Source organism: Hermetia illucens, chromosome 6, assembly GCF_905115235.1.
Source record: "Hermetia illucens chromosome 6, iHerIll2.2.curated.20191125, whole genome shotgun sequence".
Classification (NCBI taxonomy): domain Eukaryota; kingdom Metazoa; phylum Arthropoda; class Insecta; order Diptera; family Stratiomyidae; genus Hermetia; species Hermetia illucens.
Genome location: NC_051854.1, coordinates 64,640,179 through 64,712,267, shown reverse-complemented (window position 1 = coordinate 64,712,267; position 72,089 = coordinate 64,640,179). Strand labels below are relative to the sequence as shown.

The 72,089-nt window shown below is 42.7% G+C and overlaps 3 protein-coding genes across 5 annotated transcripts in view; all 3 read left to right on the top strand.

The window, feature by feature from the left end:
• Positions 1-8,228, top strand: part of LOC119660455 (odorant receptor 33a-like) — a 15,879-nt gene extending 7,651 nt beyond the window's left edge. The window contains exons 3-4 of one of the 3 annotated variants that reach the window (XR_005250427.1): positions 7,506-7,767; positions 8,055-8,228. Coding sequence is in view for 1 of the 3 variants with exons in the window: in XM_038069015.1 (XP_037924943.1) it covers positions 7,224-7,286 (63 nt within the window). In the remaining 2 variants the exon portion in view is untranslated. Of the gene's footprint in view, positions 1-7,223; positions 7,309-7,406; positions 7,768-8,054 lie in introns of those variants that run through there. The other 2 variants (XR_005250426.1, XM_038069015.1) reach the window with 2 other exon arrangements.
• Positions 8,229-19,349: 11,121 nt separating this feature from the next.
• Positions 19,350-53,129, top strand: LOC119660454 (odorant receptor 33b-like). Its single transcript, XM_038069014.1, has 5 exons — positions 19,350-20,173; positions 20,275-20,635; positions 48,401-48,597; positions 48,701-49,061; positions 52,715-53,129. Exons 1-5 carry the CDS (start codon positions 19,416-19,418, stop codon positions 52,763-52,765), a joined length of 1,728 nt encoding a protein of 575 aa, XP_037924942.1. The 5' UTR covers positions 19,350-19,415; the 3' UTR covers positions 52,766-53,129.
• Positions 53,130-63,930: 10,801 nt separating this feature from the next.
• LOC119660029 (odorant receptor 33a-like) lies at positions 63,931-64,757 on the top strand. Its single transcript, XM_038068407.1, has one exon. It carries the CDS (start codon positions 64,005-64,007, stop codon positions 64,755-64,757), a length of 753 nt encoding a protein of 250 aa, XP_037924335.1. The 5' UTR covers positions 63,931-64,004.
• Positions 64,758-72,089: the final 7,332 nt, after the last annotated feature.

The window sequence follows — 72,089 nt, the reverse complement described above, 5'->3', positions numbered from 1 at the left end:
CATACCATGAAGATTTTCAAACGTATTCTTGACACCCGTTTTCGCGAAATCTTTCAACTAAGCATGAATCAAAGCGGGGTTGTCAAGAAACACAGTGAGAAGCCTCGCCCTCTTTCCATGCATTTTTGTATCCAGAGCAAGCGTTTGACCGTGTGCCACACGAACTCATCCGGTATACTTTAAGAAAACACCTATCACCAGAAGAACTCGTGCGTGGCTTAAATTGCTTCACTTCGATCCGAAAAGTAAAGTTCGAAGTGAGGAGGGTATAGCAAAGCCGCTTCGTGTTTATGTCGGTGTACGAGAAGGCTGCGCCCTCTCACCACTCTGTGGATGAGAAATGTCACCCCGCGGAACGCGTAAGAAAGCTGGAAAAAACCAAGAACGAATGGATAGGTTTTAAGAAACTGCAAAAAATATTTACGTAGGTTTTGTATACTCAATTAATGGGCATATATTGCATTTAGTTTCTATCATCATCATCAACGGCGCAACAACCGGTATCTGGTCTAGGCCTGCCTTAATAAGGAACTCCAGACATCCTGGTTTTTCGCCGAGGTCCACCAATTCGATATCCCTAAAAGCTGTCTGGCGTCCTGACCTACGCCATCGCTCCATCTTAGGCAGGCTCTGCCTCGTCTTCTTTTTCTACCATAGATATTGCCCTTATAGACTTTCCGGGCTGGATCATCCTCATCCATACGGAATAAGTGACCCGCCAACCGTAACCTATTGAGTCGGATTTTATCCACAACTTGACGGCCATGGTATTGCTCATAGATTTCGTCGTTATATAGACCATCCTCATGTAGGGGGCCAAAAATTCTTCGGAGGATTCTTCTATCGAACGCGGCCAAAAGTACGCAATTCTTGAAGACTGGCAAGACCATTTTCTTGTACAGTAAGAGCTTTGACCTTATGGTGAGACGTTTCGAGTGGAACAGTCTTTGTAAGCTGAAATAGGCTCTGTTGGCTGACAACAACTGTGCGCGGATTTCATCATCGTAGCTGTTATCGGTTGTGATTTTCGACCCTAGATAGGAGAAATTGTCAACGGTCTGAAGGTTGTATTCTCCTATCCTTATTCTTCTTCGTGTTTGACCAGTGCGGTTTGATGTTGTTGGTTGGTTCGTCTTCGGTGCTGATGTTGCCACCATATATTTTGTCCTGCCTTCATTGATGTGTGGTCCAAGATCTCGCGACGATAGCTGTCTGCTCGATCTGGATGAAGGCAGTTTGTACGTCTCGGCTGGTTCTTCCCATGATGTCGATATCGTCAGAATAGGCCAGTAGTTGGGTGGACTTAAAAAGGATCGTACCTCTTGCATTTACCTCAGCATCACGGATCACTTTCTCCAGGGCCAGGTTAAAGAGGACGCATGATAGGGCATACCCTTGTCGTAGACCGTTGTTGATGTCGAATGGTCCTGAGAGTGATCCTGCTGCTTTTATCTGGCTTCGCACATTGGTCAGGGTCAGCCTAGTCAGTCTTATTAATTTCGTCGGGATACCGAATTCTCTCATGGCCGTGTACAGTTTTACCCATCAGTTTCTATGAATAGCATAAAGAGATCCGTCACTGTCGAGACGCCGTTTAGCAACGGATCATTCTTGGAAGTTTGGTCTGACTCAAAGGTGTTTCTGGAAACCCCAAGAATGGAACTGGCTTAATGGGCTCTCCGCGTTAGAAATTGACTATGTGTTTCTTTCAGGTGGAAGTAGTAGTTTTACCTGGACAATTAGCATATCCGTGTCCGGATGGCTCAAGTAGTAGTAGCGGAAGATTGTGGTTCAAATCTGAGTGGGAGCAGAGGGATTTGTTATCGAGACTTGCTGTCGGATACCAATTGACTCAGCTGTGAATGGGTACCTGAGTTAATTCACATTGCTTCAACAGTGTACCGTTATGGTCTTGAATGAAGTGCTCTAACACATTTCAAGGCCCTGATCCAATATGAATTGTTGTGCCAAGGATTATTATTATAATTAACATATCCGTTGAAAAAAAAACAAATTGGGAAGGCTCATTTATTAATTGTAATGACTAAAAAATCGAATTCTAACAAGGATGCAAAGAAAATGCAGTGATTGGCTGACACTTCACGTGACGTCACAAGACGAGTAGTTTGAATTTTAGTTAGATGAAAGCGATTTAGTATTTGCTGTTTCCGACTTTTGAAGAACAATCCGAGATGTACAGTAACGTCACCATGTTTTACGTGGGTACCTGTCCCGTGGACTTAATCCCACGGTCTTCTTAAGACACGGATTGATTCTGTGACCGCAATGGATGCAAGACCTACCCAAATCTCTACCGAACTAAGGAGTACGGCACCCGGTTTGAAACGCAACACCACGCTGAGAACCGGAGGTCTCTGTTCGCTTGAACGCAACCACAACCCTCATGAAGCCCCCACTAGGGGGCCAACCGCAAACAACCGAGTTGAACGCACATACAACAGGAGTTTACCTGAAGTATATTAATTCAGAGGCTATCCCGGTTCCCATGGTACCAGTATACCCCTGGTAAGGTTTCGTGACCTATTGCCACTTCAGATGAGTCCTCGTGCAGAATCGGGTCTGATCGCCCTAATTAGGTCTTTGGAGCATTCGCTTACTCCATCACGGCCGGCCAATGTGATACAGTGTCTCCCGTTGCCACCACTATGGAGGTTCTCCTCGGCCGCTTGGTGTTGGTGCGGCCAACAGGGTTGCCACCCCGTCTTCCTTCCCGCCACCTCTGAGCACCAACCCGAGATGTACCGTCTACTTTCATCCAGATCGAGGAGGTGGTGCGAGATCTCGGGCTGCACATTAATGAAGACAAGACGAAGTCCAAGCTAGTCAGCGTCAAAGAATAAGGAACCAACGACATCAAATCGCACCGGTCAAACGAGGATAATAAAGATGGAAGACTATAACTTTAAGACCATAGAAAATTTCTCCTATCTATAGTCGAAAATCACAACCGGTAACAGTTATGACGATGATATTTCAACTTGGAAAAATTTTTTCCTCGAAATGTCTCACCATAGAGCCAAACCTCTTACTGTACAAGACTATGATCTTGCCAGTCCTTGCGTATTCCTCGGAAACCTAGATTCTTAGCAAGAAAAAAAATTGCAAACTCTTGTCCATGTTCGAAGCAAGAATCTTTGGAAGAATTTTTGGTCCCCTACATAAGGATGGACGATTCCATACCCTACATAACGACGAAATCTCTGAGCGAAACTATGACCGTCAGGTTGTGGATAAAATCCGGCTCAACTTTTATACTCCGGGAAACTACTTTGCACCATTGACAAAATCTCCTTACTGGCATTATAGTCATCTGTTCACTGTTCTCCTTACTAAATATTCGCACTCGTTTTCTGTGTGGAAGGAAAATAACGCCCGGTCTTCAACTGAAACATGAAAATGAATAACAGTGACACAAAATTCGAACGCAAACATATTTCATTAATGAAGATGGAGTTTCGGTTTATAGTGTGGCCGGATAGTAGAGGGGTTAGAGAGCAAGGCTGTCGTACGGCAGGTCGCGTTTCAAATCTCACTGGTAGCAGCGGAATTTGTATCGTGATTTGACGTAGGATACCAGTTGAGTCAGCTGTGAATGAGTACCTGAGTCAAATCAGAGTAATATTCTCGGGCGAGCGCAATGCTGACCACATTGCCTCCTACAGTGTACTGTAATCCTGTAGTGTACCGTTACGATCTTGAATGAAGTGCTCTAACATACTTCAAGGCCTTGATCCAATATGGATTGTTGCACCAACGATTATTATTATTATTATTAGGTTTATAAAATGTTAGCTCACATTGGAGTGATCCTCATATAAACTTCACTGGAAAGAAACCGGATTTCGGCTTTCAACTGGGTTTTTGTGAAGTTCTTTGTGCATCTAGGCAAGGACAATATTTGACCGTCCTTCTTGATACATCTCGTTCTCTGCCAAAATTAACTTTGGTACTTTAATATTTTCATGAGTGACTGTCAGCTGCCGATCTACTGAAGCTTTCTTACTTGACTTGTGACGTCACCCATCGCAGACTTTTTGGTGAGTTTGAATTTGGTTGAAATTGCAAATGCAAACATGTTTTTTCGAAAAACGGTCTATGAGAGGTTTGTTAGAATGAATTATATAAACGGATTTCGTCATTAGTGAAAATAAAGCGCGAGTCTGTTATTTCAAAAGAATACAGTCTAGTTGAAGGGCGAGGTGTATCCCATTCTATTGGTCAGAAACACTGCCGGTATTACACTATAACGGAGCCGATGGAATTACAGCTGAATTGGTTAAATATGGAGGCGATCAGTTACACCTAGTGGTTCATCAACTAGTGCTCAAGGTATGGGACAGCGAATCAATGCCTGACGATTGGCAAAGAGGCATTATCTGTCTCATACATAAAAAGGGAGATATCACACAGTGCAGCAATTATAGAGGTATCACGTTGCTGAGTACCATCTACAAGATATCCTCCGCTATTTTGCTAGGCCGGATAGCCCCATACGCCCACAACATCATTCGCCCATACCAAAGAGGCTTCACTCCAGGCAAATCAGCAACAGATCAGATTTTCTCTGTGCGGCAAGCGATAGAAAAACTGTTGGAATATGGCCACCAGTTGCACCATCTGTGCATCAACTTTAAAGCCGCCTATGATAGCATAGCCAGGCTAAAACTGTACACGGCCATGAGAGAATTCGGTATCCCGACGAAATTAATAAGACTGACTAGTCTGACCCTGACCAATGTGCGAGGCCAGATAAAAGCAGCAGGATCACTCTCAAGATCATTCGACATCAACAACGGTCTACGTCAAGGGGAAGCCCTATCATGCGCCCTCTTTAATCTGACCCTCGAGAAAGTGATCCATGATGCTGATGTAAATGGAAGAGGTACAATCCTCTTTAAGTCCACCCAACTACTGGCCTATGCTGACGATATCGACATCATGGGAAGAACCACCCGAGACGTACAAACTGCCTTCATCCAGATCGAGCAGGCGGCGCGAGATCTTGGGCTGCTCATCAATGAAGGCAAGACAAAATATATGGTGGCAACGTCAGCACCGAAGACGAATCAACCAACAACATCAAACCGCACTGGTCAAACACAAACACGAAGAAGAGTAAGGATAAGAGAATACAACTTTGAGACCGTTGACAATTTCTCCTATCTAGGGTCGAAAATAACAACCGATAACAGCTACGATGATGAAATCCGCGCACGGTTGTTGTCAGCCAACAGAGCCTATTTCAGCTTACAAAAACTGTTCCGCTTGAAACGTCTCATCATATGGTCAAAGCTCTTACTGTACAAGATATGATCTTGCCAGTCCTCATGTATTAATCGGAAACTTGGGTTCTTAGCAAGAAAAATTGCGAACTCTTGGCCGCGTTCGAGAGAAGAATCCTCCAAAAAATTTTTGGCCCGTCTATAAGCGATACCATGACCATCCGATTCTGGATAAAATCGGGCTCAAAAGGTTACGGTGGGCGGGTTACTTAATCTGTATGGATGAGGAAGATCCCACCCGGAAAGTCTATAAGGGCAATATCTATGGTAGAAAAAGAAGATGAGGCAGACCCTGCCTAAGATGGAGCGATGGGGTAGGCCAGGACGCCAGACAGTTTTTAGGGATATCGAGTTGGTGGACCTCGGCGCAAAACCGGGGGGACCGGATACCGATTGTTGCGCCCTTGATGATGATGATTACACTATATGAATATATTCTAAGAGTCAATGTCATCAGCACTTGTAATTGTAATTAATTTGTATGACAAAAGAAAACAGATGCTTCTTACACTTGGCCGGCTGGGCGTTACCCTTCCAGCCTTTATAAGCATGCAATGAAGGACGAAGTCATGAAGATCGACATAACGAAACTATCAATTAGAAACGAACCGCTTCCCTCGGCAATCGATCTTGGAAGGAAATTGATATTACTCCATAAGTTGTCAATATGGAGCAGAGGAGGTGATGGGTGTGCATTTCATGTGCAGCTGTCCATCCTTCGTCCACTGGGACCAATATATCTCGGAGAGATCATATTCAAACAAAAATCTGGATGCCCCTTGTTATATCAGAGGGTAGTATAGTAACGCTCATAGATAGCATTACAGTTTGTCCGCATTGCCTCTGCTGAACGTAGTCTACTTCTTCCAGGTATTATAAATTCAATGAATAAAGGATGGGAAAAAACTTTAAACAATCAATAAATCGAAGGATCGGAGGGGCATCCTTGAGAATAAAACAGGTGGCGCCAACCATGTCACATTAAATATGCAAGGACCTTCTACTGTTGATTATGACATTCAATGATATATCGAAGTATTAATCCTTATTGTATGGATTTATGATATAAATGTATATTTTCTTTGCGGTCAGCTTATGCAGTCACCAAGCTAGTCCACAACTTTTTACATACAGGATGGTTAGTGTGTTTCGAACAGTCAATTGGTTTGCTTGCAGATTCGCTTGCTAATAAAAAGTTAGAAGTCTAAACCGACACAGTAAAAAGTTGCAATTTTTTCAAAAAATCGAAAGATGTTATTCGGTTCGAAAAATTCTTCGGTAAACAGAATTGAAAGCATCCAAGCTTTCGGAATCGTATATTTTTCGTTGAAGTTTCAAGGAATGCTTATAATGGAAGACTATCGCCTTCGAGACAAAATACACGTTGTTACCAATTATGTCCTTACCAATATTTTCTACTATTCCTCATTCATCATCGAATTGTTCTTCGTTAAGAATTTAAGGGAATTACTGGAAAATATTCCTATGAACATTTGTGTGACCGCCTGCTCCATCAAGTTCCTTGTAATTCTGAGACTAAGACCCAGCCTCATCGAAATGAATAAACAGCTGAAGCGTCTGGACAGTCGACCTATGACGGACAAACAAAAAGATAAATTGAGGAAAGAAATCAAATTTTGCAGGGTAGCTTCATTGATGGTTTTCATATATCATACTACATGGGGGTGAATTTTGCGGATGTCCTTCCTGCGGCACTTTCGCATAGCACGAAACTTGGATTTGAAACGTGGCTTCCTTATGATTGGCATAAGAATGCGTTTCGGTATTGGGGTTCGTTGTTTATACAGTACATATTTCAGCAGCAATTGGCCCTGCAAGATGTAGCCAATGATTTCATTGGGGTTTTGTATTTTTGTATGTTGAGTACCCATCTGCAGATAATAATGGAACGGTTTGCAGACATTCACTATGATCCTGAGAAAACAGAGGAGGAAACTTTGCAGGACTTTATACGGTGCCTAGAAGATCACCGTGTTATAATGGAGTAAGTACATATCTAGGTTCCAAAGCAAATGTATTTGTTTTTTAATTTGTCTACAGTCGAGTGATATACATCAATTTTTACTTTATTCGTCTTTGCAGCGTCTTCGAAATAATACAGAAAACTCTCTCTTTTACAATTTTCATTCAATTCATCGCATCCATTCTCGTATTTTCAACTTCCGGTGTAATATATCTCAGATTCTCACCACCGTTAACCGAAACTGCGGCAGTATTTATATTGATGGTAGGGGAAATTATACAAATCTATCCATCTTGTTACTTTTCAAATAAGTTTATGGAAAAAACGGATCAGATGGTCTTTATGCTCTACTCGTCAAACTGGATGGACTTATCACCAAGGTTCCGAAAATATCTTATTATATTCATGCAGATGACGCAGGGAAAGAAAATTATATTGGCTGGAAAACAGATACCAATAACTTTGGCTACTTTCATGTCGGTAAGTAAGGAAATTGGGACTAAATTTTTTAAACAATTTTACACAATCTCATTTCATACTCTTTTGGTTAATTTACTCAAAAACTATAATGCTACCCTGGGTAGTGCTCCATCTCGAGTAGGTTCCACTTCGCAGTTTTAACATTTCATACCAGTTCGTAATATAAATATATAATATTGAGGATTCAATCCTTCCAAAGGCTCAACCATTATTATCACATATATTTTCCTCAAATTTTGAAAATCAGTCAAATATATCTTCAAAGTATTTTTTCAAATATTGTATAGGTAATGAAGGCCATGTACACAGTGCTGACGATCATGAACCCATCAGAGTGAGGAATGGTAACGACATCTCTTATGGAAGTGCAGTTTGCGTCTACTTTTACCTTCGCGCACTCAATAATTTTACCAAATGCAATATCATGTGTAGCTTTCAGTCAATAAAATCTAACAAGTCGAAAAACCGGAAACTAGATGCTTTAGGTATAAAAGGTTTTGTGTTTTGCTTATATAAAAACATTTGAGTTGTCTAATTAGTACCTAGCACGTAATGAGTTCATTTTCGCGTGGTACTGACATTCAAAGACTTAGAATTTCCACTAAAGAGACAACTTTGACCCATGGTAACGTTGTTAGTGCGATTTCCATCAAACCATGGGGACCATATTTTATATTATAGTCTACATTGCCGCAAGATTTCATAATTCTAGAATAAACTTGCTGAGTTTTGCAGTCAATGAGTAAAAATTATTGTATTTATACCGCGATAAAGGCTTTTCTCTACCGCCTTAGGTCTTTTTCCAGGATGTGGACAGGACTCTAGTTCAGTACTGAAATACCTTGCACCGCGTCCTTAAAGAACTGCCCCTTTTGCTGGCTATAGCGTTCCTATTAATCATAGTACCTCAAACAAGCCTGTAACCGTCAGGAACTTTAGTATATTCCCTACTTCCAGATCTCGGTTGGCAGTGAAAGGGTAGTATAGGTCCCAGGGCGAAACGTGGATTGGTACCCACGATGGAGCATTAAACCTGGGAAACGCCTGCTGAACCAACACCAACAGCTCTACTACCAAACCCTATCTCCATCTCAACGTGGTGATCTCTGGGAGTTCTTTCTTTATGAAAAACTGCAGACGGAGAAGGATGAAGGCGAGTCTCCCGCGCCTAAAAACGGGACAAAATGTACCAACTGGTCCTCCAAGTCCAGGGACCGGTTTCCTGGAGAACCCCCATATATTATAGCGGCCATCCAGTAAACCATGTGCTCGGAGTAGGTTTCTTTGTCAGCCAAAAAATGAAGCCTGCTGTTATCGGCTTTGAAAATATAAACGAAAGGCTATGCGTTCTGCGTTTGCGAGGCAAGTTTAGAAATGTAAGCCTAACATTCACGCCCCTACAGAGGAGACTGCAGAGTCGGACAAGGATACTTTCTACGAGGCAGTAGAACGAACTCTTGAATCCTATCCCAGATATGATATCAAAATCATACTTGGGGATTTTAAGAGCCAAGTAAGGAAGGAGCCCGTATTCAGGCGATACGTTGGCTCCCACATAAATTAACATTGCAAATTAACATACAAATTAATTACAAAACACAAATGATAACGGATTGCGGATTATTCAATTAGCAGTGTCATATGAAATGGTTGTTGGAAGTACCTGGTTCCACCACAAACATACATGGGCCTCTCCAGATGGGGCCACTATCAACCCAATTGACCATGTGTTGATCAAACGCCGCCACCTCTCAGCTTTGATGAATGTCAGAACATATAGAGGGGCCAATATATACTCGGATCACTATCACGTTGACATGGTACTCAGAGCTCGAATAACAATACCACCCAGAATCCCCCCTGACAATCAGCTAAGAGTTAACACTGAAGCCATCTACAACACAGCGCTCCGCAACACCTATAAGAGGGAAATGGATGACGCAATAAGCGCAGTCAAAAGAGGACCTGGAGATGAAGCATCAACAAATGATCTTCACAATCACCTGAAGAACGTTATCATGGATACGGCCACAAACATACTTGGCCCCAGCCGCAAAAGGGGTCGGAACGGCTGGTTTGACGTTGAATGTAAGCTAGTAACGGAACGGAAGAATGTCCCATACAAAGTAATGTTGCATTCTCAAAGAACGCGTGCACGCACAGAGACTTATCACGAACTCCGTCGAGCTGAGAAGCGACTTCACAGACGGAAAAAGGAAGCCTGGGAAGTCTGTGAACTAGGAAAGTATAGAGAGCAACCGCATCAGGCGCGGAAGTTTTACCAACAAGTCAGCAGGTTGAAACCTTATACACCTCGATGCTCATCCTGCCGAGACAATGAGGGAAATCTGATTTCTGACAGAATGGGCATATTGGAGCGATGGGTTCAGTACTTTGATGAACTACTGAACAACCACAACATGGGCGAGTTGGAGGTCCCGCCAACTGAAGACGACGGACAAATACTGCCACCACCCAGTATACGAGAAACAGTCCGTGCAATTCATCGGCTTAAAAATCATAAGTCGCCAGGAGCCGATGGAATTACAGCCGAATTGGTTAAATATGGAAGCGACCAGTTACACCAAGTGGTTCATCAACTTGTGCTCAAGGTATGGGTCAGCGAATCAATGCCTGACGATTGGCAACGGGGCATTATCCGCCGTACATAAAAAGGGAGATATCACACAGTGTAGCAATTATAGAGGTATCACGATGCTGAGTACCATCTATAAGATATTCTCCACTATCTTGCTAGGCCGGATAGCCCCATACGCCCAGAACATCATTGACCCATACCAAAGAGGCTTCACTCCAGGCAAATCAGCCACAGATCAGATTTTCTCTGTACGGCAAGCGATGGAAAAACTGTTGGAATATGGACAACAGTTGCACCATCTGTTCATGGACTTTAAAGCCGCCTATGATAGCATAGCATGGGTAAAACTATACACGGCCATGAGAGAATTCGGTATCCCGACGAAATTAATAAGACTGACTAGGCTGACCCTGACCAATGTGCGAGGCCAGATAAAAGCAGGAGGATCACTCTCGAGACCATTCGACATCAACAACGGTCTACGACAAGGGTATGCCCTATCATGCGTCCTCTTTAACCTGGCCCTTGAGAAAGTGATGCGTGATGCTGATGTAAATGCAAGAGGTACAATCCTCTTTAAGTCTGCTCAACTACTGGCCTATTCTGACGATATCGACATCATGGGAAGAACCAGCCGAGATGTACAAACTGAATTCATCCAGATTGAGCAGGCGGCTATCGGCGCGAGATCTTGGGCTGCTCATCAATGAAGGCAAGATAGAATATATAACCGAAAACGAATCAACCAACAACATCAAACCGCACTGGCCAAACGAGAAGAATAAAGATAGGAGACTAGAACTTTGAGACCGTTGATCATTTCTCCTATTTAGGGTTGAAAATCGCAACCGATAACAGCTACGATGATGAAATCTGCACACCCAAGAGAGGCTATTTCAGCTTACAAAAACTGTTCCGCTCGAGATATCTCACCGTATGGTCAAAGCTCTTACTGTACAAGACAATGATCTTACCAGTCCTCATGTATTCCTCGGAGACTTCGGTTTTTAGCAAGAAAAATTCCGAGAGAAGAATCCTCCGAAGAATTTTTGGCCCCCTACATGAGGATGGACGATTCCGTAACCTACATAACGATGAAATCTACGAGCGATACCATGACCGTTAATCCGTATGGATGAGGATGATCCCACCCGGAAAGTTTATAAGGCAATATCTATGGTAGAAAAAGAAAACGAGGCAGATCCTGCCTGAGATGGAGCGATGGAGCAGGTCAGGACACCAGACAGCTTTTAGGGCTATCAAATTGTTGGACATCGGTGCAAAACCGGGATGTGCGGATACCGGTTGTTGTGCCGTTGATGGTGATGGAGTAACTTACGGCCTAAATCACCAACTGATTACTTGGTGCACTGACGGATCGCTCACAGCAGAGGGAACGGGTGCTGGTCTCATTGGTCCAAGGAAAATGTACTTGGTGCCAATGGGTAAGCGCACTAGCATATTCCATGAAAAATGTACGTCGTGCACAGATGTGCCTCCTTTAATCTGCAAAGGAACTATAGGGACAGGACAGCCAAGCAGCGATGAAGGCACTTAGGTTCAACCACTCCAACTTTAAACTGGTATGGGAATGCATTGAAAGACTGAATACGCTCTGCTTGTTCAACAAGGTGTGGATACTCTGGGTTCCATGCCATGTTGGGTTGGAAGGCAATGAGGCACCGGATGAGCTAGCCAAGAAGGGAGCAGGGACACCTTTACACGGGCCAGAGCGGGCGAACCCAAGCGCACAAAGGATTGCTTAAACCTCACCAAATCATAGGGCCGGCTGAACTATCACCTAGGGAAGCTCGGGATATCTATGGACATTGCCTGCGGGTTCTGCGCGGAGGGCGATGAAACCTCAACACACGCTCAACACACTGTGTCATAACCTTTCAACACGTCACCGATACTCCACTATGTTCTGATTGAAAAGTCCTCAGCAGAGTTTCCCGTGAAGCTCGGCTTGCGTGTGGGGTAGTCCGTTGGTAATGCAGAAAGTTCCCGAGCTTCTTCCCATATGAAAATTACTATGACCGTAGCACTTTGCTGCTTAACACCCCGATTCTCGTAGTTTGCACGTCACAGAGAGTTTAACGTGTAACTGTAAGAGTACATTGAGGGCATCTGCCAGGATGTACAGTTCCAGTGGCACCTCAACACACGGTTCTTTTAAACCCATTAAGCTTCATTCTATTTAACCCACTTTCGCGTGAAACTCTTGCAACGGCCCTCCAGCTGGTGTAGGCAGTTATACCGGCCTTCTTATTCCTTAGTTCTAAGATCAATCTCCAATTGAACTTAGGATCAAGAATTATATCGAGATACTTTACATTGGAGACAAGAGCTAATCTTTGTTCATTTAGCCGTGGGAAGTAATATTCGGGGACCTTTGATTTGTGTGTGTGTGTGTGTGGTGGGGGAAAAGCTAGAGCACCTGCGCATTCAGGCCGTGTTGGCCCATTGTACTCGTCATTCCCATCTGAAGGAATATTCCGGATTCGTTAACGTATCGCAAGATTTCCGTTAGTGGATGTGATGCTACCCGTCGCAACTGGAGAACACCTGCAACAAAGATCCGATGTCTGGTGCGTCCATAGGCGGGGCATTCACAAAGGAAACGCTCCGTGGATTCCGCTTCTTCAGCTAGTGAATAATGGCCTGTCAGAATACCCACCATACTTCTGCAAGTTCCACTGCTTTTCGATAGGATAAACTTTGCGGAACGCATGTTCGGTTCTGGCAGGAGAAATGCATGGCTTGGTGTTGAATAGCATAATTTCCATTTTGGTTGGATTTATGCCGAGTGCTGGTACACCTTTCTGAATGCTTCTTTCACGATTCCACTAATAACTGAAGAAAATATCCCTGATTCCACTAATATTACCAAGTCGTTGGCATGCGCCACCACCTCCAACCCGCTGCTCTCCAATATGCGTAGAATTTTATCCACCTCTAACAACCAAAACACCAGAGAGATCACACCACCCTGTAGCGTCCTTTGCTTACAACTCTGGTCAAGCTATCTTGGTTGTTGTTGATAATACTATTTAACGCGTAAAAACCCAACGTCAAATGTTGTAGTTCTTCCAGTTAGGCTGGTCATTGGTACGCCATATAAGCCTTTTCAGTCTGACCACAATTAGGTTGCTGGAACTTAAGTCCGGTTTCGCGAAATGGGACACTTTCACATTCCTGGTTCCGAACCGGAGATGGAATCAACGTAATACCCATAAGTGACTTATGGCCACGTCACTGACAGATCTCGCAATACGTACGCTACGCTGATTCCCTGTTCGCAGTGAATGCTTGGCGTTCGATTCCATGGGCACTCTGCGCCTTTTGTTAAGGTTTTTTTATCTAATCCTAAGATAGATTACATTTAGAGGTGGTAGGTTCCACTTTCTGTTGTTTCCTTAGTGTATCTTGAATATGCTTGATCTTCTGGTACTGGCTCTTCGGCGGGATTTCAGCGTGCCTTCACTTCTTCACTATATGTCCAGTTCGATAACAAAGGTTTCCAAGCTGGAAACCGCTTGTCCGTCTTCTGCTTCGCTCTCGGAGGTCCCAATTTTTTATTTCAGCGCAGCGTTGCTATGGCCTCCATTGTACTGACCTCGACGGCTAATGCTTTTGGGAGGCTAACAGCTTGTCCTCTGATGATACGTCCGGCATCTACTTCCTCTATCACTCAGCTATATATATAGCATACTACTGATAAACCATTACACGTTTTCATTTTAGCATTTCTTCAATCAGTTGTAAATCTCTTAATTGTAACTTAAATATATTTTGTTTATTGATGCGAGACTATTTTCCTCCGACCTCTTTCCAATATTATTGTTAGTTTTGAAGCAGTCTTTTTTGTCACCGTTCGGTTCTGTCAGATTTTTTTAGCGAAACTTATTGCTCTTCGTCATAAACAGGATAATTCGCTCTTCTGGAGGTTCTTTGTGACCAAATTTGTGAAAATACGTGTCACCTCACCAAACAGTGAATATAATAATAATAAGCGTTGGTGCAACAATACATATTGGATCAGGGCCTTGAAGTGTGTTTTAGCACTTCATTCAAGGCGTAACGATACACTACAGTATAAAGTAAGAGGCAATGTGGTCAGCTTTGTGCTCGTCCGAGATGATTACCCTGATTTGACTCAGGTACTCATTCACAGCTGAGTCGACTGGTATCTGACATCCAGTGACGATATCAAGTCCCGCTGCCACCAGTGATATTTGAACCACGACCTTCTGCTACAACAGGCCAGCCCTCCTTGAGCCATCCAAACACACGCATACAAACAGTGAATATAAGTAACGTAATTGACTGCGGTGGCGACCCCCACTTTGATATTATTCACTGAAGGGCGACAAGTCTGTGGATACTCGCCTGCAGGATGAGGATGATGCCGTTGGGTTTTTTCTTCTATTGCTTTGAATATGCGGCATCGAACCAAGAACGTGACCCACACCTTCTTTCCGCATATCACGCTCCTTGCAGAGAGCACATAATTTTTTTGAAGCGCAAATCTTGGTTTTATGTCCAAGCTCACCGTACTTCGTACCCTTCAAATTGATCATATCTGAATAGTCCCGCTTGTTCACCGCACCTCTCTTATCTACAAGGTAGTCTAGACCTCTTATTGCAAACGTGGATGAAGTTTCGAAGCAGGAAACTACTGCTTTCATATTTAGGATTTTCTAGATAACATCAAGGAATAAGGATAACATCACCCTTCGACATAAGTTCGACAAATATACCGTCCGTTGATAGATTTAACATTTCTCCTAGCGACTTCTGACTCGGTACTTTTCGGAATTGCTCGGCGTTTGCCCGTCCTGATTTTCTTTGATGGTGCTTGGCTGTCGCAGTTAACTTTAACTTTGTTGTGGGTTGATCTTGTTTGGATTGACATACATCCTTACCTTGAAACTAAGATCAGGCGCTAGTCAGGATTCCGCCTGCACTAAATCTGCCCTACCAATTCAATGCATGATGATCAAAAGCAACAATGAGTTAACGATTCTGAGCAGTGTTTGAAGTTCTTACTCCATTAAAAACGCGTGAACCGACTCCGAAGCGTTCAAAAACGTATCAGTCGCCAGGCAGGTGTAAGTCAGGTTAATAGTCCAACCTAACGTTGGTCAATACGTCTACTTCCATAAAGGTTTCGTATAGGGGCCCTTAGTGTTCGTAACTTGGCTTCTTCACTTCAAGACCCAAGCACTGAGAGTGTCTGGAACTAATTTAGGCTCTGGTCTCTAACACCTAACACATCTGACGATCCCTCTCTCTGTACTACTGTTGCACAACTTTCCCGGAAGTATGATGAGCATCGGACCGCCATCAAAAGTAAGTTTGTCACGGATGAAATTAACGACAAATCCATGAGCGTAAGGTGCTGATAGCTCTGTTAATCTGTGAGTCTCCGAACCTCGCTAACTCGATAAAGTACAAGAAGTACAGGGTAGCATATGACACGACTTGACAGTCTCCCAACGGAACTTTTTCGATCCTGCAGTTTCTGCAAAGTCCCTACTTTAATTTATTCCTAAATCCGAATGATCTGAGATGTTTTCCAATGTGTGGAAGAAGTTCAATAAAATTCCAAAAAGGGGCACTAGTATTTTAAGTTGCAACTGGAGATATATTTCCCTGGTTAGTGCTGATGATAGTATAATTGCTAGAGCAGGTGGAAACACACCAAAGAATACTTTGAAAGCTTGGTCTGAAGAAAGCGGACTGGTTTCCGTTCTGGATCCACCTGTACCGACCTTGGCTGCACATCGGGGTAAATTCCGGAGTCCACAGGGGTTGCATTCTGTCACCGATACTTATTCTTTCCATTGTCGGAGCCATTTTTTATACTGATTATTGATTTATTGGCTATAGGGGAGGCGAGGTTCAGTGAGCGACACTATCTTTTCGCATATACTTCGACTACGTTTATGATATTTACTAGCTCTTTCCCCTTGGCTAAGTGGCCCCGGGTCTGGGGAGCAGAATTGGACTGTAGACAAACGCCAACAAACCAAGGGTCTCTGCTCTCTTTTCCTGGTTGCATCAATTACATTAATATCCAATATTTGAGTTCTGGAAAGCAAATAGCTGGGACCCATCACTGGGCCTCAATAAATTCTTCAATCGCGTTATTCAAGAAAGCAGAACAACATAGAAAAAGAAAGGGGATACAGCAGAATGTCAAATGACCGTCCGATTCGGTTGCTGAAGAATGCCAGGAAGATTTTTGAGAGCATTCTTGACGACCATATTCCCGGCATCGTTCAAATGACCGCCGGGTTTGTCAAGACCTATTGACGCAATACATGTTGCATTGTTTATCGTGAAGAAACCCTCCCCCCCTGGGGGGGGGGGGGGGCGACTAAGGACTCCTATGGAGATAGAAGATCAATTCGAAACGCAGAATCGCATACCGTTAGAGTACTTTGAAGAAGTTTGTTTTATTTCCCAAGGCCAACGCGGGAAAACGATTCCATGGTGGAACTGAGAACTGCAAAGACTCAGAAAATCAACCAGACGACTTTTAAATCGTGTTTGCAAAGGCAATAAGGAAGAAGACTGGTTGAATTTCCGGAACTCACAGTGTGAATAAATCCCCAAGCAATATGCGAAGAAACTCCTTAGTAGCGGGAGAATCAAAATCGGATGGGTAGTATGCAGGGCGCCAATGCGGATAGTCCCCACCAAGTGCTATAGGTGTCTGGACTATGGACACACGCCAGCAGCTTGCAAGGGTTCAGACAGAGGAGATGCGGCCAAGTGGGCCATCAAGCGAAGACTTGCAAGAAAAGCGAGAGTTCCATTCTCTGCGCAGGGATCGTGGTGCGTCTGGTGAAAGCGCCGCACACACTGCGGGCTCGGGACGGTGTCCGATCTTCAGGGCGGAATTGGAGAGGGCTAGGGTGCGAACGGCATGATCCGCATTTTGCAAATTAACATGCACCGGAGTGCAACCGCTCACCAGTTGATAGCACAGTTCGCTGCGGAAGTAAATGCTGATCTAGTGCTGATTAGCGAGCAATACCGCAACAAGAACCCGTCTTCATGGCATCTCGACTTATCGGGCACCGCTGCCATCTGGGTTCGGCGCGACAGATTGCTTTAGGTGTGCCAAAGGTTTTAAAGCCCTAGGAAAATAACGCCCGAACACAGGGTGCGCAAGGAGTTTCACCCGCATCTTCGTCTGGGTCACAGTATATCTAATAGGCAGTACCCACACTGCATTGCGGAGTTTTTTTTGAAATAATGGTTCTTCAATAGTTTGAAGATTTAAAGGCAATTTTAATGCTGAATGAGCCGTACAGTATCCTTCTAACAATGTGGCTGCTATTCCAGAAGAAGCAACTGCAAGTGCAATGTTGGATCTCGCACGAACAGTGGCTAAAACTACTGATATGAGGAATGTCTTACCAGTTCCACCAAGGGCATCCAGGAAACACGAATTTGATGTGAAATACATATTATTCTTGTATTTATGCCACAGGTTAGATGAGCAAATAATATGCGTACCTAACTTGGAGATGCAGAGATAATTGCTTCAACGATTGTCGTATCCCAATGGGTATCGTTTTTTAGTAAATTGAGTTCTTCACTTTCAGCACGATATGTTGGGAATATTGTACCATTAACAGTCCGTAGTGAATCAAATGAAGTTGGCCCACGTACATTTACCACCAACAACCGCAAATAGAAGCATTCATCATTCTTTGGATAAACTGTATACATACGACCAAGAGCATCAGTAGAACGCACATCCGGATAACCAGGAACCGTATCGCCTTGCTTCCGTCATTGAAGATTCTTCAATGAAGCATTCCAAGTGTCGGGAAAGATTCGATTGTCTTGGTCGCAGCATTGTTAATGATGATTCAAATAGAATAAAAATTACCGTTGATTCTATATTTCTGACAAAATTTATATTATCAAATTTTCTACTTAACCATAGACAAAAATTATGATTAGCTGTCATTTCCGTTTTCTTATTCCATGTCAGATGCGTTTTTGTTATACCACGTTTTATAGTGACTTCTTGGAAACGCGGTCGAACGAGATACCAATTTTCAGCAAAATCGGTTCAGCCGTTCTTGAGTTATAAATAGTGTAACTAACACGACTTTCTTTTATATATATATAGATATAGATAACTCACATTGGAGTGATCTTCATATAAACTTGACTGCAAAGAAACGGGATTTCGGCTTTCAACGGCGTCTTTGTCAAGTTCTTTGTGCAGCAAGTCACGCAATAATATTTTACCGTTCTTCTTGATACTCCTCGTTCACCGCCGAAATTATCTTCGATACTTTAATATTTTCCTGATTAACTCCCAGCTGCCGGTCTACTGAAGCTGCCTGACTTTACTGACGACGTCACCGAGCACTGCGCGGACTCTTTTCAGTCAGTTTGCACTTGGATGATTTTGCAAGCAGTTTTTTTTTTTTTCAAAAATGGTCTTTGGGAGTTTTGTTAGATTGCGCAATAGAACTGAATTTCGTCATTAGCGAAATAAAACGCGAGTCTATTGTTTACAAAAAAAAGTAGTTCAGTTGATGGGCGAAGTGTATACCATTGAATATGAATCTATTCTAAGAGCCAATGTCATCAGCAATAAATGGAAGATATTATGCATGAGAAAAGAGAACAAATCTTCCTTACGCTTGACCGGTAAACTCAGTGAATAAAGCATGGAAGAAACCTAAAACAATCAATAAATCGAACGATCCGAGAGGCTATCCTTGAGAATAAAACAGGTCGCGTCAAACATATCACATTAAATATCCAGGGACCCTAGTTTCTACTGTTCAATGATGTATCGGAATATTACTCCTTATTGTATGAGTTTGTGATACAAATCCATATTATCCTTGCGGTCAGCTTATCCAGCCACGAAGCTAGTCCATAGCTTTCCACATAGAAGATGGTTAGTGTGTTTCGAACGGTCAATTGGTTTCCTTGCAGATTCGCCTACTAATAAAACGTTAAAAGTCTAATCCGGCGCGGTAAAAAGTTGCAATTTCTTCAAAAAATGTTGAAAATGTTATTCGGATCGAAAAATACTCCGGAAGACAGAATTGAAAGCATTGAAGCTTTCGGAATCGTATATTTTTCGTTGAAGTTTCAAGGAATGCTTATAACGGAAGACTATCGCCTTCGACACAAAATACATGTTGTTACCAATTTTATTTTTACCAATATTTTCTACTACTCCTCATTCATCATCCAATTGTTCTTCGTAAACAATTTAAGGCAATTACTGGAAAATATTCCTATGAACATTTGTGTGACCGCTTGCTCCATTAAATTCCTTGTAATTCTGAGACTAAGACCCAGCCTCATCGAAATGAATAAACAGTTGAAGTGTCTGGACAGTCGGCCAATGACGGACAAGCAAAAAGATAAATTGAGGAAGGAAATCAAATTTTGCAGAATTATTTCATCGGTGGTTTTCATATTCTATTTAGGGGTGAATTTTGCGTATGTCCTTGCTGCAGCACTTTCGCACGGCACGAAACTTGGATTTGAAATGTGGTTTCCTTATGATTGGCATAAGAATGCCTTTCGGTATTGGCTTTCGTTGTCTATACAGGCCGTATTTCAGCAGCAACTGGCGCTGCAAAATGTAGCAAATGATTCCATTGGGGTTTTGTATCTTTGTATATTGAGTGCTCATCTGCAGATAATAATGGAACGGTTTGCACACATTCACTATGATCCTGAGAAAACGGAGGAGGAAACTTTGCAGGATTTTATACGGTACCTAGAGGATCACCGTGTTATAATGGAGTAAGTACATATCTAGCTTCTAAAGTAGATATATATTTTTTTAATTTGATTGCCATTTTAGGAGTGATATATATCAATTTTTATTTTATTCGTTTTTGTAGCCTCTTCGAAATAATACAGAAAACTCTCTCCTTTACAATTTTCATTCAATTCATCACATCGATCCTCGTATTTTCAACTGCCGGTGTAGTATATCTCAGATTCTCACCATCATCAACCGAAACTGCGGCAGTATTTATATTTATGGTGGCGGAAATTTCGGAAATCTATCCATCCTGTTACTATTCAAACAAGTTTATGGAAAAAACGGACCAGATGGTATTCATGCTCTACTCGTCAAGCTGGATGGACTTATCACCAAAATACCGAAAATATCTTATTATATTCATGCAAATGACGCAGGAAAAGAAAATTATATTGGCTGGAAAACAGATACCAATAACTTTGACAACTTTCATGTCGGTAAGTAAGGAAATTGGGTCTAAATTTCTTAAGCGATTTTACAAAATCTCACACCTTATCTTTTGGCTAATTTGTTCAAAAACTATAATGCTATTCGAGGCAGCGCTCCATCTGAAGTGGGTTCCACTTCGAAGTCTCAACATTTCATGTCAGTTCGATTTGCCCGAAAAGTATAAACACACAACTTCATCGCCAGCTTTCTTTCAATTTCTGGCGAGTGCTTGCATGGTCTAGAGACCATAGGCTGAACTGACGGATAGGAAAATTTGAGATCCTTTTTACGAGTGAAGCTAACATTGAATCTGAGCTTAAAATACATCCCCTGATGTGTCAGTAATTTTCGGAAATCATGCGTTTGAGGATTCAATCTTTCCAAAGGCTTAACCATTAGTGTCACAAATACAGTACTGGGCAAAAAAATCCGGTCAGTTAAGTGCGCCCTAATTAATCTTGCGTAAGTTCGTTATTTTAATCTGAATTGACAAGCAGTTTTTTTGTTGTATAAATACAGGTATGAAGAAAGTATTAGAACCGTTAGATTGTAGTTTCTCGCTTCAGGTATAAAAGGTTTTGTGTCTCCCTATGTGAGGAGCATAACGTAGTTCTCCATTGGCTTATAGCATTGAGAAGATATTGAAATCACTCAGTTCTGGGCAGGTTACTGCCATTGCCAGAATTGAGCGATCTAAATATCTCGAAGGGCAGGTTACTGCCATTGTCAGAACTCAGCGATTTAAATATCTCGAGTCAATGCTATCAGCCAATGGCGAACTGCGTTATGAAATTGTTTCAAGCATTAATGCAACCTGGATGAAGTGGCATTCCCCAACTGGTGTTCTTTGTGATCGACGTATCAGCGCACGTCCCAAATCTATAATTTACTGCAATGACGTCCGTTTGCCGCTCTCTATAGTTCTGAGTGTTGGCCGACTATAAAGGACAATGAGCGCCGTCTTGCGGTAATGGAGACGAAGATGTTGCATTGCACTGGTGGCGTGTCACGTTTTGATTACGTCTGAAATGAGAATATTCGCGATCGATATGGGTTTGCACCAATCGTGGAAAAACTGCAAGAGAGGCGTTTTCGATGGTGTGGTCACGTAATTCGCGCTAAGGGGAATTCAACAACCAGTATTGGTCAGAATTCAACAACCAGTATTGGTCAGAACATCGAAAGCAATGGTAAGTAACCAAAAAAACCGCCAAAACAATGGTGGCTTGATACGCCGGATGGGGATTCAAAGGTCTCACGATTACATCCTGATCAGGCATTTGATAAAATAAAATGATGAAACCGATCACCACGAGCCGACCCCGCTTGTGAACTGAAGGCTGAAGAAAAAGAAAAAGATGTGAGGAGCGACGAGTGCACGACAGGTCCGTGTAATACAGCTAAAAATTCCATTGCCCTCTATTTTCTAGAAAGCGATTTAAATAAATCATTTGATGGAAAGCCCTGTGTTGATAATGGTCAACCTCATAGGCTCCACACTCTGTGTTTAATATTATTAGCAAATGCCAAGAATTTAACCAACATCAAATATAAACAAGTCGGGAAACCGGAAGCTGGACGCTTCAGTTACGAAAGGTTTTGTGCATTTCTTAGTACGTAGCACGTAATATATGCATATACAATATTATGTGAGAATATCCACTTTCGGATGATATTGTCATTTATAGCCTTGAATTTGCAAAGAAGCGACAACTTTGACGTATTATAACTTTGTCAGCAATAGTGCGATTTCCACCAAACTTGGTAACGTCATGCTCTATGTCACACCCTATATCGTTGCGAAATTTCCGCGTCCTAGCATGAACTTAAGGGGGTTTTTGCAGCGAATTACTAAAAATTTTAGTAATATACTATTATTAACTTTACTTGTGCAGATATCAGTGTGAAAGGTATTTCGGAGCCCAGGCACCATATAGTGGCAGCCTCTTGATTTTTTTCAGATTTTTCGGTTGGGTAGTTTCTGAGAATGGCCCCCGTAAAGGAATGGTCACTTTCAACCCCCCGCACTCCCAACATTTCCAACAAATGTCAAAACTAAGCCCGTTTTCGAAAAGTACTAACCGAGACCTTTAATTTGATACCCCACATGACTATATTTGATGAAAAAAAAAATTACACCCCCCTTTTTCATGTATGGGGACCCCCCCTTAAATTCGATGTAAGAGGATGTAACTCACTGTACGCGTGAGCGTTCACAGTTCCCACCTTTCTACCAAATTTGGTGTCAATCGCTGTAACCGTTTCCGAGAAAAATGCGTGTGACGGACAGACAGACAGACAGACGGTAAACCGATTTTAATAAGGTTTTGTGTTTACACAAAACCTTAAAAAGGGCTAGGGAGAATTAGATTCTCCTTGAATGGAATTTTAATATTTCACTCGAATTTAAATTATTCTCGTTAATTATGACGTCAGCATCTTATTTGTATGGCTTAGGATGCTGTTAATTAGCACGAAATTGATAAGTTTGAACTTTTATAACTTTGACACTAATAGTTGGATTTTCATGGAACTTGGCATGTGTATGCACGAGACTGTCCTCTATGTCGGTGCAAAATTTGGTAGGATGAACTTAACGGGAGTTTTTTAGTCAATTTCTAAAAGTTGATAATATACTATTAGTAAATTTTTTGTGCAGATACCGGAATGGGACATCTCTCGAAGATTAGGTTCCAGATAAGTGTTTTACACAAAACCTTAAAAACGGCTGCGGATAAATAGAATCTTCATATATGCGCCTTTATTATTTCACGCGAATGTCAATTATTCCGGGTAATTATGACGTCAGTATCTGATTTGCATGGCTTTGGAAGTGGTAAATTCGCGCGAAATTGCTAAGTTTGAACTGCTATAACTTTGGCGTTAATTGACAGATTTCCACGAAATTTAGCAAGCATATACGAAATATTATCCTCTATGCTGGTACAAAATTCGGAAGTCCTAGGATGAATTTAAGGGGGGTTTTTAGCAAATTTCTAAAAAGTAGTAATATATAATACTATTAGTAAGTTTATTTGAGTAGATATCGGAATGGGACATATTTTGAGGCCTAGATTTCATCTAGGCGCATGTGATTTTTTTCGGATTTTCAGGTTGGGTAGTTTCCGAAAATGAGTCCTGTCTCACTTCAAGTGCGTACATTTTGACTCCTTACTCACGCACTTTGCAATTTATGCCAAAATTAATGTCAGTTTCGGAAAGTACAAATCGTGACCTTTCATTTGATACCCTACACAACTATATCCGGTGAAAAAAATTTTGAATGTATTTGCATGTATGGGGAGCCCCCCTTTAAATTCCACCTAAATTTATGCCACTCGCTGTATGCGTGGGATTTCATAGCTCCCATCTGTCCACCAAATTTCGTTCGGATCGATTTAGCCGTTTTAGAGAAAAATGCGTGTGACAGACTGACCGACAGACATTGAATCGATTTTAATAAGGTTTTGTTTTACACAAAACATTACAAATGGGGAAAACACGTAAAATGAGTGATATCGACCAAGGAGAAATAATTACCTTATTTCATAGAAGATATAGCACACGACAAATACCAGTCGTTTCGGGTTTCAGTTAGCCCTCTGTAGCTGACTTTTAAAAAAATTGCGGGCCACTGGGTCTATTGCACGAAAACAGGGTTCTGGAACGACAAGAAAGACTACATCAGCCGAAGACAGACTGATGCGGAGATTCTGCCTGCGGGGTCGGTTCAAAAGTTCATCGGACATTAAAAAGAGCTTAAGGATGCCATTGGGGCAGAAAGTGATGCATTAACGGTTCGTCGGAGGCTCAGAGAGGGCGGATTTTATGGCCGACGTACCGCAAAAAAAGCAAAGAAAAGGAACGCTATTTATGGGCAAAAGACCATGAGAATTGGACACTGGAACAGTAGCAAACTGTAATATTCTCTGATAAATCTCAATTTAATATTTTTGGTTCAGATGGGATCCACCACATATGGAGAAGGTCAAGTTACCGATTTAGTGGGGAGTGTATACAAATCACAGTACGCCAGCCGGTGAGTAGGAGGATCTGGGGCTGCTTTTAGTTTTATTATGTGCAAGGACTTTCATTAATTGATAGAAGAGTCAATGGTCCACCCTATAAACGAATTTCAGAGGAGCATCTGATACATCTTAGATTTGAGAGCAATATCAGTATTCAAGTGGGGTCATCTTTCAGGACGATTCTGTGTCCTGTCACAGGTCCCACAATGTAAGCAATATATTTTTTTTCCCTTATTTAGCTGTTTTATAAGTTATATGTGGTCAAAGGGTAGTATAGGTCCTGGGGCGAAACGTGGATTGGTACCCACGATGGAGCATAAAACCTGGGATATGCCTGCTGAACCAACACCAACAGCTCTACTACCAAACCCTATCTCCACCTCCACGTGGTGACCGCTGGGAGCTCTTTCTTGACGAAAAGCTGCAGACGGAGAAGGATGAAGGCGAGTCTCCAGCGCCTAAAAACGGGACAAATTGTACCAACTGGTCCTCCAGGTTGGGGGTTGGGTAGGGCTGACAACCCTACACGGAAAACAACTTGTTACGAAGCCACAACAGGAGCCTCGGATAGGACGGATTTTAAAACGACGGACCCGGCAACGAAAAAGGAACAACGATTTGCGCATTTTCTCATGGAACGTGCGCTCCCTGTACAGAGATGAAGCTGATAAGCAGCTAGCCGATACCCTGTCCCAATATAGGGCTGATGTAACAGCGTTGCAAGAGATGCGATGGACAGGAACCGGTTTCCTGGAGAAGAGCCACTACACCATATATTATAGCGGTCATCCAGTAAACCATGTGCTCGGAGTAGGTTTCTTAGTCAGCCAAAAAATGAAACCTGCTGTTATCGGCTTTGAAAGCATAAGCAAACGGCTATGCACTCTGCGCTTGCGAGGCAAGTTTAGAAATATAAGCCTCATAAACGTTCACGCCCCTACAGAGGAGACTGCAGAGTCGGAGAAGGATACCTTCTACGAGGCAGTAGAAAGAACCCTCGAAGCCTGTCCCAGATATGATATCAAAATCATACTTGGGGATTTTAACAGCCAAGTAGGGAAGGAGCCCGTATTCAGGCGATACGTTGGCTCCCATAGCTTACACGAAAAAACAAATGATAACGGACTGCGGACTATTCAATTAGCAGGGTCACACGAAATGGTTGTTGGAAGTACCTGGTTTGCGCGGAAAGCGGTCCACAAACATACGTGGGCCTCTCCAGACGGGACCACTTTCAACCAAATTGACCACGTGTTGATCGAACGCCGCCACCTCTCAGCCTTGATGAATGTCAGAACATATAGGGGGGCCAATATAGACTCGGATCACTATCTCGTTGGCATGGTGCCCCGAGCTCGAATAACAATACCACCTAGAATCCCCTCTGACAATCAGGTGAGAGTGAACACTGAAGCCATCCACAACACAACCCTCCGCGACACCTATAAGAGGGAAATGGATGCCGCAATAACCGCAGTCAACAGAGGACCTGGAGATGAAGCATCAACTAATGATCTTCACAACCACCTGAAGAACGTTATCATGGATACGGAGACAAATATACTTGGCCCCAGCCGCAAAAGGAGTCGGAACGGCTGGTTTGACGATGAATGTAAGCTAGCAACGGAACGGAAGAATGCGGCATACCGAGTAATGCTGCATTCCCAAAAAACGCGGGCACGCGCAGAGACTTATCACGAACTCCGTCGAGCGGAGAAGCGACTTCACAGACGGAAAAAGGAAGCCTGGGAGAACCAACAAGTCTGTGAACTAGAAAAGTACAGGGAGCAACCGCACCAGGCGCGGAAGTTTTACCAACAAGTCAGCAGGATGAAGCCTTATACACCTCGATGCTCATCCTGCCGAGACAAAGAGGGAAATCTGATTTCCGACAGAATGGGCATATTGGAGCGATGGGTTGAGTACTTTGATGAGCTACTGAACAACCAGAACATCGGCGAGTTGGAGGTCCCGCCAACTGAAGACGACGGACAAATACTGCCACCACCAAGTTTAGGAGAAACAATCCGTGCAATTCATCGGCTAAAAAATCATAAGTCGCCAGGAGCCGATGGAATTACAGCCGAATTGGTTAAATATGGAGGCGACCAGTTACACCAAGTGGTTCATCAACTTGTGCTCAAGGTATGGGACAGCGAATCAATGCCCGACGATTGGCAACGAGGCATAATCTGTCTCATACATAAAAAGGGAGATATCACACAGTGCAGCAATTATAGAGGTATCACGTTGCTGAGTACCATCTATAAGATATTCTCCACTATCTTGCTAGGCCGGATAGCCCCATACGCCCAGAACATCATTGGCCCATACCAAAGAGGCTTCACTCCAGGCAAATCAGCAACAGATCAGATTTTCTCTCTGCGGCAGGCGATGGAAAAACTTTTGGAATATGGACAACAGTTGCACCATCTGTTCATCGACTTTAAAGCCGCCTATGATAGCATAGCCAGGGTAAAACTGTACACGGCCATGAGAGAATTCGGTATCCCAACGAAAGTAATAAGACTAACTAGGCTGAGCCTGACCAATGTGCGAGGCCAGATAAAAGCAGCAGGATCATTCTCAAGACCATTCGACATCAACAACGGTCTACGACAAGGGGATGCGCTATCATGCGTCCTCTTTAACCTGGCCCTCGAGAAAGTGATCCGTGATGCTGAGGTAAATGCAAGAAGTACGATCCTCGCTAAGTCCACCCAACTACTGGCCTATGCTGACGATATCGACATCATGGGAAGAACCACCCGAGACGTACAAACTGCCTTCATCCAGATCGAGCAGGCGGATATCGGCGCGAGATCTTGGGCTGCACATCAATGAAGGCAAGACAAAATATATGGTGACAACGTCAGCACCGAAGACGAATCAACCAACAACATCAAACCGCACTGGTCAAACACAAACACGAAGAAGAATAAGGATGGGAGAATACAACTTTGAGACCGTTGACAATTTCTCCTATCTAGGGTCGAAAATCACAACCGATAACAACTACGATGATGAAATCCGCGCACGGTTGTTGTCAGCCAACAGAGCCTATTTCAGCTTACAAAGACTGTTCCGCTCGAAACGTCTCAACATAGGGTCAAAGCTCTTACTGTACAAGACTATGATCTTGCCAGTCCTCATGTATTCCTCGGAAACTTGGGTTTTTAGCAAGAAAAATTGCGAACTCTTGGCCGCGTTCGAGAGAAGAATCCTCCGAAGAATTTTTGGCCCCCTACATGAGGATGGACGATTCCGTAGCCTACACAATGACGAAATCTATGAGTGATACCATGACCGTCAGGTTGTGGATAAAATCCGGCTCAATAGGTTACGGTGGGCGGGTCACTTAATCCGTATGGATGAAGATGATCCCACCCGGAAAGTCTATAAGGGCAATATCTATGGTAGGAAAAGAAGACGAAGCAGACCCTGCCTAAGATGGAGCGATGGCGTGGGCCAGGACGCCAGACAGCTTTTAGGGATATCGAATAGGTGGACCTCGGCGCAAAACCGGGATGTCTGGAGTTCCTTATTAAGGCGGGCCTAGACCGGATACCGGTTGTTGCGCCGTTGATGATGATGATAAGTTATATTGAAGGTTTTCCAATTATTTGACTTTTTCTGCTTTGAAGGTGCGCAACTTTCTGGCCGACAACTCAGTAAAGCAATTGATTTGGCCCGGCACTACTACGGATTTTTTTGCCCAGCACTGTATTTTCCTCAAATTTTGAGAATCACCCAAATATATTTTAATGGATTTTCTCAAATATTGTATAGGCAATGAAGGCCATGTACACAGTATTAACGATCATGAATCCATGAGAGTGAGGAATGGTAACGACATCTCTTATGGAAGTGCAGTTTGCCTCTACTTTTACTTTCGGGCACTCAGTAACTTTATAAAATGCAATATCATTTGTAGCATTCAGTCAATAAAATATAACAAGTCGGAAAACCGGAATGTTTTATGTTTCCCTATGTGAAGAACTTTGTATGCATGGCAGTTGCATCTGTACAATAATGAAAATTCAATTGGGCTCTATTTTTCGAAAGAGTCATTTATGCAAATAATTTGATCTGGAGGTGCTGCATCGATAATAGTCAACTTTATGCGCATCATGCTAGTAGTTTAGCATTATCAGCAAATTTGATGAAATTCATTTGAACCAGAGACAACCAAATCGGAAAACTAGAAGCTGGACGCTTCAGGTATGAAAGGTTTTGTAAATTGTTTGACCATACCAACAAGACGCCTGTCTCGCAGTTTTTCCATGATAGGTGCAACTCCATATCGATGGCGAATATCCTCAATTCGGATGTGATCAAAACATGTCACGCCACTAGTCCAATGCAACATCTTCTTCTCCATTACCGCAAGACGCCGTTCATTGTCTCTTCTAGTCAGCCAACACCAAAGAGACCGACAGGACGGATGGCATTACAGTAAATTTAAGATTTGAGACGTTCGTTGATACGTCGACTACAAAGAACACCAGTTGTGGAACGCGATTACATCCAGGTTGTGTTAATGCTCGAAGCAATTTCATAGCGCAGTTCTCCACGTCGTTATATAGATAATGGAATTGTCCATCTTCATGTAGGAAGCCGAAAATTCTTCGGAGGATACTTCTCTCAAACGCGGATTAGAGTTCGAAATTTTCCTTGCTAAGAACCCAAGTCTCCGAGGAATACATGAGGACTAGCAAGATCATTGACTCTAGGGCGAGACATTTCGAACCAATCAGTTTTTGTAAGCTGAAATAGACTCCGTTGGTAGCCAACAACCGTGTGCGGTTGGGATTTGCCACCTTAGATAGACAAATTATCAACGGTTTCAAAGTTGTGGTCTCCTATCTTTATTTGTCCGGTTGGACCAGTGTGATTTGATCTGGCCTTTATTGGTGTGCAGCCCAAGATATCACGCCGCCTGTTTGATTTGGATGAAGGCAGTTTATACGCCTGGGGTCATTCTTCTCATGATGTAAATATCGTCAGCATAGGCCAATAGTTAAAGAGGATGGGGTCTCTCCTATTTACCTCGGCATCATGTATCGCTTTTTCCCGGGCAAGATTAGAAAGAGTGTACGATAGGGCATCTCCTTGTTTTAGAGTGTTGTTGATGTCGAATAGTTTCAAGGGTGATTCAATTTTCAATCATTATCATCATTGGTGGCGCAACAGTCGGTATCCGGTGTAGACCTGCTAAGTAATCCGGATAACCGCGTTGACTTCATACCCTAGGATGTAACTTGAAAGGCTCCCAATTTCACACGGAGTAAGTCTGTGCTGTAGAAAAACGGTGAAGAGAGCCATCCCGAAGTGCTAAAAAGGCTGATTATCTCCAAAGTGATTGATCATCATCATCAACGGCGCAACAACCGGTATCCGGTCTAGGCCTGCCTTAATAAGGAATTCCAGACACTCCAGTTTTGCGCCGAGGTCCACCAATTCGATATCCCTAACAGTTGTCTGCAGCGTCTGTCTCGTCTTCTTTTCCTACCATAGATATTTCCCTTATAGACTTTCCGGGGATTAAGTGACCCACCCACCGCAACCTCTTGAGCCGGATTTCATCCACAACCAGACGGTCATGGTATCGATCATTTCGTCGTTATGTAGGCTACGGAATCGTCCATTCTCATGTAGGGGGCTAAAAATTGTTCGGATGTCATGTAGGGGGCCAAAAATTGTTATCGAATGTGACCAATAGTTCGCGGTTTTTTTGCTAAGAACCCAAGTCTCTGGGGAATACTGGCAAGATCATTGCCTTGTACAGTAAGAGCTTTGACCCTATGGAGAGACGTTTCGAATGAAACAGTCTTTGTAAGCTGAAATAGGCTCTGTTGGCCGCCAACAACCGTGCGCGGATTCCATCATCGTAGCTATGATTTTCGACCCTAGATAGGAGAAATTTTCAACGGTTTCAAAGTTGTAGTCTCCTATCTTCATTGTTTTCGTTTGACCTGTACTATTCGATGTTGTTGGTTGGTTGGTTTTCGGTGCTGACGTTGCCACCATATGTTTTCTTTTGCCTTCATTGATGTGCCTCCCAAGATCTCTCGTCACCTGCTCGATCTGGATGAAGGCAGTTTGTACGTCCCGGGTCGTTCTTCCGATGATGTCGATATCTTCAGGGTAGGCCAGTAGTTGAGTGTATTTAAGGAGGATGTGGGCTCTTCCATTTACATCGGCATCGCGAATCACTCTCTCCCTTGACCGTTGTTGGTGTTGAATGGTCTCGAGAGTGATCCTGCTACTTTTATCTGGCCTCGCCTAGCTAGATAGCCGAGAATATCTTATAGATGGTACTCAGCAACGTGATACCTCTATAATTGCTGCACTTTGTGATATTTCCTTTCCCGTACTTTGAACATCAGTTGATGAACCACTTGGTGTAATTGGTCGCCTACATATTTAACCAATTCGGCTGTAATTCCATCGGTTCCTGGCGACTTAAAATTCACTGACTGTTCCTTTAATTCCTGGTGGTGGAAATCAGATTTCCCTCTTTGTCTGGGCAGAATGAGCATCGAGGTGAGTAAGGTTTCATCCTCCTGACTTGTTGGTAAAACTTCCGGGCCTGGTGCGGTTGCTCCCTGTACTTTCTAGTTCACATACTTGTTGGTTCTAGCGTACATTGATCGTCAAACTGGCCGTTCCGACTTTTCTTGTGGTTGGGGCCAAGTATGTTTGTAGCCGTATCAATGATAACGTTCTTCAGGTGGTTGTGAAGATCATTTGGTGATGGTTCATCTCCAGAATCTCTGTTGACTGCGGTTATTGCGGCTGTGTTGTGATTGGCTTCGGAATTCACTCTCACTTGATTGTCAGAGGGGATTTTGATATCATACTTGGGACAGGCTTCGAGAGTCCGCTCAACTGCGTCATAGAATATAGCGTGTCCTTCTCCGAATCTGCAGTCTCCTTTGTAGGGGCATGATCATTTATGAGAGTTAAATTTCCAAACTTGCCACGTAAACGCAGAGTGCATAGCCGTTCGCTTATATATTCAAAGCCTATAACAGCAGGTTTCATTTTTTGGCTGACTAAGAAACCAACTCCGAGCACATGGTTTACTAGATGACCGCTATAATATATGGTGTAGTGGCTCTTCTCTAGGAAACCGCTCCCTATCCACTGCATCTCTTGCAATGCTGTTAAACCAGCCTTATATTGTGACAGGGTATCAGCGATCAACACGTGGAGGTGGAAATAGGGTTTGGTAGTAGAGCTGTTGGTGTTGGTTCAGCAGGCGTTTCCCAGGTTTTATGCTCCATCGTGGGTACCAATCCATGTTTGGCCCTTGGACCTATACTACCCTTTGACCGCCAAAGAGACTCATGATAAGATACTAAAATGTTGGCTTCACTTACTTAGTGCTTCACAATTATAAAGTGACTGGCGGAATTCAATATTTTCGTTGCAGTTTTGCAACCTAAATTGTGCTTTTCTTGTGCAAGCGTTTCTAAATCCATTATTTGAAGGTACCTAAAACGTGACAGGCACTGCAAAAGTTAACCCAATGTCTAACAGTGTAATGGCATTTGCACTGTAAACGTTTCATACGAATTGGAATATGGAAACCATTATGTTATGCAGTTCATATTAAAAGTTACTGAAATAGCAAGCACGTTTAAGGCCATGTTTACCGATGGAAAATGTGGAGCTTTGATGGATCTGATGGTTTTCGCGTGGCTACTGGTATGATTTAGGAAAAGTACTGTTTCGTTTTACGGAGAAAAATTTCAACGCGTTAAGGTGATAGTTTTTTGGGGGGGGAGGCGGGGGTTGAAGGCACTCCTGCATGTCAGCCCCGATGCAAAAACTTGGTGTTTGTTAAAATCAAGTAATGTTATGGAGTGGCCGTTCATAGGAATAACCGAAAATGCCGGTACCAGGTGGGTTGAAAAGCTCGTAGTCTAACACGCAGATGGCACTACTAGTATTAAATTCATATAATTCATATAATTTCATTCATATAATTCATATAATTTCATCCTAACCTTCAAACGACACGTGTACAAATTTGACAGCTGTTGGACTGTTAGTTTGTGGGGTAGAGCATTTTGAGTAAAATCACTTTTGCTAATTTAAAGCAAATAGATAAAAAGCTATTGGAAGGATGAGTAGGGGGCCAAATATGAAACCTTGGCGAACACTACAGGAGGGAGAGAAGGAACGGGATGAGTGTCCATGAAAAGAAATTCTGGAGGAACAGTATGAGGGGCAGGGGGAAAACCAAGCTATTATTGGCGGGGGAAGTTGAGTAGAGAGAGTTTGGAGAGTCAAACATTGTGGTCAATGGTATCAAAAGCTTTGGCGAAATCGGTATAAACAGCACTTGAGGGGTGAATTAAGCCATTTACCAACGAAGCTAGTAAAGATCAAAACATTTGAAACAGTAAATCGGTGTTTCACGAAACCATGCTGTTCCTGTTCCTTCGCAATGAGGTGACCGAAACGCGCCGTCATTTAATCTTAGATGCATCTCTCGAGGATTTAAGAGCAAGACGAAGGAAAAGAGATGGCATAGTAGTTGACAGCTAATGAAAGATCTCGGCTCTTGAGAATAAGGATAACAAGGGCCTCTTTCCAAAGATGAGGAAAGTAGTATTCTTCTAAACTTTTGTTGAGGGAAATGTGTTGTTTACAGTTAACAAGGAAGAGGTAAGTATATCGGACCAGATTCGACAGTGGCGTCGAGATTATCAATGAGGGACTCCACTAAGAAAGGCGTGAGGAGAGGAATGGCGAGAGATTCGGAGCTGTCTGGATCGAGAAGGGGCATAAAGTGAGCAGTGTTGTTGTGGGAAGTTGGCAATGGAATCAGCAAAGTTGTCAGAAAAAGGGAGAGGCTGGCTGGGATTACGGGAATGGCGAGTGTGGGATCAAAACCATTTCCAGTTTGATTGAACAGTGGAGGGCATAGCCTTGAGATGGGCAAGGTCAGCGTCTATATGAATGCCTATTGCCTCGCTTATGGACACATCACGCATCATATATTTGATTTGGGATCATCGCACCCAGTAACGGAAATTTATTAGACGGGAGAGAAGACTACAATGGACCACTACGCTCTGAGTACTTATAGGCTATGATTCTCCCACCTCAAATACACACACGTATAGAATGGCCAATAATGCAAAAGAGGCGACTTTTCAATGTGTAATCTATCCACTGTCGCCTTCCGATTACATCACCTTCGGGTGGCAGACGTGTGCAACGACCAAATTTTTCATTCATTCAGGCAGCGTACTCTGATGATGCGATGCAAATAGGCGTTGGGGAACGCTTGGAGCTTTCGAGTGACAGAGAGGTCACTTTCGAACACAGAAAGAACGCTAGCACAGAACAATCTTAACTTAATCTTGTTGTGGTGTTGAGATTGTTACATTTCCAGATTTTAGACGCAGTGGAAACGCACCAAACGTTGTTTACCCGCCATAGATGCTTTGCTTATTAGCGCAGACAGAAAGAGTACAATGACCTGTCAGACTGAGAACCTCGGTTTTGTTGGTGTTTATCTTCAATCCAAAGTTAACACCAGAGATGTCCCCTAGCAACGTGACCAAGAACGGAAGAATGTAACGTGACACGATTATTCCATCAGAACATAATTTTCCCATAGAATTTTGCTTGAATACGCAAATTATTACTTTTACATATTTTTTGCCTAAATCAACAAAAAATTTATTATGAAATAAATTGTTAGTATTGTAAGTGGGCAGTCTTGTCTAATAAACGCTCGTGTATTTTTTAAGCTCCACTTAAAGGAGATTAACAGCTCGAACCTCCAACCCTGGCGCACGCCGCTTTCCTCCTCAAATTCTTCTGAGATTTTACCCCGGTGTAGCACATGCAGCAACAACAAAAATCCGCCAATGCGGCCTGATTGACAAGAGGCCATGCGTTTCCCCTCACCTCATACACATACCTGTATGCAATTAAGGGGAGATTCTTGAAAGGACACAATGGTCGCGATGGGTGGTCTGAACGTTATACCTTGCTCGAGGCGGAAGACATGGTCTTAGTGACCGTGACAAGAATGATAAAAGGTTTGTCAGTGCAGTTTTGACCGTCTCGGTATCAGCAACACACTATTCGAGCATGTGGCCTACCACAGATTTAGTAGTTGCCTTCCAAGTGTACGCAACAAAAGCGATACCTGCAGAGACGCTGCGTGTGCATAATGAGTTACGATTCATAGCAACCAGACTTAATAGATCCTGATGCAACAGTCCCACTTTTCTGAAAGACATGATGCCAGTGTGTATTGATGATATTCTTCAGTGGAGTTTAGATTTTTCACGACTCACATTATTTTTTTTGTTTTGTTTAAGAATTGAGGGGTCCTAAGTCCGCATCCACTTGATGTCAGACTGAATTGAATGGGAAGCAGCATACTCCCTCTTTCTTTGGTCCATGGACCCCTCGTTTCAGACTTAGCACTCCAAACTTCAGAAATGCGGCGAAAAGTATTAACAGAGAACTTTAATTTGATACTCCACATGCTATGTTTGATGAAAAAAAGAGGGTCATCCCGTGTGTCGAATCCGCCGAATCGAATTTTTTTTGGCATCAATTGTATCTATATACAACATGTGTTTCTTGAAGAAACCTAAGAGTTATGGACTAGGCATAGCAGATTAATGGTCAGTTAAGGTTTTATGGCTAAAAATCGCATTCAACTCTTTAAATGGGTTTTTCTCGAAACTGCATGGCTGCCACCATAGTGCAAAATCTATCCAACGAAACTCTTTGGAATTTTCACGACTTATTCAGAACATATTTCTACGGTCCACAAATTAAGATAATTTTTATTCATTGAAGAGGCCGTGAAAAACACCAAAATTCCCAAAAAAAAGTTTAACATTGCACCAAAAGTTTAACTTTCAATATTTTTAAAAAATCCTAGTTTACGGGCTGTAGTTAGGTCTATGCATTAAAATGTCGTTCAGTTTTTTCTTTAAGATGATCACAGCGCCCTCTAGCGTGGCAGCAGAAAACACCTTTTTTGAAGATGGGTGTATAAATTGCTCTGAATTTCAATAACGGACTATGCGATTGGGCTAGAAAGTTACTATGCACGCCCAAGATATTATCAAATCTATGGTGAAAAATTCGTATTTGTATCTTTATCCAGTCCTTCAGAAAAAAATTCAGACGTAGTAGGTTGAGGGCGAGTCTCCCGCGCCTAAAAACGAGACAAATTGTACCAACTGGTCCTCCAGGTTGGGGGTTGGGTAGGGTTGACAACCCTACACGAAAAACAATTTGTTACGAAGCCACAACAGGAGCATCGGACTGGACGGATTTTACAACGACAAATGAATAACGATTTGCGTATTTTCTCATGGAACGTGCGCTCCCTGTACAGAGATGAAGATGCTGAACAGCTAGTCGATACCCTGTCCCAATATAGAGCTGATGTAACAGCGTTATAGGAGATGCGTTGGACAGGAACCGTTTTCCAGGAGAAGAGTCGCTACACCATATATTATAGTGGCCATCTAGTAAACCATGTGCTCACAACATACATGGGCCTCTCCAGACGGGACCACTTTCAGTCAAATTGACCCATACGCCCAGAACATCATTGGCTCATACCAAAGAGGCTTCACTCCAGGCAATTCAGCAACAGATCAGATTTGCTCAATGCGGCAATCGATGGAAAACTGTTGGAATATGGACACCAGTTGCACATCTATTCATCGACTTTAAAACCGCCTATGATAGCATAGCCAGGGCAAAACTGTAGACGGACATGAGACAGTTCGGTATCCCGACGAAATTTATAAGACTGCAGCAGCAGCATCACTCTCAGGTCCATTCGACATCAACAACAGTCTACGACAAGGGCATGCCCTATTATAATAATAATCGTTGGCGCAACAATCCATGTTGGATCAGGGCCTTGAAGTGCGTTAGAGCACTTCATTCAAGACCGTAACGGTACACTAGGAGGCAATGTGGTCAGCATTGCGCTATTATGGATCCTCTTTAACCTGGCCCTCGAGAAAGTGATCCGTGATGCTGAGGTAAATGCAAGAGGTAAGATCCTCTTTAAGTCCACCCAACTACTGGCCTATGCCGACGATATCGACATCGTGGGAAGAGCCACCCGAGACGTACAAACTGCCTTCATTCAGATCATGGCAGATGGTGGCAACGTCAGCACCGAAAACCAACCAATCAACAACATCAAACCGCACTGGTCAAACGGGAAGAATAAACATAGGAGAATACAATTTTGAGACCGTTGATAATTTCGCCTATCTAGGGTCGAAAATCACAACCGATAACAGTTACGATGATGAAATCCGCACACGTTTGTTGTCAGCCAACAGAGCCTATTTCAGCTTACAAGAACTGTTCCGCTCGAAACGTCTCACCATAGGGTTAAGCTCTTACTCTACAAGACAATGATCTTGCTAGTCCTCATGTATTCCTCGGAGTTCGGTTTGGAGTTCGGAGTTGAGTTCTTAGCAAGAAGAATTGCGAACTCTTGACCGCGTTCGAGAGAAGAGTCCTACGAAGAATTTTTGGCCCCCTACATGAGGATGGACGATTCCGTATCCGACATAACAACGAAATCTATGAGCGATACCATGACCGTCAGGTTGTGGATAAAATCGGGCTCAATAGGTTACAGTGGACGGGTCACTTAACCCGTATGGATGAGGATGATCCCACCCGGAAAGTCTGTTATAGCAACATCTATGGTAGAGAAAGAAGACGAGTCAGATCCTGCCTAAGGTGGAGCGATGGCGTAGTTCAGGACGCCAGACAGCTTTTCGGGATATCGAATTAGTAGACCTCGGCGCAAAACCGGGTTGTCTGGAGTTCATTATTAAGGCAGCCCTAGAGCAGATACTGGTTATTGCGCCGGTGATGATGATGAATACATGCATATAATACGTGCTAGGTTCTAATGCGACAAATGTATACTCAAATCGCTTTATAAAAGAAATACTTTTATACCTGAAGCGTCCAGTTTCCGGTTTCCCGACTTGTTCAAATTTCAAAAGCTGGACATCGTGTTAGCCAATTCTTTTGCGCATGCAGGATTCAATTTAAACATAACAGAAGACTCTTTTAATGAGGATCATTTACTGCCCCTAGCAGAGTTACGGCGTCTATAAAATTATCGAGATGATGATAATCTGCTTTGAGCTCAATGGATCCGCACTTTGGCCGTTGATGACAACGCAAGAATGTTGGAAACATTTTTGAAGTATTGATGACGAAATTGAAACAGTCGAAGATATGGCTGAAATTTAAGCTTTCAAAAATTCAAATTTTAATTCAGACATAAATAACGGCGAAATGGAAGTGGATGAAGCTATTGATTTTCAGTCACCTACTTTAAAGGATCCATTTTCAGCGATTCAAACGAGTCAACATTTTTTAACGTTTTGTGTAAAACAAAACTTTATTAAATCGGTTTACTGTCTTTCTGTCCGTCTGTCTGTTCGTCACACGTATTTTTCTCGGGGACGGTTTTAGCGATTCACACCAAATTTGATGGAAAGATGGAAACTGTGAACGCTCATGCATACAGTGAGTTACATAATTTTACGTCGAATTTTAAGGAGGTGGGGGGGGGGGAGTTCATGCAAAAGGGGGTGTAAATTTTCTTTTACCAAATATAGTCACGTGGGGTATCAAATGAAAGATCTCGGTTGGTATTTTCCAAAGCCGGAGTTAATTTTGATTTTTGTTGGAGAAGTGGAGAATCCGGGAGGTCGAAAGTGGTCACTGTTCTTACGGAACCATTCTCAGGCGCTACCTAACCGCAAAATCTGAAAAAAATCATGTGGCTGCCACTATATGGTACCTATGCACCGATATACCCTCCATACCGATATCTGTTTAAATAAAGTTAATAATAGTATATAATTATAATTTTTAGTAGTTGACTGCAAAAGCCTCTTAAGTTCATTCTTGCACCACGAGATTTTGCAACAATGTAGGGTATAACAGCATGATCCTACCAAGTTTGGTGGAAATCACACCATTACTTATAAAGTTATAGTAGGTGGAAGTTGTCACTTTTTTGCAAATTCGAAGACTTTGAATGGCAACATCACCTGAATGTGGATAATAATAATGATAATCGTTGGCGCAACAATCCATACTAGAACAGGGCCTTGAAGTTTGTTAGGGCATTTCATTCAAGACCGTAACGGTACACTATAGGATTATAGTACCCTATAGGAGACAATGTGGTCAGCATTGCGCTCGTTCGAGATTATTACCCTGATTTGGCGAAGATACACCCCGTACTGGTAGGCCAATGATCGTAGAAACCGATAAAATCGTCGAAATCATCCAGGTAGACCGGCATGTGAGCATTCACTCGATTGGCCAGAAACTGGATAAGAACCATAAAACCGTTTTGAACCATTTGCAGAAGATTGGATTCCAAAAAAAAACTGCTTGTTTGGGTACCACACGAGTTGATGGAAAAAAATCTCTTGAACCGAATCAACGCCTGCGATACACTGCTGAAACGGAACAAATTCGACCCATTTTTGAAGCGGATGGTGACTGGTGATGAAAAGTGGATCACGAACGAAAATCTCAAGCGAAAAAGATCGTAGTCGAAGTGCAGTGAGCCGGTCCAAACCATCGCGAAGCCCGAATTGAAGGCCAGGAAAGTTTTGCTGTGTGTTTGGTGGGATTGAAAGGGATTCATTCTCTATGGGCTGCTCAACTATGGCCAGACCCTCAATTCGGTCTTCTACTGTGAGCAACTCGATGGTTTGAAGCAGGCGATTGACCAGAAGCGGCCAGGATTGGTCAATGGGAATGGTGTTCTGTTCCACCAGGACAACGCTCGGCCTCACATATCTATGATGGCCCGCCGGAAGCTACGGGAGCTCGGATGGGATGTCCTATAGCATCCAACGTATAGTCCGGACCTAGCACCAAGCGATTACCATTTCTTCCGGTCTATGCAAAACTCTCTTGGTGCTACTAAGTTCGCCTCAAAAGAGGCTTGCGAAAACTGGCTGTCTAAGTTTTTGCAAATAAGGAGGGGGGATAAAGAAGTTGCCTTCTAAATGGCAACAAGTTAGCGAACAAAACGGTGCTTATTTGACTTAAATCGGATAATTCTAAGTATGTTAAATAAAGCGTTAAAATTCGATCACAAATACGACATTACTTTTTCCCCAACCCAATATTATGAAAATTCGAGGGAGACGTGCATCTTCTTCGGAATCTCAGATGAGGTGTCATATCTCTCGAATAAATTTGCAGCATTATAAAGGGGCGAATGCACTTATCAGTCGTCAGATCAATAGCTGCAAGACATGGATATACCTTATGCAAGAACCATGGGCGGTTGGTGGGGAAATTAGGGACTTAGGGACTTAAACTTCCAAAATGCTGACATGCTGTATGCTAATGGAGGTGATAGACCTCGCTCCTGCATGGTGGAGTTCCCAGTGAAACAACTGGATTCGGTTCAAAGAGGCTCAAAAACGATAATCTTGGAGACGTTTTTGAGAAGAGACCAACGCTCTGAAGGCAACCTCAAAGCTAAAACGGATCCTTGTCAAAGAAAGTAGCCAGCAATTGGGTTATCTACTTTTATAGACCGGGAGGTACACAGAAAGCGATGAGGAAACGGCAAGCCATTTGCTTGAATTGCACTTTCTAGGCAGCATCCAAAATTTCATCTCGGGGCTGACAGACCCATACAGTTCTCAACCTGAAAATTGGACTCTGCAAAGTAGTTCCACGAGAGCGAGTGAAATGGACATTTCGGCTCTAGTAATAGAGACAATGTTTGCCCTGGGCCTACACATTCGAAATATATACTGCGCTTGCCTAGCACACGCTTATATTCCAACCAGCTGGCGTGATGTCAAGGTAATATTTATTCTCAGACCGCAAAAAGCTTCCGACCGATCAGTCTAACTTCCTTTCTACTAAAAGATTGGAATGACTAGCAGATCGGTTCATAAGCGATACATATATCCCTAAGTGGTCACTTCACTGTAGGCAATATGCCTACCAGAAAGGAAAATCCACGGAGACGTACCCCATGAACTAATGGCAAAAATTGAGATGTAAATGTCCGATAAAAAGTACGTTTTAGGCACATTTATGGATTTTGAAGCCTCTTCCAATTATGCGCCATTCGAGGCGAGACAGCATGGAATTCATCCGCTGTTAATTAGTTGGATCCTTCACATGCTTGAGTGGAGAAAAATCCACATATTGGTAGGACAGAAGCATATTGAGGCAGGGTGTCTTAGCGGTTGCCTACAGGAAGGGGTTATCTTTCCTCTGTTATGACTTCTGGAAATCACAATAGTTTTCGCACAAGCGTTTGCGGACGACCTAGTAGTAAATATTAATTCTTTCTGCTTTCCACAAATAATACAATTAAAAGCAAGGAACACCGATTCAATGATTTGACGAAACTATTTTTATCTGTGTGGTGATGTAGATACCTGGAAATTCAGAAAATTCGATTTAGTCCACTTTGCACATGGGCCACAGATAGCTATCATCATCATCACCAACGGCGCAACAACCGGTATCCGGTGTAGGCCTGCCATAATAAGGAACTCCAGACATCCCGGTGTTGCGCCGAGGTCCACCAATTCGATATCCCTGAAAGCTGTGTGGAGTCCTGACCTATGCCATCGCTCCATCTTAGGCAGGGTCTGCCTCATCTTCTTTTTCTACCATAGATATTGCCCTTATAGGCTTTCTGGGCTGGATCATTCTCCTCCATACGGATTAAGTGACCCGCCCACCGTAACCTATTGAGCCGGATTTTATCCATAACCGCACAGCCATGGTATCGCTCATAGATTTCGTCGTTATGTACGCTACGGAATCGTCCATCCTCATGTAGGGGGCCAAAAATTCTTCGGAGGATTTTTCTCTCGAACGCGGCCAAGAGTTCGCAATTCTTCTTGCTAAGAATCCAAGTCTCCGAGGAATACATGAGGGCTGGCAAGATCATAGTCTTCTACAGTAAGAGCTGAGCAGATATGTATACATTTATTTTTTGTACCTCACATGCATTTCTTTTTTTTTCTGGTCAATAAATAACTCGAAAATCTCAAATCATCGATAATCAGACAGACAGACGATACGTTGATTTTAATAAGGATTTGTTGTCCTTCATAATCGTAAAACTAGCTAAGATTGGAGAGCTCGATGGTTCTTGAGATACGTACCTTCTTACGATATTCTGCATAAGGGTTTGTCAGGTATTGATTGTAATTATCCAAAGTGGTCCGCATATTCAGAAATCTTAATCAGAAAGTTGTCGAATACAATTTGCTGACTACGATTACAGAGCCTCTGCCACTCCTCCTCTGAAAGTCCGTCGAGGTGTTTCCTAGGAAATATTATATTCCTTTGAGTGTTAACCATAAATCAATGGACGAAAGCAACCATTACCTGATTGAAACCAAAATGTATCTTTGTCGATCAAGCCAACCTAAACCGGCATAGATCCTATGAGACGATAACTATTGAACCTACAAGTTTAAACTCACTAAATAATGTCAGAAGCACCTTAATCCCTAGAAATTCTAATTATATAAGAAACATTCCCCTGATATATGCACACCACATATGTAGTATCCTTCTGCATGCACGCATATGCCGTAACTTGGACCCAATGCATACAGGAATTTCCGGAACCGAATTGCAGCACTGAGTATCGAAGCCCATAATCTCCCATATCCATGGATTTTGCAGTTGGCAATCAATTTACAAACTGCAATCATCTCCAGAGAAAGGAAGTTCGTCCTGGAGTAGATAGACGTTCTACGTGTATGGATATATCATATATATAATATAAACGAAGATATGTCTCCTGATTGACGATTGAACTGTTGCTATCTTTACTATGCTTTCCATTGTGCTTTGAGATTTGAGTGAAGAGAATATTAAACAGAAGACCTCGGGGAATTGCGGAAATGTCCAATAATTTGTTGGTTAATTTTACAATTTATTTTCTAATGAATATTTACAGAAAAAAGAAAACACATATGGGACTCTACAGATTGAGTGGAGTAGATTGGCCAGCAGCCAATGCAGCTCTATAAAAGTGACCGGTAACATGTTTTGGTACATATTTCCGCAATCATGAGTTTCCTGCAAACTCTAAGGGAAACTTAAATCTTCTCTCCTTTAAATTCAGTCGATTATTCTTCAGATTATTATAACCATTTGACTCTGAATCATTCAATAAGATAGTCTCCAGAGAAAGGGGAAGGTTAAGAATTCACTCACACTATTTCTGTTCAGGAAAGTTGAGACAACCATCTAATCTGAATTGATGCAAGTATTTCCTAAAAGGGGTCAAGCAGTGCACTGCAGGATTAACTGACGCGGAGTATAGCTCCCTGTGGTCAACCTACCTCTCTTGGAGGGTGAGTTGTCCCTCCTCTAGGGCGATGTACGGTTTTTCAGGGGCCAAGCCTCAGTGCGTAAGTTAGACCTTTCCGTGCTACGGGGGGCTATGGTACGGCGGACCTCTTAACCCCCATACTCATGGGAATCAAATGAGTACCCATAATAAAATAAGAAAAACTACAGCCAATAAAGCGGAACCCCGTACTGGACACAAACTGGTTAACCTGGCGGAGGCACATCTCCGAAACACTGAGAGCCAGGTGATTATACCCAAGAAGGGAGAAGTTGGTACGTCAAGGTCAACATTAGTATACTGCGAGGGCAACATCCAACAAAGACCACTGCTCAAAAAGCAGGGACTAGCAAAAGCACGTCTGAGATAAATACATCAGACGCCAGGAAGGAGACAGGTTTCAGTGGTGTAGGTGCCAAATGGTACCTGCGCTACCTGAAGGAAGGCCTGAAACCAGAAGAGGCTCCTAAGAAGGTTCAGGATAGACCTAAGCCATCTTTATTGGAGCTAAGAAAGCAGGGAGCAGCAGAGATTAGCCCTCATAAAGGGAATACTCCTAAAAAATCCAAACCTGAACCCAAGGAGGAAGATAACCCGGGCAGGTCAGGGGTGAAGGTAGGTATCAAGAAGGTCATATTCTGGTGGACTGCGCGATGGAAGACACTGAAGAGTAGTTTAGGACCATAGTTCCTAAATTGCCAGGCTGAAAAGGAGCAGAACTATCAACATGTGCTGGGGATAATATACTAGGAGCACACACGATGATAGTTTTTCTCCCAAAACCTCTGCAACAATGAGACGGAAGATCTCATGGACCTCCTAATCGCTCAGAATGAGGATCTCCATACGCGATTATGGAGAGACTTCAGAAGCAAGGTGAAGGGCAAGGGTAGACTCCTCACGGTCAGGATTGATGACCGATCACTGGAGGCAATCAAACGTCGATGCCATATCGATTATCGATTTGGCAACATACCTGTGCATGTGCACAAGGAAAAGCCGAGGAAAGACACCTCGAAGGAAACACCGGGTGAAAAGCATACCGAGGTCCCCGAAGAAGTCTCTAAAGTCATAGAGCCGGAATGAACTGGATCAGCTAAGGAAGTAGACCTGCTGCCCAACCGAGAGCAGAAGCTGGACGATCTAGGCTCAGGGTGGACAGCGACGTGCAAGATAACGCCATGTCGGAGGAGGATGGCAATAATCCGACAGTGGAGAAGAGCTGCAAACAATAACGGATTCAATAGCCAGCACGAAGATAGCCCAGATAAACCTCCACCAAGCGAAAGCTGCATCTGCGATAATTGCAAGGGCAAGTACCAAGCAGGACATTGGAAAAGTGCTGGCTCAGGAGTCCTGGGTGTACCAGGGGTAAATTTGCGGTCTGCAAGGGGGAAGCTTGCAGGCAATTTGAAACTCCTCTTGTGAAAACCAAACGTAATTTAAAATATATATGTCTTTCAGATGAGAAGAGATAAGTACCTCTTGAATTTATTTTTCCCAATAAGTTAGAAATATATATCATAGGGAACACTCCAACATTTGTGACCAGCACTAGACAGAAGGTAGTAGACATAACTCTAGGAAATTCTATAATGAACGGGCTGGTCAGGAATTGGAGGGTATCGGATGACCTCTCTTTGTCTGATCACAGAATAATCAGATTCGAAATAAGAAGAATAATAAGGAATCCCAGGAGAACGGATTGGGAATCCTATGTAACGTACCTGAGCAGCAAAAAGCCCCACTTTCAAGGGGGCGGTGACATCAGGAGCGAACTGGAACTAGAAAGAGTGGTGGAAAACCTCAACACAGTCATGAGGTGGAAGCTAAGACAGTTAAATCATCAAGGGATGCACCATGGTGGAACAGGAACCTGGCCAAAATGGGATCAAAGGTACGAAAACTTTTCAACTGAGCGAAACAAACTAGGGATTGGCAGAGGTACAAAATGCAATGACTACGTATAGCAACGCGATCAGGAAAGCAAAACGGAACAGCTTCAGGGAATTCTGTGAAGGGATCGAGCAGATCACAGAAGCAACTAGGCTTTACAAGGCTGTAGCCAAAGACGAGGCAATATCCTCTGTCTGTTTGAAGAAGAAAGACGGGACATTTACCGAAAATGAGGAGGACAGAATACACCTCCTACTCAGAACTCATTTCCCGGGGTCCTACCCCACGGCAGCAGGCGACAACATTCTGCCTAACAGCCCAACAACGAATAAAAGGAGGAGAAAGAAGAACAGAAAACTAGCAAAAGAGGTAGGTGGGCAGTGGAAACTTTTAAACTACTGAAATCACCCAGAGTAGAAAGCATTTTCCCAGCATTAATCCAGAGAGGCCTAGAAATCATCTTTGAGTCTCTTCTGAGGGTGGTAAGAGTGTGTGACCGCCTGCATGTAATCCACAATTGGTGGTTTCATGATGGGCCCTCAGTGAACGCTAGGAAGACTGGATTAGTTATGTTCCCTAAGAAGGTCAGGTGGGGCAGCTACACACTATCCACCTTAGCAGGGGTGGAAATCCAAATGGTACAAACAGTCAAACAATCAGGACTCCAAGTTAACGTGGAAGCACCATATCAAGAAACAATATCAAAAATCCTGCAGATTGCTCTAGTGCTGCAGGACTGCAATAGGTAAGATCGGCATATAGGCTTGATGCCATTGGCGCGTGGAAAGACGGTGTCTTGCGTCCATCAGGAAATTTCTTGGTAAACCCCAGGTGACTCTGATGCCCGCCGATCATATGGTTTTCAGACTTAATAATCTTTACCGACGGGCCAGTCGGATCGGCCGCAGGGGTGTTGTTGGGAAATCCGAGTATGGGACTGGCTCGACCTCTCAAAAAAATCATCACCATATTACGGACGGAGATATTCACCATTTTATTGGCAGCAGAAGAATGTTTGTGACAAAAATGGTGGTGTCGTATCATTCGAATCTGTTCCGACAGTCAGGCAGCAGTGTCAGCACTAAAAAGCATTCGTGATGTCGGTGACAGGGCACTCAAACATCTGAGTATAACTACGCGGTATTTTTAGCGATTAAATTACTTGAAATAATTAAAACTTGTTATTTCTATTCGTTAGTGTAATTTATTGGTCTTGTAAATACCAATATTTCGCGAACCACTTGTCCCCTTCATTTGCATGCTAACAAGACTTGTTAGAATAGAAAAAACAAGTTTTAATTTTTTTAAATAACTCGGACATCGCTAGTAATGAGGAAGCTGACGGACTAGTTCGCCAAGGTTCCAAATCCACAATGGTGGGACCAGAGCCAGGTTTTTGGCATCGGCCATCTACAGTCAAGTCTACTCTGAAGGGGGAAATGGCAAGGATTCACGCAGCCGAATGGAGAAATTTCCCGCCAGGCGAGAATTTTTGTTGTCCCTTAAGAAGTGGATAATAAAAACCCAAGAGGGGCTTTTAACGGGACACTATCCCTTAAACTACCACTTGGCAAAAATCGGAGCGACAGTCTCGGCCACATGCAGCCAATGCGAGTAGGGAGAAGAGACAGGGCCGTCCTTCGTAAGCAGCTGTCCAGCCTCTTCAGATCTCAGACGAAGATACCTTGGTAAGGTTTTCTTCAGCGAAGAGTCTGCAGAATTTTCTCAGATTTGCGAAAGCCGCCGGTGAGAGGCCGATGAATAGGCGATCTCCGGGAATAGTACAATGGGCCTATCAAACGTCTGAGTGCGTGGAGCTGCGACTCCCCCCAACAAAACTATACTAACCCACTTAATATTTTCAGTGAGTTTGAATTGGGTTGATTTAGTTTCCAGTTTTTTGTTCAAAAACGGGCTTTGAGAGTTTTGTTAGAATACACAATAGCCGTGAATTCCATCATTAGTGAAAATAAAATGCGAGTCTATTATTTGAAAAAAAATACAGTTTAGTTGAAGGGTGAGGTGTGTACTATTCTATTGGTGGGCAAAACTGGCGGTATTGCACTATATGAATCAATTCTAGGAGTCAATGCCATCAGCACTAAACGGAAGATAGTTTGTATGAGAAAAAAACAAATGTTCCTTGCGCTTGGCCGACTGGACGTTACTCTTCTAGATTTTGTTAAGTATGCTATGAAGGTCGAACCCATAAAAATCCACACAACGAAACGAACCGCCTCCCTCGGTAATCCGAAGGAAGGAAGGAAATTACAATTTATCCTCCGTCAATGAGAGAGAAATTACTTTCAATAGTGACATTATTTCATAAGTTGTCAATATGGAGCAGAGCAGTTGGTGGGTGTGCATTTCATATGTAGCTGTCTAGTGGGACCAATATATATCGGAGAGATCATCTTCAGAGATAAATCTGGATGCTCCTTGATATATCTGAGGGTAGTATAGTAAGGCCTATGGATGGAATTACGGTTTTTCCTCATTGCCTCTACTTAACGTAATCTACTTCGTCCAGGTAAATTCAATGAATAAAGCATGGAAAGAAATTTAAATCAATCAATAAATCGAAGGATCCGAAAGACTATCCTTCAGAATAAAACAGGGGTCAGGTGGGCGGAGGGTCCTACCCTCTATTGTTGGTTATAACATTCAACGATGTATCTACTCCTTATTATAAGGATACATACATTTTTTCCTTGCGGTCAGCTTATCCAGCCACCAAGGTAGTCCACAGCTTTTACATAGAAGGAGGTTAGTGTGTTTCGAACAGTGAATTGGTTTGCTTGCAGATTCGCTTATTAATAAAAAGTTGGAAGTCTAAAACGACGTAGTAAAAAGTTGCAATTTCTTCAGAAAGTCGAAAGATGTTATTCGGTTTGAAAAATTCTCCGGAAAACAAAATTGAAAGCATACAAGCTTTCGGAATCGTTTATTTTACGTTGAAATTGCAAGGAATGGTTATAATGGAAGACTATCACCTTCGACACAAAATACACGTTGTTATCAATTATGTCCTTACCAATATTTTCTACTACTCCTCGTTCATCATCCAATTGCTCTACGTTGACAATTTAAGGCAATTACTGGAAAATATCCCTATGAACATGTGTCTGACCGCCTGTTCCATCAAATTCCTTGTAATTCTGAGACTAAGACCCAGCCTCATCGAAATGAATAAACAGCTGAAGCGTCTGGACAGTCGGCCAATGACGGACAAGCAAAAAGATAAATTGAGAAAGGAAATTAAATTTTGCAGGGTAATTCCATCGGTGATTTTTGTGCTTTACATGGGAGTGAATGTTTCCTATTTCCTTGTTGCGGGACTTTCGCGTGGCACGAAACTTGGTTTTGAAACTTGGTTCCCTTATGATTGGCGTGAGAATGCCTTTCGGTATTGGCTTTCGTTCTTTATACAGGTGATATTTCAGCAGCAACTGGCCGTGCAAGATGTAGCAAATGATTCCATTGGGGTTTTGTATCTTTGTATATTGAGTGCTCATCTGCAGATAATAATGGAACGGTTTGCAGATATTCACCATGATCCTGAGAAAACCGAGGAGGAAAGTTTGCAGGACTTTATACGGTGCCTAGAGGATCATCGTGTTATAATGGAGTAAGTACATATCTAGATTCTAAAGTAGATGCACTTTTTTTTAATTTGTCTACCGTTGCAGTCGAGTGATTTATGCCAATTTTCACTTTATTCGTCTTTGTAGCCTCTTCGAAATAATACAGAAAACTCTCTCCTTCACAATTTTCATTCAATTTATCACATCGATCCTCGTATTTTCAACTGCTGGTGTAGTATATCTCAGATTCTCACCATCATCAACCGAAACTGCGGCAGTATTTATATTTATGGTGGCGGAAATTTCGGAAATCTATCCATCCTGTTACTATTCAAACAAGTTTATGGAAAAAACGGACCAGATGGTATTCATGCTCTACTCGTCAAACTGGATGGACTTATCACCAAAATACCGAAAATATCTTATTATATTCATGCAGATGACGCAGGAGAAGAAAATTATATTGGCTGGAAAACAGATACCAATAACTTTGACAACTTTCATGTCGGTAAGTGAGGAAATTGGGTCTAAATTTTTTCAACAATTTTCCAAAATCTCGTACCACACCTTTTGGCTAATTTACTCAAAAACTACCACCCGAGGTAGTGCCCCATCCGAAGTGGATTCCACTTCGAAATCTCAACATTTCATGGCTCGATTTGGCCAAAAGGTATAAACACACAACTTGATAGCCAGCCTCCTCTCATTTTCTGGCGAGTGCGAGTGTATGATCTGGAGATCTACGTTGAACTGACGGATACGTAATATTTTTGGATTTGAGATCTTTCTTCCGAGTGGAGCTATCGTTGAACTAGAATTTGTCAGAAATTTTCTGAAGTCATCGTTTGAGGATTCAATCTTCCCAAAGGCTTAGCCATCATTATCACATATCTTCTTTTTCTTAAGCCTTTTTCCCGTTCACAAACGGGGTCGGCTCGTCGTGATCGGCTTTGTCATTTGGCTCTATCGAATGCCTGATCTGGGTGCAATGTCGAGGCTTTCAAATCCCCATCTAGCGTATCAAGCCACCGTTGTTTAGGTCTGCCATTTGGTCGTTTACCCTCGACTACGATGTTCAGACCAATCTTGGCAAGTGAATTCTCGTTTGCACGAATTACGTGACCATACCATCGAAGACGCCTCTTTCACAACTTTTTCACGATCGGTGCAACCCCATAACGATCGCGGATATCCTCATTTCGGATGTGATCTAAACATGCGACACCACTAGTCCAACGTAGTATCTTCGTCTCCATTATCGCAAGACGCCGTTCATTGTCTTTTATAGTCGCCCAATACTCGGAACCATAGAGAGCGACTGGACGGACGACATTGCGGCAAATTTTAGATTTGAGACGTTCGTTGATACGTCGATCAGAAAGAACACCAGTTGTAGAACGCCACTTCATCCAGGTTGCGTTAATGCATGAAGCAATTTCATAACGCAGTTTTCCATTGGCTGATAACGTTGACCCGAGGTATTTAAATCGCTCAGTTCTGGGCAGATCACTGCTGCTAACAGTGAATTTGCCTGTTTCATGGGGATCGGTCGTCAAAAATTCAGGTTTGTTTAAATTCAATCTGAGACCGTGTTGCATGAGGCGATCATTTCATTTTTGAACAAGTTGCTCGAGATCATTTTTGCTATCAGATGCTTGGAAAACATCATCTGCATAAAGCAGTGTGTAGGGCGCTGGACGTTGGATATCCTGTGTGACGGTGTCCATAACAAGAACAAAGAAGAGTGGTGAGAGGGCGCTTCCTTGATGAACACCAACAGAGATACGAGGCGGTTTTGATACACCCACCATACTTCGTTCTTTACTTTTCGGATCATGGTAGAGCAATTGAACCCAGCGCACGAGTTCTTCTGGCTCGAAGTGTTGTCGTAAAGCATACCAGATGAGTTCGTGTGGTACACGGTCAAACGCTTTGTCTAGATCCAGAAAGGCAATGTAAAGAGGGCGATGCTTCTCACGGTGTTTCTCCATGAGTAACCGCGCAGCGTGTATTCTGTCAGTAGATCCGCAGTTCTTGACAAATCCGACTAGATTCACGGTTATTTCAACGATTTCGCGAATACGGCTGTCAAAAATGCGTTTAAAAATCTTCATGGTATGGGAAAGTAACCGGATCGGACGGTAATTTGAACATTCTGCTGGACTACTTTTCACTCTTTGGGTTGTGGTACTTTCTTGCCAGTGAGATGGTGTTCTTCCTTCCCGAATAACCCGGTTAAAGAATTCACTGAGCCACAGTGTTGGGTCCCCGCTCTTGGCTTTCCAGAGCTCAGATGCGACGTCGTCAGGTCCTGTTGCTTTCCCTGATTTCATTTGTTTTATTGCTTCCTCGACTTCAGTTGCGCTGACTGGTGGAACTGTTCCAAATGTCGGCAATGATTGTGGAAGTGGAGGATGAGCATATTCTTCAGTTGAAATCTGCTTGAAGTATTCTCGCCATCTATTCGTTGCGGCTCGATGGTTGGTAAGCAAAGTACCGTTCTTGTCATTAACGCAACAGAAGTGTTTGACATCCGGTGTGCGTTCGTTACGGCTTTTAACAAGTCGATACAGATCTCTCTCGCCATCCCGAGTGTCCAGTTTATCGTAAAGATTTTTGAAATGGTTCGCTCGGGTGGCAGCGACCGCTTTCTTTGCTTCCCGGTTGGCATTCTTATAAATTTGCCAGTTAGCAGGCGTTTTATCGCCGAGAAATTCGTGGTAGAGGCGTTTCTTTTCACGGGCCTTCATTTCAACATCATCATTCCAAAGCCAAGTATCTCGGTTGATGTGCCGCTTACCCGGCTTGGTGACCCCGAGGGTGCCTTGTGGATCGTGTCTTTCATTTGGTTCCATGATTCTTCCACATTCGTAATGGTCGCCAATCGTATGAGTGAGACCGTTTCTTCTTTCTTCTCACCAAATCGACACCATTTAATGGGCGGCGGGCCAGTGCGTTCCTCACGCTGTTTTATCGGTGGTTTAATTCGCAGGACGGAAATCAACGGCCGATGTTGAGGTGCGATGGTCTCATAGGGAACGACTTTGCAATCAATGACAGGGGTAAAATGTTGGCGTTTTATGAGAATATAGTCGATTTGCGTTTTACTGTTCCCACTATAAAATGTGGGAAGATGAGACAATCGTTTGGTGAAGCATGTCCGCAAAATTGATTATACGCTCGCCACCCTCATTGCGCGCTCCGAACCCCTTTCCCCCATGGCATCTGTTACCGTCTGCCTTTTCACCCACATGACCATAAAGGTTGCCGGCAATGATTATATAATCGTCAGCAGGCACGTGACAAGTCTTTTCATCGAGAAGTTGCCAGAAGGCATCTTTCTCGGCATCAGATCGACCTGTCTGTGGTGCATACGCGGTGAAGAAGTGAATAGTGTGATCACCTGATATAATGGTGAGCTTCATCAGCCGATCATCAAATCGTTCGACTTCTTTAATGGCATCACGGAAACCCTCTGAGATGGCAATGCCAACACCATATTGAGTGTGTGGGTTACCGAAATAGAGAAGTTTGTAGCCATTTTTACCGCGTTCGCGTTCAATGTCGCAGCTTTTGGCACCAGACCATCGGGTTTCTTGCAGAGCGCAGAAATCAATGCGCCTTTTCCGAAGGGCTCTTGCGAGTTCCTCTGCCTTTCCAGTTAGGGTATCAACATTTAGCGTGCAGACACGTATTTGTTTTGTTCGTTCTGTGCGGACTAACTTGCTTACGTCCTGACGCCGTCCATGCGTTAAGAACCCTTGCCCATTTCTCGACAGGACCGAGGCCCGTCCTGCCGCGTCGACTGAGGTGAACGCTCTAGCATTTCTCCGAGGTTTAATCGGGTCATCATGTTTGTAACGACATTGTATGCATTTTCTTGGTCGACCTATCGCGGGGCCTGTCACCAAGAGAGACCAGGTAGGATTTAGCATAGTAGAATAACTCCAACGATACTCTATTTATCTCTTTCCCTGATCTCAGCATTTTATTTTTGTTTTACTGAGGATAGTACAGAGTACGTTGCCTCAAACCCTCCTCCTTTACCTGGGCTTGGGACCAGCATACTATAGCATGGCGGAGTTAGCCATCATATATTTTCCCCAAATTTTGAAAATCAACTAAATATATTGTTAATGTATTTTCTTAAATATTGTATAGGTAATGAAGGCCATGTACACAGTGTTAACGGTCATGAACCCATCAGAGTGAGGAACGGTAACCACATCTCTCAGGGAAGTGCAGTTTGCCTCTACTTTTACTTTCGGGCACTCAGTGATTTTACAAAATGTAATATCATTTGTAGTTTTCAGTCAATAAAATAAAACAAGTCGGGAAGCCGGAATGTTTTATGTTTCCCTATGTGAAGAATTTTGTGTGCATGGCAGTTGCATCTGCAAAATAATTAAAATTCAATTGGGCTCAATTTTTTGAAATTGTTATTTATGCAAATAATTTGATCTGGAGGGTGGTGCATCGATAATAGTCAACTTCATGCGCATCACACTAAGAGTTCAGCATTATTAGCAAATGTGAAGAAGTTCACGTAAACTAGATACAAACAAGTCGGGAAACCAGGAGCTGGACACTTCAAGTATGAAAGGTTTTGTGTATTGTTTATGTAAAAACATTTGAGTGGACATTTGTCTAATTAAAATATTCAAAAATTCTGGTAATCTACTATTACTAATTTTATTTGACTAGATATCGGTATGGAGGATATTCCGGTTAAAAAACATTTTACATCCCCCTTTTACATGTATGTAAACCTAGCTGAAAATTCCACGCGCTTCGGGTATAAAGGTTTTGCGTTCATCTTATGTAAGAAACTTTAATGCACACTTTTCTATCTGCATATAGCTACAAATCCAACACATTCCTTCATATCTTTCCAAACTACAAGATATACATACATATTACATCCATAGATATTATCCTCACCCTAAACAAACAAACTGCCTCCTTGCGAATACTGTACATATATATGCACGTACATAAATTGATCGTACCCATATTTCCGATTGACTTCGTGCACAAAAGCATACATATGTACATATATAGTACGTATATTAAATAAATATGGTGGTCAAAGGATAGTATAGGTCCCAGGGCGAAACATGGATTGGTAGCCACGATGGAGCATGAAACCTGCGAAATGCCTGCTGAACCAACACCAACAACTCTACTACCAAACCCTATCTCCACCTCCATGTGGTGACCGCTAGAAGCTCTTTCTTAACGAAAAGCTGCAGACGGAGAAGGATGAAGGCGAATATCTCGCGCCTAAAAACGGGACGAATTGTACCAGCTGGTCCTGCAGGTAGGAGGTTGGGTAGGGCTGCGAGGCCAGATAAAAGCAGCAGGAACACTCTCAAGACCATTCGACATCAACAATGGTCTACGACGAAGGGATGCCCTATCATTCGTCCTCTTTAACCTGGCCCTCGAGAAAGTGATCCGTGATGCTAAGGTAAATGCAAGAGATGCGATCCTCTTTAAGTCCACCCAACTATTGGCCTATGCTGACGATATCGACATCATGGGAAGAACCACCCGAGACGTACAAACTGCCTTCATCCAGATCGAGCAGGCGGTAATCAGCGCGATATCTTGGGCTCAACGGCAGCATTAATTGCTTTGCATCTGCAAGCGTTTCCAAGTCCACTATTTGGAGTCGTAAAAGGTGACTAGCACTAGAAAAGTTCACCCAATGTCTACCAATAAAGTGGCATTTTCATTGTAAACTTTTCTTACGAATTGGAATACTCTAACCATTATGTTATTTACTGAAACAGCAGGCACTTTTCGGTTTTCAAAATTTGGAGCTTTGTTTGAAGCGCATTTTTTACATATGTTTGCCTTTCACTGCAAGTCCTTACATCTCAAATGAAAAATAGCGATAATATTCAGATACTAGAAATCAATTTGACGCCACGGTATGTCGAACACGGTTATTAACAATGGAATTTTCAGTGGAGCAATGCATCACCGCATGTCAGCCCCGATACGAAAACCTTGTTTTTTTGTCAAAACCAAGTAAAGCTATGGAGTTGCCAGTGTAATCCCCGGGGTACGGTCATAAGAATAACCGAAGACACCGATACCAGGTGGGTTGAAAAGTTCGCAGGCTAACACACAGATGGTGCTACTAGTATTAAATCCCTATATTTTGCAGTTAACCCTATCATTCAAAAGCCACGTGTACGAATTTGACAGCTTTCGGACTATTAGTTTGTGGGGGAGAGCATTTTTAGTGATGCAACTTTCGTTAGTTTAAAGAAAATAGACAAAAAGCAATTTCATGTGTTAATCAATCATTTTGGCGAAAAAATACTGTTAAAACTAAGACTTGGCTTGATAAACATTGCTCGGACTTTGCACAAGGAAAATCAGCCGTTGAAAAGTAATTTGTTATGTTTATACAAGGTGAAATAAGCACCGAAGACGATGAAAGTAGTGGACGCCCCAAAGAGGCTGTTACCGATGAAAATATCAAAAAGTTCACAAAATAATTTTGGATGACCGCTAAATGAAGTTTATCGAGATAATTGAGGCTCTAAAGATATCAAAGGAACGTGTTGGGCATATCGTGCATGAATGTTTGAGTTTACCATTCTGAGCAGTGCTTGAAGAGCTTACTCCATAAAAAGCCCGAACTCTTGGGTCGATATGTGACAATGAATGAAACATTGCTCCAATATTTCACACCGGAATCAAATGATCGTCATTTGAGTGAACTGCACGTAGTGAACCGACCCCAAAACGTGCCAAGATGCAACTGTCGGTCGATTATTAATTCATCGAATATATTGTGAAGGGAAACTTCATCAACACTGACTATTACATAGCATTATTGGAAAAACAGCCCCATTTGAAGAAAAAGACAAATCGTACTGCATTACACCTATAATCGTTGTATCGCCGTCAGAGGCCTATGAACTTTTCAGCTCACCTGTTAAATGTGGTGCAACCGTGGAACTAAGAACTGGAAACTCTCAGGAAATTAAACAGACCACTTGTGAACAGTAAAACGGCTTGTAAAAAGAATAAAGATGAAGACTGGTTAAACTCTCAGCAAGAGGTTCGAAATAATCCGATGCGAGTGTTCTTCAGAAGAACTGAAGGACTGGAAGGCGATAGATTTCAAAGCTGTAACGAGTCCTCAAAAGGGATAAGGTGGATAAGTTGGACACACTTTGAAAACCTAGAATTGGGCCAGAATAGACTCTCATGTAAGTGTAAAGTTTGGAAGAAAAGGTATCAGAAGTGGGAGGGCGGAAATTAGCGGTTTCCGCAAGCCTTTCCACATTTTCTTTTGCAAAAGCAAATGGAACACTTCAAGACAAATATGGAAGCTTTGGATTTAAAGTTCCCCTTCTTCCTTTCTTCCTCTTTATTATCAGGAAGAACGGTAACAACTCGGGAAACCGGGAGTTGGACACTTCAGGCACGAAAGGTTTTGTGCATTTCTTATATAAAGATATTTGAGTGTGCATTTGCCCCATTAGTACATACCACTTAATATTTGCATATATTATGTGAGAGTATCCTCTTTCGGGTGATATTGACATGTATAGTCTTGAATTTGCAAAGAAGTGACAATTTTGACCTATTATAACTTTGTTAGTAATAGTGCGATTTCCATCAAACTTGGTAAGATCATACTCTATGTTATAGCCATCTCTGCTCAGCTCATCACTGTAAAATTTCGTGCTGATAAGATGAACTTAAGGGGGGTTTTGCAGCCAATTACTAAAAAATATAGTAATATGCTATTCTTAACTTTCTTTGAAAAGATATCGGTATGGAAGGTATTTCGGAGCCCAGGGGCCATATAGTGGCAGCCTTCTGATTTTTTTCAGATTTTTTGGTTGGGTAGTTTCTGAGAATGGGTCCGCTGGTTAAAAAAGGCGATTTCGACACCCATCGGATCTAATTATGAGGTACTCCAGCAGCAGCAAATAGATCCATTCCGGGAAAGTTTATCAATTTTACGATTTCCTCCAATACCAAAGCCGGAAAAAGAGAAAGCTCATGGGATCTCAGAAAATGAGAAAGGTGAAGGAGTCAGTAAAAGGATTAATCTGGCCAAGACTCACCGTGAACAGACCCCTGATCCAGAAGGACTACCTTTTATGCAGCTTGGGACTAAAATAGTTGAGCTATCCGAATTCATCAAGGACAAGCACAACGTGTACCAAGCCATTAAGAACATGGTGAGAACCATCAGGGTGCTTGACAATAGGTCACAGGAAGAAGAAAGAAAGCATAAGGAAAGCCGGACATTATAGCTTCAACAGTGTGACAGGCAACCCAAATGACACCAAAGCACAATGTCATTGACTTTTGACCGAGTAAGAGAATGCGAGACAAAGAGAAGGAAGCTTGAGGGAATCAACAGGCACCAAAAAAGAAACAAGTCGGAATACCGGAAGCTCGCGCTTCGGGTATAAAGGTTTTGTGTTCATCTTATGTAAGAGACGCACATTTTTCTGTCCGTATATAACTACAAATCCAACATAATCCTTCATATTTTTCCAAACTACGAGACATACGTACATATTAGAGCCATAGATATCACGCTCACCCTAAACAAACAAACTGCCTATTACCTGCTGTACACATATATGCACGTATCTAAATTTATCGTACCCATAATTCCGATTTACGTCTTATATCTATCTGAATTAGGCACTACCCGCAAAGTTCATTAGCACGCATATATTATATACCTACATACACACATGTCTGGTTGACAAATAACTAAAAAACTAAAACAAAATAATTGTCTGCGACCCAATTCATAAGAATTCATTTCGTTGTGGTATTGACGAATTGATATGTGATGATGACGTCATGCGGGTTGTAGAGTGCACGAAATTCACAAAAAATTGTAAAGTTTCACCCCCAATAACTTTGTTAATAATAGTTGGATTTTCTTCAAACTTGACCAAACTGTGCACTATATTCTTCATTACACTCATGCCAAATTTTGTATTTCTGGGATGAACATAAGGGGGGGTGCCGGGTAGATTTCTAAAATGTGGAAATATACTATTATTAACTTTATTTGTGCAGATATCGGAACCGGATATATTTTGAGGCCTAGATTTCGTAGAGATGCATCACTGTGATTTTTTCCAGATTTTTCGGTTGGAGAGGTTCTGAGAACGAGACCTGTTACACTTTTTGGGGGTCATATTTTGAGCGCTCACTCCTCCATGTTTCACCCAATATCAAATATTGCACCAGTTTCAAAAAGTACTAATTGAGACCTTTCATTTGATACCCCACATGGCTACATTCTGTGAAAAAAAAATTTGCACCCCCCATTCACATGTATGGGGAGCCCCCTCTTAAGCTTAACACAAGATGGCGCCACTTACTGCATGTAAAGGGATCACCAGATTACATACTCTCACCAATTTTCGTGACAATCGGTCTAGCCGTTTCCGAATAAATCGGGTGTGACAGACAGACAGACAGACAGACAGACAGACAGACAGACAGACAGACAGACAGACGGACAGACGGACAGACAGACACCGTCACCATTCTAATAAGGTTTTGTTTCACACAAAACCTTAAAAAGAGGTCTGGATCAGTCCAAAGAACGGAAATGAAAGTTCAGAAGGATCCAAAGTGGCCAAAGTAGGAATGCCGGCTAGCGGAACGAAACTGAAGGAAAATAAAAAACATTTAACGTATGCGGAGATACTGAAAAAAGTGAAATCTGACCCCGACCTAAGAAACCTAGGTGGAAATGTCAGCAAAATCCGGAGGACCCAGAAAGGGGATCTCATGCTTGAGTTGAAAAAATCCAGCGTGGGGAAAACTGACGGCTTTAGTAACCAAGTTATAAATTCACTTGGGCAGAATATCTCAGTTCGTTCCCAAAAACATGAGATCTATATGCAGCGTAAGGATCTCGATGAGGTAATATCCAGAGAAGAGATTTGCACTGCCTTGAAGCAACAATGTAAGTTGGAGAAATTCAGCAAAGAATCTATCGTGCGCCTAAGAAAAACTTATGGATGTACTCAAACGGCCACAATGCGACTGCCAGTGGAGTCAGCGCAGAATTTGTTGGCCGTGGGGAAGGTTCAGATTGGATGAGTTGTTTGCCGACTAAGGGAACAGATCTCTTTAAAGAGATGCTTCAAATGCCTAATGTTTGGACACTCGCGAAGGCATGTATGTAGCGGCATCGATCGATTCGATCGATGTCGAAGGTATGGGGTGAAAGGACGTATTGCCAAGGAGTACAATAGAGACTCCAATTGCATTTTGTGAGAAAGAAAGGAGGGACGGGATAACCTGCACATTGTCGGAAGTGGTAAATGCCCGGAATTTAGGAAGGCGTTAACTGCAGTGAAGAAATAAGGTTAATAGAAATAAACCTCAATCATTGCAGGATCGCACAAGATATGCTTGCGCAGACCACTTACGAATCCGCGATGGAGATTGCTATCATTAGTGAACCGTACAGAAATCTTGATGGTAGTGTATGCGTCACAGATTTAACTAGTGGAGCGGCGATATCAGCGTGTAGTCGTCAAGCCACTCAATATACCAAGGGTCAGGCGGCTAGTGGCTTTGTGTGGGCAAAAATAAGCGGTATATTCGTATACAGCTACTACGACCCACCGAACCTCACACTGCCTGCGTTTGAAGACCTGTTAGACGATATTGTTCAGGACGCAAGGGGACGAAGTTCAAAGGTGATAGCCGGTGACTTTAATGCGTGGACCATCGAGTGGGGCAGCAAAGAAACTAACGGCAGGGGGCAGTGCTTATTAGAAGCATTTGCCCAGTTGGATGTATTTCTGTCCAACCAAGGTTATGTAAACACTTATCGGAAAGGCGATCTGGTTCAATTGTAGATAATACTTTTGTCAGCCCTGCACCAGGCAATCACCTTTGAACTAAGCCACAAGGCAGGAAACTTGCACCTCGGAAACTGAAATCCAAAAAAATACCAGGATGGTCTGCAAAAGCGATGGATGAGCCAACTTTCATAGAGGTGTGGTCAGACCTGTTAACAAAGCAACCGCCTCCACGGATAAAGCTCTCCGTGTCACACAAAGCATCTCTAAAGCATGTTTCACGGCGATGCCTAGGAAATGCTCATTTCCCACTAGAAGACCCAATTATTAGTGGAATAGTCAACTTGTCCGCCTTCGATCGATTTGCACAGAGCTTGACGAACGGTTCAGAGAAGAAATGGGTAGGATTAATGAAGGGCAAAAGAAACACGCCTATAAAGAAGCCCACAAGAATCTCAAGCGTGAAGTAAGGGGGAATGATTTAAAGAGCTCTATCCGAAAGCGGACACAACCTACCGGGTAGCGCCTATAAAATCGTGACAGAACGATTCAGAGGCTCCACAGATCACGTGTCCTATGATTCTGTTGAAAATAATCCAAGGGTTATTTTCCCAAGAAGAGGGGAGTACTGATACCTTTCACCGCCCCTTGAATGTCATGCCAATTCCACCAGGCAGCGGGGACGAGCTATTGGAGATCTGCAGTCGAATGGGAAACAACGAAACCCGAGTCTGTACGGCATACCAAATAAAGTCCTCAAACTTCCCGTCAGATGTAGATCGGATATATTCGCGCAGCGGTCCGAAACGTGCATGCCCGAGGGTATCTTTCCTGCACCATGGAAGCGGCAGAAGCTGGTGTCGCTGCCCAAGGCTGGCAAACCTCCAGGGGAACCGTCCTCCTATAAGTCCATATGTTTTCTATTATTTCTATTTACTCCCAGAGCCAAGAGCCCTAGGCAGTATGGATTCCGTAAAGCAGGATCAACCATTGATGCTATCAAAATAGTTACTGACTTGACCGAAAATGCAATTCCCGGAAGGGATTGTACTAGCAAATATTGAGTGGTGGAGATGCTGGATGTCAGGAATGCATTCAACTCGGTCAGTTGGAACTTTATGCGAAAGTCTCTGGTGACGATTGGTGTTCCCACCTACCTCGCCGTTATGATCGATAGCTACTTGCATGAGCGGATGCTCTGGTATAATACCGATGATGGACCCAGGGAGTACATTGTCTCCGCACATAAACTGAGTACGGTCTACAAAAGAACAGCCTTACGAGTGTGTTCTACCTTCATGAATGGGAATGATGCCGATTGACATCCTGGCAACCGAAGTGATGAACGTTTATAACACCAGGTCCATCTCTCCCTTATCGCAGGTGAGAAAAACTGAAACGAAGGGATCCATAATCAGATGGCAACAGCGATGGGACCAGCCAGAAGAGGGTCGTTGGACTTACAGGTCGCAGTAATCCAAGATAAATTGCGAAAAACAGAAGAAATGAGGAACCCCCTTAAGTTCATCCTACGAGTACTAAATTGCGCCGGAGTAGAGGACAGTATCGGCATACGCATGCTAAGTTTCATGAAAATCCAACTATTAGTGTCAAAGTTATAGCAGTTCAAACTTATCAATTTTATGTGAATTAACTACATCCTGAGCCATTCAAATAAGATTATGTGGGAGCCAGAGCACTCAAACATCGCTGGGAATGAGAAAATCCACAATGGTGGGGCCAGAAACAGTTTTTGGCATCCGGCCATCTAGTCTACTTTGAAAGAATTTGGACAGGAGGTCGGCAGCACAAAATCTTTATAAAGGATCCCGATGTCGCTAGGGCGGCATTTTCTGTTGAATTGGGAAATGAAAACCTAAGTAGGTCTCGGCCATATCCAGCTAATGCGAGGAAGAAGAAGAGAAGGCCGTACATTTTGGTAAGCAGGTGCCCGGCGTCTTCAGAACTAAGACGAAGATACCTTGGTAAGATTGGATTCAGCGAAGAGTCTGCACATTCTCTGCCTCTGAAAAATGTTCTCAGATTCGCGAAAACCCGCGAGCGCCGTCGGCGAAAGGCCGATGAATAGGCGACCTCCGAGGATAGTACAATGGGAATAGCAAAGGTCTGAGTGCTTGGAGCGGTGGCTCCCCCACTAAACCAAACTAACTAACTTAATATTTTCATAAGTAGCTGTCAGCCGCCGATCAACTGAAACTTCCTGACTTTGACTTGTGACGTCATCGAGCATTGCACGGTCTTTTCAGTCAGTTTAAATTTTGTTGATTTCGCAAGCAGTTTTTTGTTCAAAAACGATGTTTGAGAGTTTTGTTAGAATGCACGATAGCAGTGAATTAAAAAACAAAATACAGTTTAGTTGAAGGACGAGTTGTGTACCATTCTATTGGTCGGCAAAATTGGCGGTATTGCACTATATAAATCTATTCTAAGAGTCAACGTTATCAGAACTTAACGAAAGATAGTTTATATGAGAATAGAAAAGAAATGTTCCTTACATTTGGCCGCCTGGACGTTACTCTTCCACACTTTGTTAAGTATGCTATGAAGGACGAACCCATGAAGATCCGAACGAGATTACCAACCAGAAACGAATCGCTTCTCTCGGCAATCCAATCCTGGACGGAAATTGCGATTGTCTGTCATAGAGCAAGAAATTAACTTCCATAGTGATATGACATTACGCCATCAGTCAACATGAAGCAGAGGAGGTGATGGGTGAACATTTCATACGCAGCTGTCCACCTTCGGTTCAGTGAGATCGATATATCTCGGAGAGTTCATCTTCAAAGAGAAATCTGGATGCCCCTTGATATATTAGAGGGTAGTATAGTAAGGCTTATGGGTAGAATTACGGTTTTTCCTCATTGCCTCTACTCAATGTAGTCTACTTCTTGCAGGTAAATTCAATGAATAAAGCATGGGAAGAAATTTAAATCAATCAATAAATTGAAGGATCAGAGAGGTTATCCTTGAGAATAAAACAGGTCGCGTCAAACATGTCACATTAAATATCCAGGGGTCCTACCTTCCACTGTTAGTTATAACATTCAATGATGTATCGGAGTGTTACTCCTTATTGTATGGGTGTGTGATATAAATATATACAGGGTGCGGCAGCATAACTTCCTTTTTTCAAAACTCAATAAAAACTATTGTATGCATCGGAAAATATTTATTTATTCTTTATAATGTAGGTAAATGTCTAAAGTTTTTATTTACATTGTTTCGAAGATCAAATCTGTTAAGTGACGTCCCCCATTCTCCATACATTGCGTAAACCGATTTCTGGCGTTTGTCATGACTCTTGTTAGCATAGCAGGTGTTATGTTGGCAATTTCTTCTTGGATGTTGGTCTTCAAATCTTGTAGGGTTCTTGGACGGTTCACATAAACATGGGATTTCAAAAAACCCCATAGAAAAAAATCACAAGGTGACAAATCGGGAGAGCGTGCCGGCCATTCCAAATCGCCTCTAATTGAGATAAGGCGCTCTGGAAAGTGTTCCCTCAAAACAGCCATCGATGCTCTTGAAGTGTGTGCTGTTGCACCGTCTTGTTGGAACCAAGTGTCCCCCAAATCCAAATTTTCTAGCCGTGGAACAAAAAAAAATTCTGTAGCATGTTTACATACCGGTCCGAATTCACTGTCACTGTAACCTCATTTTCCTCAAAAAACCAGGGACCAATAATTCCAGCTGAGGAAATTGCACACCACACTGTGACTTTGGGTGAATGCAAAGGCTTGTGATGCAATTCTCGAGGGTTGGTGTCAGCCCAGTAGTGCATGTTTTGTTTGTTAACCGACCCACACAAATGAAAATGGGCTTCATCGCTAAAAAAAAAAATCGCACCCTCTTGAACGACATCAAGAAGAAGCTCACACGCGTTCATCCGAGAATTGAAGTCACGTTCTGAAAGTTCCTGCACTATCGCCATCTTATCGGAATGAAAATGTAGATCAGCACGAAGAATTCTTCTCACAGAACGATCGGATAGTCCAAGGGCAGATGCGTGTTTGCGCGCAGAACGCCGTGGCGATCGCAACATTGACGCTCTCACTGCTTCAATGTTCTCAGGTGATCTAACGGGCCGAGGGACTCCAGTTCTTCCTTTTGTCGCACTTGCAGTTTGTCTGAATGTAGTGACCCATGTAACAATTGATTTGCGGTCTGGGACGGGAGCCAACGGGGCTAAATTAAAGCGATTCCGAAATGCACGCTGTGTTGCAATAACCGAACATCCGCTTGAAAAGTAAACCTCAACGGCAAAGGCACGCTCCCCACTATTCCAACGCATGATGGCGACTGAACCGTGTCGGGACAAAACTTTACAGTATCCCCTCTTGAACGAGACCACTAGCGCTCCGCTATGACATCAACTAACTGGGTGGTGCGCATTTTAAAAGCGGAAGTTATGCTGCCGCACCCTGTATTTCCCTTGTGGTCAGCTTATCCAATCACCAAGGTAGTCCACAGCTCTCTGCATAGAAAATGGTTAGTGTGTTTCGAACAGTCAATTGGTTTCATTGCAGATTCGCTTATTAATAAAAAGTTGGAAGTCTAAAACGACGTAGTAAAAAGTTGCAATTTCTTCAGAAAGTCGAAAGATGTTATTCGGTTCGAAAAATTCTCCGGAAAACAAAAATGAAAGCATACAAGCTTTCGGAATCGTTTATTTTACGTTGAAATTGCAAGGAATGGTTATAATGGAAGACTATCGCCTTCGACACAAAATACACGTTGTTACCAATTATGTCCTTACCAATATTTTCTACTACTCCTCGTTCATCATCCAATTGCTCTACGTTGACAATTTAAGGCAATTACTGGAAAATATCCCTATGAACATGTGTCTGACCGCCTGTTCCATCAAATTCCTTGTAATTCTGAGACTAAGACCCAGCCTCATCGAAATGAATAAACAGCTGAAGCGTCTGGACAGTCGGCCAATGACGGACAAGCAAAAAGATAAATTGGGAAAGGAAATTAAATTTTGCAGGGTAATTTCATCGGTGATTTTTGTGCTTTACATGGGGGTGAATGTTTCCTATTTCCTTGTTGCGGGACTTTCGCGTGGCACGAAACTTGGTTTTGAAACTTGGTTCCCTTATGATTGGCGTGAGAATGCCTTTCGGTATTGGCTTTCGTTCTTTATACAGGTGATATTTCAGCAGCAACTGGCCGTGCAAGATGTAGCAAATGATTCCATTGGGGTTTTGTATCTTTGTATATTGAGTGCTCATCTGCAGATAATAATGGAACGGTTTGCAGATATTCACCATGATCCTGAGAAAACCGAGGAGGAAAGTTTGCAGGACTTTATACGGTGCCTAGAGGATCACCGTGTTATAATGGAGTAAGAGCATATGTAGGTTTTAAAGCAGATATATTTTTTTAATTTGTCTACCGTTGCAGTCGAGTGATTTCTGTCAATTTTCACTTTATTCGTCTTTGTAGCCTCTTCGAAATAACACAGAAAACTCTCTCCTTTACAATTTTCATTCAATTCATCACATCGATCCTCGTATTTTCAACTGCCGGTGTAATATATCTCAGATTCTCACCATCATCAACCGAAACTGCTGCAGTATTTATATTTATGGTGGCGGAAATTTCGGAAATCTATCCATCCTGTTACTATTCAAACAAGTTTATGGAAAAAACGGACCAGATGGTATTCATGCTCTACTCGTCAAACTGGATGGACTTATCACCAAAATACCGAAAATATTTTATTATATTCATGCAGATGACGCAGGGAAAGAAAATTATATTGGCTGGAAAACAAATACCAATAACTTTGACAACTTTCATGTCGGTAAGTAAAGAAATTGGGTCTAGATTTCTTAAAGAATTTTACAAAATCTCATACCTTGTCGTTTGGTTAATTTACTCAAAAACTATAATGCTACCCAAGGCAGACCCCATCCGAAGTGGGTTCGACTTCGCGTTTTCAGCATTTAATATCAGTTCAATTTGCCCAAAAGGTCCCCACACAACGTCATCGACAGCTTCATCTCATTTTTTGGCGAGTGCTTGTGTGGTCTAGAGATCATACTTTTTCCGGAATTTGAGATCTGTTTTTGCGAGCGAAGCTAACATCGAATTTGAGCTTAAAATATATCCCCTGATGTGTCAGGAATTTTCTGAAGTCATCGTTTGAGGATTCAATCTTTGCAAAGCGATCATTATCACATATATTTTCCTCAAATTTTGAGAGTCAACCAAATATGTTTTTAATGGATTTTCTCAACTATTGTACAGGTAATGAAGGCCATGTACACAGTGTTAACGATCATGAACCCATCAGAGTGAGGAACGGTAACCACACCTCTTATGGAAGTGCAGTTTGCGTCTACTTTTACTTTCGGGCACTCGGTAATTTTACAAAATGTAATGTCATTTGTATAATAGTTTTCAGTCAATAAAATACAACAAGTCGGGAAACCGGAAGGTAGATGCTGTAAGTATAAAAAGTTTTGTGTTTCCCTATGTAAAGAACTTTGTGTGCATGGCGTTGCATCTGCATATAAAAATAAAAATTCAATTGTGCTCTATTTTTTAAAGAGGCATTTATGCAAATAATCTTACCTGGAGGGTGTTTCATCGATAATAGTCAACTTCATGCGCAACATGCCTGTAATTCAGTATTAGCAGCAAATGTCAAGAAGTTCATCTAAAGCAGATAGAGACAAGTCGGGAAATCAGAAGCTGCATGCTCCAGGTATGAAAGGTTTTGTGTATTGTTTATATAACAACGTTTGGGTGGACACTTGCCTAATTAGCACTCACCGCGTAGTGTATATGCGTGGTACTGACATTAAAAATCTTAGAATTTCCACTGAAGAGACATTTTTGAAATATGATAATGTTGTTAGTGATAGTGCGATTTCCATCAAACCATAAGTGGTCTATATTCCTGCAAAATTTCATAATTCTAGGATAAACTTGCTGGGTTTTGCAGTCAATTACTAAAAATTATGGTAGTATACTATTATCAACTTTATTTGAAAGGATAATGGTGTGGAGAATCTTTCGGAGCATAGGCACCATATAGTGGCAGCTTCGTGAGTTCTTTCAGATTTTTTTCTAAGAATGCGTTCGTGAAAGAAATGCCTACTTTTCAGCCCCGTCCTCCTCCTTGTGTATTAAATGCCAGAACAAGGTCAGTCAGAAGAAAAGTACTAATCGAGACCTTTCATTTGATGCCCACCATGGCTATATTAGGTGAAAAAACATTTTACACTCCCTTTTACGTCTTAAACTCCACGTGGAGGAAGTTAAAAGCTTTTTGCCTTCAGATACAAAATGGAGAGGCTAGATATCCCGTAGTTAGAGAGCTTTAGTTACGACCGTCAGCGGAAAACTGTGGCGTACCTTTCTTTATTTTGGGCCTAAATTTTTCAACAAGGTTCTTAAAAGATATTCGAGAAATGACTAATATAATGTCTATGTTTGATTGAATTTTCACTAATTTGCCTCACTTGAAAAATGCCAAAATCATACGCGAAAAAACGTTTTTTATTGTGTTTCCCCACCTGTAGCCTTCACCACACAAACCAGATGGCAGCGGTCAGCGATCTGTTTGTACAAATTTAGAGAATTAGTGAGCGATCTGCTCAGTGCAATGAGAGAAGAAACTAATACAAAGATGATGATATTTATATTGTTTTGAATTTCAATGAAAAATTAGTAAAACTTTAGAAATGTTGTTTATAAAGGATTTTTCCATAATTTGCCTTAATCAAATCATTAATCTTCCATCGTCTCTATCAGTTTTCTCCAATTGATTTTGCGCTTTTCAATTTTCATTATCAGCGGCGCAACAATCGGTATCCGGTCTAGGCCTGCCTTAGTATGGAATCTCAGAGATCCAGGTTTTCCCCCCAAGTTCACCAATTCGACATCTCCAAAAGCAGGATCTGCCTCGTCTTCTTTTTCTACCATAGACATTGCCCTTATAGACTATCTGGACTGGATCATCCTCTTCCATACCGAGTGAAAGACCCGTTCACCGCATCCTATTGAACCTGATTTTATCGACAACCTGACGATCATTATATCCCTCATAAATTTCGTTCTTATGTAGGTTACGGAATCGTCCATCCTCATGTAGGTGGCCACAAAAATCTTCGGACGATTCTTCTCTCGAACGCTGATAAGAGTTCGCAATTTTTTTCGCTACGAACTTAAGCCTCCGAGGAATACTGGCAAGATCATTGTCTTGTACAGTAAAAGTTTTGATCCTTTCGTGAGATATTTCGATCGAAATAGTTTTCGTGAGCTGAAATAGGCTCTGTTGGCTGACAACAACCATGCGCAGATTTCATCGTCGTAGCTGTTATCAGTTGTGATTTCGCAACCTAGATTGACAAATGATCAACGGTCTCAAGGTTGTGGTCACCATCATCATCATCATCAACGGCGCAACAACCGGTATCCGGTCTAGGCCTGCCTTAATAAGGAACTCCAGACATCCCGGTTTTGCGCCGAGGTCCACCAATTCGATATCCCTAAAAGCTGTCTGGCGTCCTGACCTACGCCATCGCTCCATCTTAGGCAGGGTCTGCCTCGTCTTCTTTTTCTGCCATAGATATTGCCCTTATAGACTTTCCGGGTGGGATCATCATCATCCATACGGATTAAGTGACCCGCCCACCGTAACCTATTGAGCCGGATTTTATCCACAACCGGACGGTCATGGTATCGCTCATAGATTTCGTTATTGTGTAGGCTACGGAATCGTCCATCCTCATGTAGGAGGCCAAAAATTCTTCGAAGGATTCTTCTCTCGAACGCGGCCAAGAGTTCGAAATTTTTCGTGCAAAGAACCCAAGTTTCCGAGGAATACATGAGGACTGGCAAGATCATAGTCTTGTACAGTAAGAGCTTTGACCCTATGGTGAGACATTTCGAGCGGAACAGTCTTTGCAAGCTGAAATAGGCTCTGTTGGCTGACAACAACCGTGCGCGGATTTCATCATCGTAGTTGTTATCGGTTGTGGTCTCCATCTTTATATTGTACTTCCCGTTTGAGCCGTCCGATTTGATGTTATTGGTTGTTTGGTATTTGGTGCCGACATTGCCACCATATATTTCGTCCTGCCTTTATTGATGTGAAGCCCGAGATCTCACGCCACCTGCTCGATCTGGATGAAGGCGGTTTGTACGTCCCGGGTCTTACTTCTCATGATGTAGATATCGTTAGCATAGGCCAGTAGCTGGGTGTACTTAAAGAGGATGGGCCCCCACAGGAGCACGGATCACTTTTTCCAGTGCCAGTTTAGAAAGGGTGCATAATAGGTCATCTTCTTGCCTTAGAGTTTTGTTGATGTCGAATGGTCTCAAGAGTGATCCAATTTTCAATCTTCATCATCATCGACGGCACAACAGCCGGTATCCGATCTTGCCCTCCTGACTAATCCGAATATCCGCGCTGGCTTCATACACTATATTGTGACTTGAAAGCCTCTGAACTTCTCCCGAACTAAGCCTGTGCTTAGAAAAATAGCAAAGACTTGCCTTCTCCGAATCCTAAAAAAAAGCTGATTATTTCCAAAATGAATATGGTGAGATACTAAAATGTTCAACGAAGGTGATGAAGAAGGAAACCAAACAATTAATTTCCACAAGTGCCAAATTTTTATACTTTCTCTATCAAGTTGGCTTCATTCACTTACTTCAATATTTCCGTTGCAGTTTTGCAACCTAAATCTTGCTTTGCATGTGCAAACGTTTCTAAATCCACTATTTGGAGGGTCCTAAAACGTGACCAGCAGTCCAAAAGTTAACCCAATGTCTGACAATAAATCGGCATTTGCACTGTAACCTTTTCATACGATACGATAACCATTATGTTATGCAATTCATAGTAAAATTTACTAGAACGAAAAGCACTTTTCAGGTCATATTTACCGAAAAAAGCTTTGATGGATCGGATGGTTTTCCGATAGCTGCTGGCATGATTTCGGAAACGCACTGTTTCGTTTTACCGAGGAAAATTTCGGCGTGCAAACATGATGATTTGGAGCGCATTTTCTGCATACCGTTGCCTTTCAATACAAGTCTTTACATCTCAAACGAAAAGTGGCGATAATATTCAGGTAATAGCAAGCACTTGGACCCAGTTTATGTCGAAAACGATTATCAACGATGGACTTTTCAGTGGGGCAGGGTACCGCTGCATGTCAGCCCTGATGCAAAAACCTTGTTTTTGTCAAAACCATGAAAGGTTATGAAGTGGCCAGCGTAATCCCCATACGGTCGTAAGAATAACCGAAAAGACCGGTACCAGGTGGAATATTCCCTGCCCAGTGGAAAAAGCAAAAGTTGGTGCTGCTTCCGAAGCCTGGCAAGCCACCTGGAAACCCAGCGTCGTATCGTCCTATCTGCCTGTTGGATACAATGGGGAAGATGATGGAGAGAGTCATCTACAACAGACTCCTGCCCATCGTCGACGCCAGCAATGGTTTGTCGGAACGTCAGTTTGGTTTCCGACGCGCCCACTCTACGGTGGACGCAATTAGCATGGTGGTAAACCTGGCAAAAGGTGCACTGATTTCTGGCGGCTGCTGTGCCGTGGTGGCGTTGGATGTCAAAAACGCATTCAACTCGGCCAACTAGAATAGAATTAAACGGGCGTTGGCTGACATAGGTGTCCCCGGATACTTAGCGAATTTGGTGGAAAACTACCTCTCAGAGAGGACTCTCTGGTACGGGACGGATGAGGGCCCCAAAGAGTACATTGTCAGAGCCGGGGTACCACAGGGATCGGTACTTGGTCTCCTGTTGTGGAATATCATGTATAATGGGGTGCTTGTTCTTCCCGTCCCAGAGGGGACTACGATTGTCGGCTTTGCTGATGACCTAGCTGTGGTTGTTGCAGCAAAACACCCAGAAGATGTGGAGGTTTACGCATCGGAAACAGTGAGAGCGGTAAAGTCCTGGCTAGAAAAGGCCGGGCTGACCTTGGCGGACGCGAAAACGGAAGCGGTCTTAATAACGAACCGCAGAAAAAATAACACTGTGAAAGTGGAGGTCGGTGGACATACGGTTGTATCAAAGCCGGCTATTAAATACCTGGGGGTAATAATTGACACCAAATTGAGTTTTAGGGAACACCTAGAGTATGCATGCCAAAAGGCAGCCGGTGCCATCACGGCACTTGCCAAAATGTTGCCAAATATTGGTGAACCGAAACATTGCCGGAGGTTGGTGCTTGCGGGAGTGGTGCGCTTCGTCCTGCTCTACTCGTCGCCTGTGTGGGCAGAGGAACTTGCGAATTCTCAGAACGGAAACAGGTGAACTCAGTTTACCGGCGGATGGCTTTGAGGGTTTGCAGTGCTTTTAGAACCACATCAGATGAGGCAGTATTGGTGGTGGCAAGCATGATCCCGGTTGACATCCTGGGCAAAGAAATGAGTGTCCTGTACAATGCAAGATGTGTGGGGGGGATGCACAGCGTAGAAATGCGGCAAGGTCAGAGTCGCTTGATCTCAGGCAACGCAGATGGGACGAGTCTACGAAAGGTGTTTCTAAGATTTTCCACTTCCGTGTACGCACAAAAAAAAGAAAGCACTACTAGTATTGAATCCTTATGTTTTCCAGTTAATCCTGCCGCGGGCTGCCGTACGAGCTCACAATCGACCAAAAATGACAAAGAGTTGACGATTCTTCGTTGATATGTGGCAATGGACAAAACATGGCTCCAGTATTTCACTCCGGAACAAGTCGGGAAACCGGAAGCTGGGCGCTTCAGGTGCCTGTGACAGACAGACAGACAGAGAGACAGACAGAACGACAGACAGACAGCCTGTGAGGAGTGGCCAGATATCCCATCAGGCGCGACCCCAGCTGGTGGATTGGGGCATACCTATTGATGTGTAAATATGTGTTCATGCACTTTTCTTTTCTGACTGTACATGGGCTAGTGTTTGCTCATCTCTGGTGCGCGGACCAAAATGGCTATGGGAAGGATACCTAGAACATAAAACCACTATGAAAGACGAGAGAAGGAGAAAACTTACGGTGCGGGCTCCCGGCCGTCGATATCCCTCGACCGCAGTGCTTCGGTAGTGGACAAGTGTTTTAGATTTGGAAAAGCAAGTGATCAAGCGAAGTACCACTCTACCAAGAACACCAGTAACAAAACCGAAGAAGGATGAATTGAAAGCAGATCGCTGGACAACAAAAACATTAAAAACATCGACCGCACATATTCGAGAGGAGCAGCAACAGGAGGTACTCCAGGACCAGGAAGGAGTTCGTCAACTTTGAGATCTCCGCCAATGCCAAACATCAAAAAGTCGGGAAAGCTGGGTGCTTCAGGTATGAAAGGTTTTGTTTGCTTCTTGTGTGAGTATATTTGAATGTAGAAATATCCCATTTGTACGTAGCCCGTTATGTATATGCATTTAGCATGTCTGACTACCCACTTTAGTGTGATATTAAAAGTCAACTTTGAACTACTGTAACTTTATTTCTAATAGTATGATTTTGATCAAACTTGGGGAAAATACAATTCATATTATGTTTTATACTACTACCAACTTTCATAACTCTAAAATAAACCTAAGGGAGGTTTTACTCAATTTTCCCAAAAATATGGTAATATACTATTATTAACTTAATTTGAACAGATATCGATATGGAGAGTATTTTGAGGCATGGGCACCATACAGAGGCAGCTTCAT

Coding starts and splice junctions, on each gene's coding strand:
- LOC119660454 (XM_038069014.1), top strand. CDS start 19,416: ATGTTGAAAATGTTATTCGGATCGAAAAATACTCCGGAAGACAGAATT. Junction 20,174..20,274: donor GATCACCGTGTTATAATGGA/GTAAGTACATAT, acceptor TCGTTTTTGTAG/CCTCTTCGAAATAATACAGA. Junction 48,598..48,700: donor GATCATCGTGTTATAATGGA/GTAAGTACATAT, acceptor TCGTCTTTGTAG/CCTCTTCGAAATAATACAGA.
- LOC119660029 (XM_038068407.1), top strand. CDS start 64,005: ATGTTATTCGGTTCGAAAAATTCTCCGGAAAACAAAAATGAAAGCATA.